The sequence below is a fragment of the Triturus cristatus genome, chromosome 8 (genome assembly GCF_964204655.1).
Source record: "Triturus cristatus chromosome 8, aTriCri1.1, whole genome shotgun sequence".
In the NCBI taxonomy this organism is placed as follows: Eukaryota; Metazoa; Chordata; class Amphibia; order Caudata; family Salamandridae; genus Triturus; species Triturus cristatus.
In genome coordinates, this window is record NC_140591.1 from 1,240,768,006 (window position 1) to 1,240,840,094 (window position 72,089).

General features: G+C 46.1%; 1 pseudogene; it reads right to left on the reverse strand.

The window, feature by feature from the left end:
• Positions 1-26,711: 26,711 nt before the first annotated feature.
• On the reverse strand, positions 26,712-27,988 carry LOC146805656 (proline-rich protein 11-like; annotated as a pseudogene).
• Positions 27,989-72,089: the final 44,101 nt, after the last annotated feature.

The window sequence follows — 72,089 nt, forward strand, 5'->3', positions numbered from 1 at the left end:
AAACCTATGGTTTTTTCAGTGAATATATATATATATACCCACACATATATATATTTATGCACACACACACATATATATATTTATGCACACACACACACATTTATATATATAGATATATAGAGGGAGATAGAGTTTTTTACCCACATGTCATAGAAATAGAAAGAAGCTAAAAAAAATTGAAAAATGCTTCTGACTAAAAGCGGCAGTCTTTGCTTGCATGCAATAAAATAATTACAGTTTAAACACACAAATATGACAACAAAAATAAAAAGGATATTTAATGAAAAGAAATTTAGTTTACTTCAATTTGTCCTGATGTACACATACAATCAGGCAAAATCCTTTCACTCACAGAGCAAGAGAACGAGTTTCTGAAGTGGGCGGACCCATTGCCATATGCTGTAAGATGTGGTGAGTGGAAGCAAAATGTAAGTTAAAATGAATAAGATATGGTATAAATAGTCAAAGCTGTGACTGATTACACAGGGATCTCAGGAGCAAGTGCATTAACCAACTAAGCCTTCTTCCTCAATATAAGACTTTCAGATTTCCCAGGAACACACAGATATCTGGAGCAGGTGCCTTAATCCTCCAATTCATTATACCATTGTGGAATTTAGAAATATTTCCTTAGCATAACTGCAGTTTTGGAAGCCATGTTTACTCAATGATAAGCCAACGCTGCATGCTGTGCTCTTCTCTGACGTGTAAAGGTTCATTCTCATGTCTGCTGCTGGACGGTTTTAAGGTCAGGTCTGTACTATCCCACGTTTTCAGGATCTGCATATGTATAGTCCTTTGTTTTGGTTTTGTCACGTGATCTCTATTGGAGACCTGAGTATGAAGACCAGTGGCGGCTTCCAACTACGGAGTGTGGTGGGGCAGGCAAATGGGTGGGTGGGTGCATGCACGCAATCACATTAACTAAATTAGTGACATGCATTACATTAAAGTTGTAAAGTTAGAATGTTTAACTTGAAAACGGTAACGTAATGCATGTTGGTGATTTAGTGCACATTAGCACATTAAATGCATTAAAAAAGTAAATAAAAATTCAATTTCCTTGCTACATGTCCTTGCTACGGTCTCTATGTTCTTCTCTCTTCCAGCATGGGTCCCAGCCAACTCCCCCAACCAATCCTGGCACTGCTCTCAGGCTGTTAACCAGCATGGGAAAAGCACCAGGACTGGATGGAACGGGCTCTCTGAGTGCTCCCGTGGACACTGGAGACCTGTGCTTGCTCTTCACTAGACAGCTGGGTGGGAGAGGTTTAAAGTGCACATGTCTGTCTGGCCTTCGCAAGACAGCTGGCCAAAGTGACATGTGCACTTTAAACTTTAGTGCTCAGGGGCCCACCACTCCTCCCTGCTCCTGCCACTCAGAAGCAATGGCCCCGCCCAGACAGTTGGGTCGGGACGCGGGTAAGTGAAAAATAAAATGGTAATAAATTAAGTTTATTACCATTTTATTTTTCTTCTTTGGGGCATTTTTATGAGTGTTGTGAAGTGGATCCACCCTAATGGAAGAGCCTCTCCTGATGAAAACATCAATTTGCGTTCTGTACATGTCTATTATTTTGTTAATAAACAATTTCAGACCTCTAAGATTTGGTGTGAGTGCAAATTTCTTTCACAACCTGGTGCATTGTTGCCAGAAACTGTCTACGCTTGATGAAGGTTAGAGATGAGAGGCCACACCAGGGTCTAACGCAACAACCCCGGGTGCCAAGGTGCAGCCTGGCGTTCAACTCACTAGTGAGGTCAGACAACATTAGCACACTTTCAGAGTTCTGATATGCAAAGTCTCATTGTGCTTAATGAATGGTAAAGTCTTAAAGACACTTGGAAGGTGTCAACTGAGCAGGTGATGACAGGACAATATAATTTTTGTTTAGGTAGGGAGAAATTCAAGAGATCAGGAAGTTAGAGTTGTGTGTAAAATCCATGATCCTGGGCAGAAAGCTCTAGAGAAGGTGGCAGATGGAGAAAAAGGGGCAGAAGATTGCCCAGAACTCTGGCACAGACCAAAGCAGATGAATGAGTGAATAGAAGAAGGATGCTGACCCAGGCTCATTGGAACCTCTCTGTTCCTCTACAGGTTTTACCAGAGAATCTCAAAAGCAGTGGGGTCAACAAGCAAGTGTTTAAGATGCTCTCTTACCTCCCTCTATGAGAACAGACTGAAGATAGCTGTTAGTCCCACAGTTACCCTTTTATCCTACTATCGCGCACACTCCATGAGATAAGTGGCGACACAAGGCTAGCAGACACCTGAACGTGTTCCTGGTGGAGAGTGAGGGTGTAGCAGGGAAACTGAGCCATGGAAGTGGAAACCGCGGCATGCCCTGTGCTAAGGGGCTCCTGCCCGTGAGATCTACCACCAGTATATCAAAAGCAAGTACATGTATATAATGCAGTGAGTTTGAGTCGCTTACAGGGATGGGAAGAAGTCCTTTCCACAGGGAGGTATCTTTGGTTTAAAGCACTTGAATAACCCCTGAAAAAGATGAAAAGAACCCAAAGGTAAAACAGAAGCCGATCAATGATCAGCTTAAATTGGTACAAGGAAGCCAACAAACACAAACAGGAGTCTCAGCTGCCGTGTATGAAAGAGAACCATAAGACACTCAAATACAAAATTACCCATTTGAAGGTCAGGGTCAGCTCTAATGCCCCATGTGCTCCACCTGCTCCTTATTTATTTCCCAAAACCACTTCTGGAAAGTCCCAGTCAGTAGAAGGTGAGGAGGAGGAACTGGTAGATCTCCTGAGTTTCTCATGCCGGCATGTGATGCCGTGGATGCGCCCACAGAGGCACCTGCCAATGGAACAGAAATAGCTGGACATCCATCGGTAGGGGTTGCCAGCACAGACATTTCAAGAGTCTGAGGTTCTCAACGTGCCAGGAAGCAGAGGGGTTGCTCCTTACCCAGTAGCATGCTTTGAAGGCTACAATGCCGTAAAAGGCTCTGGAGATACAGCTGTTAGAGTTAGCAGCATTTTGCGTGAAAATCAAAATGGGCCATATGTGAAATGTCATGGAAACCCCTCCTAATTCTGCCTCAAACCTCAGATTTTACCTCATTAACTCGCTCAGACTGCCCATTGATGAAGTTAGAATTTCAAATACCCATGTGCCCACCACATTACCGATCCCTTTCCCATAACTCTGGGCTCTCTCACAAATCAACATGCATTTCTGTTGAGCCCCAGTTCTTCTGTTAACCTATTAAAGAGAGACCTTTGGTGTAAATTGAACTGCACTGTTTATTGCATCAGTGATGGTGCTTATCTCAGTGTGCAGAAAAATACTGAAAATTAAGTTCTGGATGTTTTATCTGAAACGAATAAATGTACAGATGATGGTAAGTGTACAAATAATATGCCAATTTCTAGTTCTGATTTTTTTTATTTTTTATTTTTTGATTTATTTGAGTTTTATATAGTGCTGGATAGACCCGGAGGTATCAGAGTGCTTTACATAAGGAAATAGTGTGTTACAAATTACAGAGATTTCACATTAATAACAGAATTAATACATATTCAATACAGGAGTTATTAGCGAAACCGAGAATCAGGATCCAAACAGATCAGGGAGAGTTGGTTGTCCAAAGGAAGGAGACGGTAGTGGAGGAGAAGACGAGACAAATGTCCGAAGACCGACTGGGTAGGTGACGGCCAAAGCGGTGTGCCAGAGCCAGTCTCCCCTATAGCCATTGGAGCAGCTCCACCGGGGATCGGCCATGCGGTTTGGACTCCGCCGGCTTAGGGTGAGGATCAGGAGGCGAACGAAAGACTTGAGTCCAAGTGCGGGGGTGGAGATGGCGAGGGTGGGGGGGTAGGAGAGGATATGTAGCTTGGCTGCCCTCTTTAAGTCAGGTAGGTCGAGGTTGTTGACTCTGAGGCTGGGGGGTTTCAACCACGAGACTTGTCCTTGACCAGGTGGATCAGTGGCAGCCATTTTAGGGTTTTACCTGATCAAGTGCCTTCTACTTTATGATCTGAACATGCACTTGGTGTTGTATACACAATGTAGGCTGAACTGTTGGAGGTTAAGGTAAATGCAATGAAGAAACTGCCCAGTGCTCCCCAAAACCCATTAGGCACCAAAGCAAGAATGAAGTTGTTATTAGTGCTTTGAAAAAGCCTGTGGTGCTACTGCCCCCTGTTCGTGTATTCAGTAGTTCTATTTTACCAATTGAGAAGCCTGGCAGTGACACATGCATGTTTGTGCAAGATGCTCTTCATGCTGTGATGCATAGTTTCCATATTGTTTCCACCCCACAACCAATGCCAAATGGTTTGTGGTAGTAGATCAATATTTACCCTTCCTCTCTATCTCTACTCACATTGACAGCCAATATCATTTTATATTTTCATTCTTAGGGAGCAAGCTAAAGTGGTGTCAACTTCACCAAGGGTTTAACCGAGTCACCATCAATCTTCTCTCAAGCGCTCGAGAAAGATCGACCCCGTCCTATTTCCAGGAAGATCACTTTGGTTCAATATGTAGATGATTAGTTTGTGGCATCTGACTTCTTGGAGTAATGCAAGACTGACTTCCTGTATCCCCTTACTGAATTAGCCAAGAAAGGACACAAAGAGAAAATACAATTCGCGACTGCTAACTAAATCACGACATCTCAGCAGGGGAGAGGCACCTGTCTACAGACAGCATTGAAGATATCCATAAATTACCTAGACCCAGTTATTGGGATATGCAACTATTGATGAACCCCTTTAAGATTACATAAAGAAAGATACCACAGAGCCTGTGCATTGGACCACTGATGCAGAATATGCCTTTGTTCTTTGACAATAGCACTATCATCTGCCTGTCAGGCACTCACCTGAGATTCCTGCAGAAGTGAGCTGGAGTGTGCGACACTTGATCCCAACTCCACCATCAGGGCCAAGCTCCCTGTCCTAGGCACAATCAAGGCAACTTTAGCCCCATGGGGAAGAGGGGAAGGGATAAAAGAAAGACTTATCCGGTTCTTATATATTCTCGGGGATTAGTCTTGTAGTCTGCCAAGGGATATTCGCTCTGGTTCCACTTCCTGTAAGGCAGGAAGAAACCCTGGTTAGTTTTATATGAAGAAATAGTGCCCCCCCCCTTGTTGTTCCCTATTAATATAATATACCTGTTTAATCCCTCTTTCCCGTCTGCACTTAGCTGACTTAGTAAGTTTTCTGTTGGGGAGTGGGTAAAGTTAACGGCAGAATTCTCTGGATGTTGCAAAACCTAAACAAGGAAAAGGGTTGTAAATCTGTCTAGGCAATTTGTATATATACATATCATTCATTCATGGATAGGGCAGGGAACTGAATACATACCACTAGGCTACTGGACAACACCTGAGACTTAGGAACTAGAGCATTTAACAATTTAAGGGTGGTTATCCAAAAAATGTCTTATGCAGACAACCAAAAGCACATTATACATTGTTCAGTTTTTAGGTAGTAAAGATCCTTTAGTGGTGTCTCAAAAGGATTATAGCTCTATTAGTAACACCATAAGTTAACCACACTCACAAGTATTATTCAGAAAATAACGTAAAATAATACAACATGCAGTAACATAACCAAGTCTCAACCAACTGTAATAGTTACAAATGCATGCGTAACAATGATATGCTTCAGGAGGGTACAGACTTCTTTGGCAAGCTGTTAGTCACTTTTAGTATTCCACGTTAGCAAGCCTGGTGCAATTCACACAGAAGGGGGAGGCTTTAATAGCCAGGGCTCTGACAAGGGGAATTAGCAAGGTCAGTCTCAAACAGACCTAAAGAAGTGCTACACTTTAGATGTTGATGTTATGATATGGCAACTATTGTAAAATTAATAGATATATGAAAGTAATATATGATACTAAGTAGAACAAATTTAAAAAATATATATTTTCAATAAAAAATCTTTCCTATAAAGCATGTATATTGTGTTGTGCTTTTCAAGGTCACAACACACAGTACTAATTAGACATAACAGAAGAAATACAGGCCAAGTCGAATTTTCCTCTTGCTTAATTGGTTTTCCCCCTTATCCCAGACCTAGAATTAGATTTATATGGGGTACCTTTCCTGTTTGGATGCAGTCTCAAACAGAATACCGCTGGTGAGTGCGTGGGTTACCGCCTTTACGTAGGTCAGCCGGTGACTTTTTTCTTTCTCCTCCAGAGCTCAGCATAATGTGCCACAGCAGGAGTCAGATAAGTGGCGTCACCCTCGATAGGGTGCCACACCTCCACAATAGCGGCAGGGGCGTGACAAGCCCGACACTGCCCCTGCATTACGCCTGCCTGATTATAAGCCATTTACTGTTGTACTGACAATGAAAAGATGGATTTGCATAAGGAGTGTTGGTGCAAGATCACAGAAATCAATGGAAACCTGTCACATACTAACCAACATCATTAATACAGTGACAGCACAACTTCTAGCCTGTTTACGAACTGTGGCAGCTGTTGCCCATCTCGGTGAAGCCCTCAAAAACATTATCATAGCTTCCAACTCACACAGTACCACCGTGTGACACACGATCTCGGCTCCCATCACACTGTCTCCCAGTGAGGAGCCGGTATCACACTGTGACAGGGAAAACTAGACGAAACCACTGCAAATAGTGGTTTTCCAGGTCCTTTTCAGAGGCTTTGAACTGCCGACATCCATCAAGGGGTGTGAAAAAACCCCAGGACATCAGCGCCAGCCTCAGCAAGTTTTTTGTGTTTTTTGAGGAGGAGCGGGCTTAGGGGCGGGGGTGGGGTTGAAAACTGCCTCCTAGGTACTTCCCGGCACGAGGCCCCGCCCCCTTCGAGGCCCCACCCCCTTTTCACACAGTGAGATTGTTCTTCAAGTTGGCAGGTTTGCAGTATCCTTTAGCTGCAACCTCATAGTCGCTGTGTGCAATGTAATAGCTGCCGGTTTCAAACTAAAACCCAACATTTGTTCACGGCGGGACTATCCCAATACAAAATTCTATTGTTGTCCACTTCCCATATTACCTTAGTCTGGTGCTTTGTTTTAAAACCCACCTCCATGCTGCCCTGGATGTAAGCTACATGCCTGCCTCATTCTGAGCTCCCATCTGACTAAGCCTCATACTGATCTATCTGATGCACAATACCCAATTGTGACCTTGTGCATTATGTCGATGGATCATGTCTCAGACATGACCTGTGCCTCACTAGTAGCCCTTTGTGTGATTTTGAAGTTGTTGAATGCCGTTTACCGCAAGCACATTCTGCTCAAGTTGCTGAGTTGGTTGCTCTTACCCAAGCTTGTATTCTTGCAGCTCGAAAGATTGTTACTATGGTTACTGACTCGAAATATGCCCTCAGGGTGGCCCATGATTTTGGGCTCCTCTGGATGCACATCAACCCGTATCCCGATTAAACATGGTACTTATGGTAAAGGTTTGCACGATGCTACCATGGAAATTTATAATTGGAAAATGTGCTGCACATCAGTCTTTTCAAGATGAGGTGCTAGGAGAAATGCTCTTGTTGATCAATTTCCCAAAAAGCTGTTTTGTTGCAGAGTTCTGAAGTCACTCTATGTTTCTAAAGCTGTTTAGTCACTCAGGCCTACCCTAAACGTTTTGTCTCATGTGCCCCATAGGCAGAGAAGTATGCTTGGATAAAACAGAACCGTAAAAGGGATACCAATGGAGGGTGAAGGGCTAGCCCCTGGAGAGCAGTTGCACTAAAATGTTTCCTCCCCAGCTCTGCCCAACTGTGCAGCGGTATCGCCCACGTCAGCAGAGATGGCATGAACCTGTGCTGCAAACACCCTCTGCTTTGCTCCATTTTTCCTTTTAGTTGCCCAACAGTAGTGACCCTCCTGTGCCACCTATCAAGACCAAAATATTGGTAAGGGATCCAAAAGACCTTCCCTGCTGCCCACCCACCTGCATGGGATCCCTTCGTCCACATCCCGATGGATTTCATCCCAATTAGATGTTGTTCCCATTCAAGCCTCTTGGTCCTAGTCTGAATGTTTTCTGAATTGATTGAAGCCTACCCTGGCTCCCATGCTGATATTACAGTTGTGAAAAGGCTGGTTATGAATTTCATTCCTGGACTTGGGATATGGTGTTTTAAGGGCGCTCACTTTGTGTCTAATGTAATACTTGAGCTATCCAAGGCTTCAGGAATCAAATAAAAACTTTCACTGTGCCCACCACCCCAAGTCTTCAGGGAAAGTAGGGTGTTTCAGCTGTGCTTTGAAAAACAAAATACCTAATATTTGTGCTGCGAGAGGTCTTAAGTGTCCCAACACACTTATGTTGGCTCTCTAGTGGATCAAAGCATTCCCAACCCAAAAGACAAAGCCAAGTGCATTTGAGACTGTCGTGGGCCGACCTATGCCGTTTCTGTCAAATCGCCCGTGTCCCCAGCAGCCCTTCTTTTGCACCTAAACGATACTACTCACCAGTATTGCAAACAACGTATTCGCTGTCTGTCTCTGCAGCCTCCGTTCTCAGGTTTGATCTGCCTTACCTGTCTGCCCAACCGATGCCTTTTACAACCCACAACCAGAGGATTGGGTCCATATGCGCGTTCACCAGTGGAAACCTGCCTTTTAGCCCCACTGGTGTGGTCCCTTCCAAGTCCTGCTAAACATAAACACTGCTGTGAAGTGCCATGAAATACCAGCCTGGGTGTCCGCCCGTCGTTGATGGAGGACCACTGAACCAAAGGCTCCAGACCTGAAGCGGCTTCCATGCCCATAAGCTACGCTTCTACTGTGCATCCTCTTCCTGCTGCAGTAACTAACCATACATCATTGCCTCGAGAAGACATTTCTGCTGCCAACTATTCTCCACCTTGCAATTAACAGGATGCAGCTCTCATCCATCCTAAAATGACCACCTCCGCCTAAGGTCATTGGTAGCCTTGAAGCTCCTTGATCCCTCAATGGATTCGGCCAACCTTCTTTCCTGCAACCATTGTGGTCTGGCTCACTCTGTGGCTCTGTTTGGAGGAACCAGACTGCAGGTGCCTGCAAATCAAAAGTACCTTGCATGGTGCCCATTCTTGAGAGTAGATTTTTGTACCTTTTAGAGCAATATCAACAGAGCCTCAATCTTTCCTCGTGGTGGATTTGTGCCACTCGCCCCTGGCGCTCAAGGGGGCGAGCCAGGAGTTCATGTTCCTTTTGCAAAAGAAGAACTATGCCTCAAATTGAATCTACATAGGCAGCTCTCTGATGAATACGAATATGCTACTATCCTTATCACCTTCGCAGTCAATGGCTCCTGTTTTCCTAACCCAGGCATCATACCCCTTGCTGTTCACCTAGTAAGAATGTATTTCTACCCAAATAAACCTCTTTTGAAGCAACATTAGGATAATGAAATACTGGAGAAAAGAACATATCGTTCTAACCTACCCCATGCAGTTTGCATGCAGCTCTGACGACAGTTCATAGCTCACTGTGCTATATTACAATTGTAACTTATGAAATGCAAGTTAAAAAAAGATCTTTGTGACAAAAGCAGTAACCCACTGAGCTATCTGCATGGTACACATTCTTTGCAGCAAGCATATTCGCCTTCCTATGCTACTTAATGATCAGTCAACACTGCCACTAGGCAAAACTGATCTCTCTCCAGTAGTTACTTTAATCACCAGGTATCTAGGCATTTTTATTGTTGCCTGAAGATTGCTGGACACACAAGGAACTCTCCAGCAGGTGCTTTTAAACCCATAACATATTTCAAAATACAGTGCCCCCGACCTCAGCGCCTGGTGTGGTGGCACTAGACGCACCGCCCTAAAGCCGGCCTTGGTCCTTTGTTTCAGTTTCATCACATTAACTGCATTGAAGTCCTTTGTTAATAAACAAAACTTTCTGTTCTGTACATGACTGCTTTTAGTTTTATGCTTAGGGATCCCTTTGTTATCCAACACTGTGATTCATAGAATAATTTTCTTTTGTTAATAAACATTTTTACACTTTTAGATTTGTCACAGATTTATTTCACAACCATTCAGTACAAACGGCCACCGGATGTAGCTGGCAAGATAACTCACTGGCCACTGCTCCTACAGTAGTAACCTAAGGGCAATCTGAGACTCTGTAAAGTGTGAATCTGGTTGTGGCCAACTCAGCCTTCATTCTTCTAGGTGAATAAAACTAGGGCTGCTAGGTAGTGGTAACACACCTAGGAACAGTGCTAAGAAACTGAAAGTATGTGAAAACAAGCAGTATGTGAAAACCACAAAGAAATGTACAACCAGTGCTTAATTTGAGCCAGTGGTTTCCAGTGCTTGGCACAGGCACAGGCACGTGATTGTCAACAGTGGGGCTTATGATAGTCTGCCACAAGGTGGCGCTGTCTGGCTAATTTAGAGATGACCACACCAACAGTTCAATATACATTAACATGACTATTACTTGCCGCCAAAGCCATTCTTATAACTTTGGGGGCCTGGAAAAATATGAATTGTCACACTTGTAGGAGTGTGATGGTTAGTAGTTGTGTTGTTACTATCATTGGCAGCATGGCTTGGTCAATGTGTGATTCAAGCTGCAGTGGCCTCCTGATGAAAGCCTTGGCACTAATGTTTTTTACAAATTAAGCACTGTATATAACCACGTCTGTCAAACATAAAAAAAAAAATGATAACAAAAATGTGCGGGTGCTGCAAAGGAGCATTTCTCTTTCATGTGGGCAGAACTTAAACTCTGGATTGTGCTTGAAACAATGGGGCTTACTTACAAGCCCCTTGCGCCGCCGTTGCTTCACTTTTAATAGGGGAAAAGTGACGTCCCGGCTGCGCAAGGGGCTTGTATATAGACCCCAAAGTTCTGTTAGCATCACTGACACATGCGGCAATGTGCTCTCATGTGCTGCAAGAGTTGGAGCAGCCTTTTCCAGAACTCGATCCCACCATTGAGTTTAAGGAATGGCATTTACATCACTACACACTAACAACACAAGAGAGCTCGGGGAGTTAACCACTGACTGCTGGTCTCTGTGGGCCTCATTTATGAGGTTTTGACGTAGGGCAGCGCCGCAAGAAATCTTGCTGCACTACCCTACGTCAAACTAAAGGGCAGAAATGTGCTGTACATATAATATATGGTGCATTCCTCTCCTTTGCCCCTGAGCTGGCGCACAATGAGCTGCCATGCGCCAACGCAGGCACCCTTGCACCATGAGGGTTTCTGCTTTGCGGGACTCATTGATGTTGTGCATTGCACAAAATCAATCAATTCAGGCGAATTCCTCTTTCTAGGCAGCACACATAGAAAAAGGCAAAAACGAGGAGAAATGAAAGCATTTCTCCTCTTCACAATTCTGCCGCTTTCCCAGGTTTACGATTTCCCTAAATCTGGGAATGCTTTAGATTCCATAGGTGGTGTGTGGAACCCCCCCAGCAACACCCGTGGAACGCCCCTTTCACACAGTAAAGGGGCACATATTTACAAAGCCATGAAAAGCCGTTAAAGTGTCTTTATGTGGCCTTGAAATATGCCTGGGCACATTAGCCACTGGAACGTCAAAAAAGTGACTTCCGGTGCTGCAAGGGGCCTCATAAACAAGGCCCTGTGTGTGAGCAAGGTCCCAAGTTCGAATCCCGCCAATGCCAACTCAGGCTTTCAGAATTCCGAGGTCGATACCATTAAAAGCAATAATAATAACTCATGTTCTTTAAATTGCTTGCACACCGAAGTCTCAATTGTTGCATAAAACAAGTCTTTATCATGTTATTGCCATAAGGAGCCCTGTTACTCACGCTTCAGGTGGTCGACTAGTTGCGCATCACGTCAGCTGCTGTAACTCGTCTGCAGGCAGCGCGTGAGAGTGCATCAGTGACTGGCACCAGCACGCGCCCATGAGTCATGGGCGCATTACACTTTCCGCTGCGCCTTCTGGTCAGATGAACAACCTCTGTGCGGCTGAGGCGGGAGGAGGAACGACAACGTATTTTTTGTGCGTTGGCATGGCATTATTGTTTCTTGGGTAGGCCTTAAAAAGTCCATGCTCTCCTCCCGCATTATGCTGCTTCCGCTCTCATTAATTCTACAGATTTGTCATTTTCTAATAAAATGGTTGTTTTCTCAGCCACCGATGGAATTTTAATTAGCAAAAGTGCCTCAAATCACCGGCTAGTGCTGATGCTAATCACCGATGCCCAGCAAGGTTCCTTTTATACTTAATTGGATTCTCTCTTGGGTATTGCCTCCACGTACTTGCTAAGTAAATATATTGTTTTTGTCCGTGTTTGTTAATCCAGAAGTGCCGGGGCGGATTTTCCAACACCTAAAACTGAACTTCGACTGCGAGACATTGCTTTGTATCGACCACCTTGGCCTTAGCGTCAGAACAAGGGCCACCTCTCATGAGGATTTTGAGGGCGATATTATTTTGGGGCCCTTACCCCAGCAACAAAGCCATTATGAGCCATTTGGTGTATTCTGGCGACCTCTTGTGGCCATTTATAGTCATGCTGCCATCCTGCTGCCTATAATGCTTTACTGAAGCAACACTGCCACAAACAAATGCATCTAGTCTAATACTGCGCTCGTCCTCATTAGCAGGATCATCAGAGTGCAGAGGCGGCTTCTCAACCATGGCGGAGGAGCGTTGCCCCACTACTTTTAAGGCGTGTGAAGAAGAGAAACATAAAATGATGATAACTTTATGTTATTCTCATTTTATGCTTCGTGACGTGTCCAGCTGCTTTGCGGGTGGGCGGAGCTGCTCCACTCACGGAGCAGGGAAGGGGAGGAGTGGTTTGCCCACTCCTATGTGCGGAATAACTGCTTGGGGCATTCTTGGGCCACACAAACCGGTCATGCGCACTTCCCTGTTCTCCATGCAGGCTGCATTACAGCCTGCATGGAGAACATGCCCACCCCTCCAGCCCCTGTATGAGCGCCGTGTCACAGCACTCAGACCAATCATAACGCTGCATTGCAGCATTGTGATAAGCGTAGGGGAGGTAGCCTGGCTGCCTGCTTCCTGTTCCTGTAGTCGGAGACAGGAGAGCAGGAGCAGCAATGCAGGATCGGCCTCAAGGTAAGTTTTTTTTAAATTTCGCCCCCAGCTCAACACCTCCCGCAATACCCCCCGCTGCCCTCCCTCGCGCCCCCGCGCCTACCCATCCCACCCACAAGCCATGCCGCCTGCCGCTTTTAGGGTGTCTGTCGTATATGATTTATGACAAGTTTGCCTGTTAAGGATGAGAATCTTTATCCACCCTTAAGTGGAATGCTTCACCATAGGGCTCATCCTCACACCATTAGTCGTGTATAATGGTGCGGGCTACTACTTCCGTCAACAAAGAAGGAGCTCTTTTGAGGGTGATTCTTTTTTTGAAGAGAAGGGGAGCTCTGTTTGTGAACTGGTGTGGATGAATGGGTGATGCTGAGTGTGAAAAATATGGATTAAAACGACCTCATGGTGGACTGAAAAATGATTTTATTCCCAAGGGGTGGAGTTAAAAGCAGAAACAGATGGGGGATTTTCAACCTGGATCTGAATGCAGGGATCAACATGTTTCTACCTTGTTAGCAAGACTATAAAGAGGTGTAAGGCATTCATCAGGACCAAAAAGTGTAGCCACTCTGCTCTAGCGATTGAAATATTATATCTCATATGATAAAAACAGTGCATCCAGTGGTCTGTCACAGCCATAAAGATTTCCACTGCTGTTTCCACCTAGGGTAAAGATAATACAAGAAGACAATGCATGTTTTTCATACTAAACATCATGAACAGCATCACCCAAATCAGTGGTGTAAAACCACAAACCGTTGTGTGTTTGTGTGTGACCACCTGTAGCAAACAATTCAACTATGCGGCTACTGCAGAAGAGCCCACCAGCCATATTTAGAGATGTCCGCCAGCCCAGCGCACATCTCTTAACATTGGCAAGAAGTGCTGTGACAGTGGTTTCTGTCAATGTATTTAAAGTTTGACGGATGGTACCGTAAAAATGACGGTACCATTTGTCAAACCTTTAACATGTTTTTGTCACTGTTGTGATGGAGTACCCTCTCTGCAAAACTCTAAATATGGCTATTAGCCTCCAAATGCTGGGGAAGCTCCTTCTGCTCAGCCTGAAGCCCCTAGCTCCTTAGGACAGGCTGCTGGGCACCAGATCTCTCCTCTGCCTGGTCTCCTTCAGAGTCTGGTCCTCTATAGTCAGCTGGACCCTCTTAAAATCAGGAGTTCACCTGCTTTTTGTGTCCCCGAAGTATGTAAGTAGGTGGCAAACCACTTGACTCTTAGAGAGCAGTTTCAGTCTCTGGGTGACAGCAATATATATATATATATTTAATATAAGCTAAAAGCAATATTTGAAACATGGTACAGTACATTATAATAAAAGCAAGACAATTCATTCTTTACAAACTATTACGATGCATACACATTTAGTTTTCAGCGCAGCAAAGCTCTTGTCCAGACTTAGAGCATGAAAAGAATGCAACCAGAGATGAAAGACAACACAACAACATATTAGGATAACCGGAATCTTGGAATTCATACTATCGGAAATACTGTAAAGGAAAGGACAAACAATGACGCCAAAGAGAACACAGGGTATTGTAAGTATCCTAGGAACGGAGGGGCTTATTTATGAGCCATTGCAACACTTTTGCGCCGCCGGTGAGTCACTTTTTGTGAAGCACCAGCAGCGTTAAAAATGCACCATGTTGCGCCCTATTTACAAAGTGACACATCTAGGCAGATGCGTCACTTTGCAAAGCCCTCTGCCACATTACACCTGCGTCAGGTATAATGTATGCAGGGTGGGTGTTCCCTCGCAATAAAGCATCGCAGAAGTGGCGCATTGAAATCTAAAAGATTTCAGTGCACCACTTCTAGGACGTTATTGCATGAAAACCTCACGCCTGCCTCATGGCAGGTGTAAGACTGACGCAGGCCCTTTCACATGGGGCTTTTCCCCATGTGAAAGGAACATTGCTGGAGTTACGTCACGCTTCCGACACAACTCCACCAATGTGTCAGTTTTGCGCCGACAAATACATCAGTGATACTGCTGTGTCTGTCATTCCTTGTGACATGATGCATCATACAGTAAATATAACACATCAATGGTGTCGCAAGGAGGGCACACTGAGAAGTGTGGCATCTCTGCTTTGTCGCAGCAATGCAACACTTCTCATAAATAAGGCCCAGAGTTCTTCTGATTCAAGACTGCGCAGCCCTTGGATTTTGTCAGCTTGCTGACCAGGAGGTTGACATCTTTCATCCAGACAACATTTCTTCATGCTTTAGAAACCAGGCAGGGCTCATATCAGCCAAAACAACTATAATGCTGACTGCAAGATCGCACATACTGAACTTCATGATGAACTGCAGCTACAACTAACAAACTGTAGTATTCAATACCTGTTATTTAGCTACATCAAAAATGCTGTTCTAACTAAAAAAGAATTTGCTTGGTGCGGGGTGTATTAACATTAACGTGGCACTGATATGCTGATACTATACGTGTCATATTGTACAACATAAGAACATAGATAAGACAGTGACTCAATTGCATTTTTTCTGATTTCATGAAAAGATAAAGCGGTCACCTGAAGAGATACATGAAGAGGGCAAACAATGAAAGTGGTGAAAAAAAGCTGCTTCTGATCGAATTTGCAGTACAAACATACAGTGTAACAGACAACCACTATATAGCAATTTGACGCCTCGTCAGGGGTAATAAGTGCTATATAAATGCAATTACATTACAATACAATACAATACAATATGTTCGGAACAATAATGGATGTAGCGACTTTAAAAAATAAAATTCTGGGGGCGTGGCCAAGGTGGCGACTCGATAGGACGTGTTGCTCGTCCTCTCCTGCTGGCTGCCTGACAAAGCACCGACGCTCTGCTGTATAGAGCGACCGGAGATCAAGCAACGGATTCCTACCGAGGTAGCAGAGGTGGCGGTAACTGCCGGGGATGGAATTGCCGGCGTTCTTCTTTTAAAAGCGCTGCTATTAGCAGAGTGGTGAGGGGTGGCCCTACCGCGGCCTGCTGCGGCTTAGTCTCGGAGCGGGGGCAGCAGCGCTACATCTGCCACACTGGAAAGGAGCTCCCTGCGGCGGACCGGGACTCTGAAGCCGCTATTGGAGGCGACAATTGAAGACTGGTGTAGCCCTGTCGCCCGGCCCGCGTTGGGGAGCCCCGCTGATACCCCCGATGGGCGCGCTGCCCCTGACGGTGAGGTGGATTTGCCATCTTGGGTGCAGCCTCGACGTCCGACGCTGCTGAGGGACCCGGCTGGCGGTGCCAAAGGCCTGCACATCGCTGCTGCCACCCGGATCACAGGCAAGTGTCCGAGCAGCGAGGGAAAGCCGCACTGCATATCGGCACTGGGAGTTGCGGGGAGAGGTACGGCTGCCGGTGCGGAGGACGCGTGGCCTCGCAGCATCGAGTCCCGCAAAGAGACATAGTGGAGCACATGGCTGGTGACACAGCACCATTGCTGGGGTCGTGGTGGGTTGCGCTGCAGCGCCCTTGAAACTTGCGAACAGCATGGGGGACCGCCTGTGAGGACTGTGCATATCCTTCACGTAGCTAGTTGCATCAGTTCCAGCCCCGCGTTGGGACCGAGGGCCGTGAGAGCTTGGCGACGTGTTGTTGGAAACGGCCCGGCGCACCTGGAGGGACTGCGGTCACCGGCCCCCCAGAAGACACACTCTCAATCCCGACGACAACGTGGAGACCTAGAGTCTCGCTGCGATAGTACCTGACCACCAACGGGGGCTACGTGAGAGGCCTGGCACTTTGCCGCTAGGGTGGGTCTTCGGGGCGACTGGAGGCTCGACGCTGTTGTGCAAGGTTGTAGAGCGGACTTTCACTCCAAGGGCCCCCCTACCAACGTGAGACGCAGGGCTCCTGGACGCTTGCTACGGCCTCTCACCCTTACATAGCATGTCCACCTCCCGCGGTCGGAGGAACAAAACCCTCAAGGACCTATTTGCAAAGGCCCAAAGCGGCCAGAAAACCGGAGATACTCCACTGAGCTCAGAGGCGGCAGACTCTATGGGTGCTGAAGGAGGGGAAACGATCACCAAGGCCTTCCTTGAATCCCTGTTCGTGACCCTGCTTGAGGATCTGCAAACACTTAAACAGGACCTCACGGCGGAAATCAAAGAGGTCCATCGAGACATGGACGGCATCGGCGAAAGGGTCGTTGAACTAGAGGAAAAGGCTGAGAGGCGAGAGGTGGAGATGTCGACACTACAACAGGAAGTTATTCGCATCCACGATCAGCAGGTGGACCTCCAGTCCCACCTTGAGGACTTAAAAAACCGCTCTTGACGCCACAATATTAGGATCCGATGGGTTAAAACTGATGAAGAAGCGGGCTACATCTACAAATACGCCAGAGAGCTATTCAATCGCGTTCTGGTAAAAACCACTCGACACAGACATAGTACTGGACAGGGCGCACAGGGTGGGGCCACCGCGCCTGGGCAAGGCTCCACCATCCGACATCTTAGTCTGTGTGCAAGATTTTCGGACCAAAGAGGAAATCCTGCGGAAGGCATTGCAGATGCATCCATTGACATTCCGTGGCCAGACCCCGGTCCTGTACCAGGAAATAGCCGCCCTGACACATCACAAAAGAAGGCTCTTTCGACCAGTTACCTCATACCTTCACCAACGTGACATCACATACAGTTGGAGCCACCCGTTTCGCCTGATTTTTTGCATGGCTGGCAAGCTGTTTCAGCTCCGTTCCCTCTCGGAGGCCTGTCGTCTTATAGGAATAGATCTCCTGGCAGACGAGAGCAGTGACGAAGGGCCCGCACCCGGCACCCATGACTCTAAGCCCCGATGGAAGCAACAGGGCCGGCGACGCCGGCGCAAACGACCGAACCCAGCCGAAATTTCCAAAGGCCAGAAAGCAGCGTTGGAGACACTGCCGGCAGAGCTAGCACAGACACAGTCTGGTTGACTTTATCATAATGCACCTAAGTTTCCTGATGGGTCCGCATATGCTAGACGAGCCTAGCGGGAGGGGGAGGGGGCGTCACTGGCCACGACTTGTTCCCCATGGAAAGTTCTCTCCGATCATCGGAAGATGATGGACTAAGACACGTCTTTTGTTGCTTTTCTAGTTCACTTTTGCCTTTCTTTGTGGGTTTCACTACGGACTTTTTGGGGGATTATTTTGTTGGGTTTCTGGGGTTCCTTGTCCACCTGTTTTTTTTTAGATTACATAGGTCCACGCAACCATGGCGCTTCAGATTCACTACCCACCACACGCCCCTGTAGTACCAGACCCCAGATCTTGTGCATACTCGCAGTCTCTCCGAACCCCTAAATGCCTTCTACTATGCTTAAAGTGCTCTACTTGAACGTGCAGGGCCTTAATAACCCTGTGAAACGAAAGCAGTCCTGTCATGGTTAGAAAATGCAAATGCAGACATTGCTTACTACAGGAGATGCACCTCCTTGCTAGAGACTGTCATTGCCTCAGATCCCGCAAGTTCCCAACTCAACTGTTCTCCTCAGGCCCCACTAAATCTGCTGGCGTAGCCATTTTAGTTACCCAGAGGTTCAAAGGGGAGGTTCTACGTAATCAAGGGTGGACTGCTCACTTATCGATTTGCACTGGGTGGCCTGACATTTACCGTTGGCTCCGTGTACGCCCCAACGAAGGGCAAGAGCAATTTTTACACACAGTCCTCACTGAAGCAACAGCCACGACGGACCGCAGAATCCTCTTGGGGGGCGACCTGAACTTAGTTTTCGAAAACACTATGGACAGATCAGGCCAACGTACTACTCAGACCGGGGTGCTGTTGGCGGAGGGTTCGGCCGCTTACATGATCTGGGCCTGCGGAATTTGTGGCGCAGCTTTTCCCCCCTCAATCGGGAATACTCCTATTATTCCAGTGCGCGTCAAACCTATGCTAGGCTGGACTATCTGCTGGCATCTGCACCCATTCAGACGATGGCGACAGGGGTGGAGATGGGGGTTGCCTCCCTCTCCGACCATGCGCCAGCCGTCGTTACCCTCGCCCTCCCACCCACCCAACTACCCACGCGGACATGGAGACTCTAAGACACCCTTTTACACCAGGTAGTGGTGGTGGACCATATACAACGCTTTATAACGGATTACATCTCCCATAATGCTAATAAGGATACTACCCTCGCTACTCAGTGGGCCGCACTCAAAGCGGTCATAAGGGGGGAATTGATAGCTCTCAGCAGCAGAGAATGCAGAGCGCAGGCGCAAGAGGGATGAACTCACCCAAAAAGCCAGGGAGTTAGAGCAAATGCACCAACGGACGGCAGCACCGCGGGTCTGGCGCCAACTAAAATCCGTGCGGCAGCAACTCGCAGCATTAGACCAAGACAGAGAGGAATTTGCAGCACTTCAGCTGCGACATGCCTACTACACGGGAGGAGTCAGATGCGGACGCGTCCTCGCCCATAAACTGCGCAAGACCCGACAGCGACAGGGGGTGCGGGAGATCCAGGGGGGAGACGGTAGGCGAGTCTTCGGAGGACCCGGAGATTGCTGAGGCATTCCGGGACTTTTATGCCCGCCTTTACGCTCGCGTGCCGCTTTCTAATTCAGATGGGGCCGCCTTCCTTGAGTCTGTGGACCTGCCAGCTCTGACCAGAGCTCAAGCTGACCACCTCGACAGATTTTAGGGTTGAGGAGGTTGTCGCCGCCATCGCACGCCTCAAACCGGCTAAGGCCCCCGGGCCTAATGACTTCGCCGCCATTTTTTATAAGACATTTTGTGCTCAGGTTGCACCGCTCCTTACCCAGCTTTTTAATTCATTCGCTGAACCCGGAGCGATCCCTGGAGATATGCTAGAAGCCTCCATAGTAGTTATCCCTATACCAGGGAAAGATAAGACCACTTGAGGGGCCTATCGCCCCTTTTCCCGTCTTAATATCGATCTTAAATTGTACACGGGGATCCTAGTTGCCCGCCTTGCACCCCACATGCCTGGCCTCATAGACCCAGACCAGGCGGGCTTTATCCCGGAGCGCTAAACTTCAGACAACACAAAACGGGCCTTATACCTCATTGAGAAAGCCACGCGCACACAGGGCGAATACATGATGCTCACTATCGATGCCAAGAAGGCCTTCGATAGGGTCCATTGGCCTTATCTGGAGCAAGTTCTGGAAAGAGTGGGGTTGGGAGAAAGGTTCCGCACATGCATCTTGAATTGTTATAAGTTTCCCACAGCCACAGTCTGCGTGAATGGTCACACCTCTTCCCGCTTCCCTATAGAAAGGGGCACAAGGCAAGGGTGCCCCCTGTCACCCCTTCTTTTCGTGTTCTACATGGAACCCCTAGCCCAAAGGATCCGCCACAATCCATCGATTACCGGGATTAAATTTGGCGGTTACACCCACAAGATAAGTCTCTACGCGGACAATGTCCTGATCTCGTTGTCCAACCCAGCATTGCGCTGCCAGCGTGTTTAGCGGATCTTGAGACCTTTACGCGGGCCTAGGGGTTTAGGGTAAACATGGACAAGTCACTAACCCTAGACCTCTCCCTAACACACTCTACCCGCACACTTGCAGGGCCTCCACCCCATTCAATGGGCGACCGACACGATTTCATATTTAGGGATCCTGCTAGCTCCTTCCCTGCCGGGTGTCGTATCGGCTAATTATGCACACCTGAGGCAGAAGATCTGCAGGGAGCTTGGCCAGTGGAAACACTATCCTCTCTCCTGGCTTGGCAAAATAGCAGCGGTCAAAATGACCATCCTACCCCAGATCCTATACCTATTCCGGACTATACCTCTCCGGCCACCTCAAGGGTGGATACGCCAAACACAATCTGACCTGGCACAATTCATATGGAATGGCCGCGAACCGTGACTCAAGCAAGCATTGGCGTCGCTCCCACCGGAGGAAGGGGGACTTGGGATTCCTGATTCCTGACCTTCTGCTATATTACCAGGCGGCCCAACTGCGTCATCTGGTCGAATGGAGTCGATGGGTGTCAGAAAAGCATTGGCTCTTCCAGGACCAGGCAGTGGCAGCCAGACCTTTGCAAGACATTCCCTTCCTACGGAAGCAACACAGACCTCCCAATTTATACGCATCTCACATTACTCGAGCTACTCTTGAAGCGTGGGATCACACTAACATTAAACACGCTCTCACTACTTTCCCCTCCCTGCTCACACCACTGTTAGACAACCCTGACTTTCAACCCAGTACAGACGCGGTAGCCTTTGCAAACTGGAGAGCCTCGGGGTGCCGCTCCCTATGCCATATGCTTGATGCAGGTGGGGTTATACCGTTCCGGCAACTCAAGCAGGAATACGACTGCCTGAAACTGAGAGGCTCCGCTATCTCCAGATACGGCATTGGGCGCTTCATACCCAGGTTAAACCGGATGCCAGCAGACACCTTTCCACCTACAAGCGGTGGCTCATTACCCGCACTTCAGACAAAAAATTGATTTCAGATCTGTACAAAATCCTACAAACCATGAAGGTACATATGTATAACCCTGGTAGGGCGAGATGGGAAAAAGAACTAGGGAGAGCATTGAGTCACAAAGAATACTATAGGTAGGCTGTCCGGAATTCGGTTAAAACCGACTCTCCCCGACACTACCCTACCGGGTGAAAATCATCTGACTCGGTTTAAACCGAGTTTCACAGATTTTTCGCATTCGTTGCACTGCTTCATTTGTTGCACTGCTTGGCCACTTGAGGGCGCCAAAGCAGTACAAAACATATTGAGACGGGCTATGGCTGGTCGCAGAACAGAGGTCAGGCTACGGGCGACACGGCCGCCACCGATTTTACAATCCAGGCAATGAATGAATGCATGTCTTTTATATAGCGCGCAGATACTGCGGGTGTCGCGGCGCTCGGCTTGAAAGTACAGGTGAAGAGGGGCAGAGTCCCCAAAGGTGTCCCAGAGTCCTCAAAGCCTAAAAAGATGTGTCTTCAGAGCCTTATGAAGGGAATTCCTCGGGAATGAAAGATAGCAGCGACAGAGCGCAATGAACACGGGGAGAATGGAACGATGCACAGCAGACGCATCTATTGCATGTGTCCTAAAGAATTCTTCGTGTTACACAGATCGGCCTTTTCTTCCAATGTTGCCATGGATACGGGCAGGCGCGCAACACCCATTGGACTCACAGGGCTTCAGCCCCCCCCCCCGTCGTGTGTGGCAGCCCGGGATGAGACACCTTCCCGGGCAAAAAAGCAGCCGCACCCGAGCACTTCACAGGTCTTTAAAAGACCATTTGCATGTTAATGAGGCCTCGCTGTTGTTTCACCCCTTCTAAGAGCCCCTGCAGCTCCACTCTGCCTATTGCTTAAAGTTCAGCCCCCCCCCCGAAATTTTTGCTCAGCCCCCCCCCCCGAAATTTTTGCTCAGCCCCCCCCGAAATTTGGCTCTAGTTGCGCCTCTGGATACGGGCTTTTATTTTGGGCTCAGCGATTTCAGTTTCCATTGTTGCATGTTAAACCTGAGGGATAGTTAAGAGGAATGAAGAAGAAAGGCAACCCCTCGAATGAGCTCAAATCGGCCACTAAGTATTGGCGACAGTCAAGGAGCGCTGGCACTTGTTTACAGATCACACTTGGAAGAGCAACAATAATAAAGCCAGTGCGAAACAGGATAATACATTTAAAAAATGAGAACAGTGGACCGGGCTACTTTTGATTGGTCAATGACTTATTTTCTAGAGCTTAATGGTCATCTACAAACATGCATTAGGTATGTATTTACAAGAATGGGTCCTGTTGGGCATGTGGCAAGTGTGCAGGGAAAAGCACACAGAGAGGAGAGTGCAATACGGCGGAATGGGAAGGAGGCCCACGGGCAAGAAAGAATATAGCGCTGAGAAACGCACATGTGGGAGGTAACTGGAACACACCTGCACTCTCATGCCAACATTTCGGAAGAGCAACGTGGGAGATTGGAAAAAACAAAAAAAATCGGGAGAATGGGTTACTGTCATGTGTGGGCTTTGGAAGTGTGCTGCTGCAAGATCGGACATTTGAAGCGCAAATGCACGTTTTTTTCGTACATTTCAGAAGCTGGAGCGCAATGGCAGGAAGAGAGAGGGTGGTGCAAGTGTTGTGCACTGACCTGGCAGGTTGCTGCCAGTGCATACACCCCCCCCCCCTGTGTGTGGCAGCCCTGGCTGAAACAGCTTCCCGGACACACACCCAGCTGCCCCCAGTACTTCGCAGGTCTTTTAAAGACCATTCGCTTGTTAATGGGGCTCTGTTGTTTTTTCACCCCTTCTAGAGCCCCTGCATCGCCACTCAGACTATTGCTGGAAGAATTAGCACGTCACACAATACCAAGTCCTGTCAGCTGAGACCCCTAGGAATCGGGTTTTTGTTTGCAGGAATGGGGTGGGGTGGGGCGGGAGACGCCTTGAAATCGGTAGTCTCCCGCCTGAATCGGGAGGGTTGACATGTGCAATACCATCCCAGAAGACGGCCCAGAGAGTACATCAGTTACCATTAGGTTGCTGTCTGGTGGCGCCGATAGGCCACGTAATGGTGCCATTAAGAACGGCCCTGATGCGTTGCTGGCATTCACTTGCTAACCTCGTGTTAGGAGTAGCCCAAGATGCAGCTCTACATATTTCCTCTCAGGACAGACCCCCTGTCTTTGCCCAAGAGTCAGCCATGGCACGAGTTGATTTGGCTAAAAAAATTATTGAAACCTGAGTTATTGCTTGCTTAACGCATCTGCTAAAATATTTTAGGAACTTACTGACTAAGGACGAATGCCCATTAAGTAATTTGATGGAACCCTGCACAAACGAATTGCTGCCCACTAAGCTGCCAAAGGAGAAAGGGATAACCTCATGGATAAACCGTCTCTTAAAAAATCCAGAATTTTAAAGGGATCACCAGAGATAGGATCTACATATGATTTCTCATACCAGGAAGAAAAATTGGCCCTATGTTTTGCATAGCATTTAAGAGACGAGGGTTTCTTAGCCAAATGGATATCACATGCCACTTTCTTTAAACACTGTTGCAACCTGGACCTCTCAATTTCCAGGCCACCAACCCCAGTTGGTAGAACTACTCATGAGTCAACAACAGAAAACGAAGCGCCGAGGATGAAGAGACAATGGCAGATGGGGAAGAATTGCCAACTGTATCAGAATGAGTTAATGTGAATGATACAATAAGAACCTCATGCCAACTTCGTAATAGTGGAAGGTATGGAAGATGCTTAAGTAATGGTATACAAAGCACAAAAGGGGCACGAACCATTCTGAGAAAACTACAAAATGATTCTCTCGTTTTGGGACAGTCGTTCTTGGGCATGAGAGTCTAGGAGTGATTACTGATGTTTAGTGCACTGCTCTGTCAAGCAGTTTCTAAGTACCAAGATCACATTTGAAGTTGACAGTAAGGGAATCAAACATTTAGAAGCAGAACAGGGAAAACATGGTCATCAGACTTCTATGGCTGAAGGAAGTCGGTGCATAAATATATGAATAATTGCAAATATTCTCAATTTTCTGTGAGAAATGGTGATAAACAAAGATGAAAAACCATTCTAATTATTTTACCCTCATTCAAATTGATGATAAAAGTATAGGAAACTGGACCCACTATCTTTATTTTAAGCATTCTTAAATATTTAGAAAATAATACAACTAAAGGAAGTCTCTTTGGCTGAAATTTGTGAGTCCTGATATCATGGCCATGTGGGCTGGCAGTAGAGACATTTAAGTGGCATTTAGCCAAGATAGTATACGTGTAGTGCTGCTTGGAAGAGGGATCAGAAAACATTCTCTCTTCAAGTGGTTCACTTTGCAGTGATAGTGAGACATCCAAGACTGAATCATGCCTAACTTAAATAGGAATGTGTGTGACATTTGTATAATTTACTTGCAAAATTTCAGAAAAATTATGCTTACGTACATACAAAACCAGCATTTAGCGCCAAATTTGACTTGTAAAAATGTATTTTAACCTCATATACACTGTACATAGACTGTCTATATTCCATGCACTAATTAAGAAAGCAAACAATAATAAAAGCAAAGCGTCCCATAAACACCGGTAAAACACCGTTTCAGTTGTTTTTTATAGCGCGAAAATTAGTAACCATTGAAAAGCACTGTTTTTTTGAGGTATTGAAATCACTGGAAAACACTGAAAAAACACCACCAGAATTTACCAAAAATAGAAACTGAAAACAGGAAAGCCTAACTATAGGGCTCGTCACTCAGCATATCACATGGGGCAGACGGAGACTCTTACAAAATTAGTTACCTACTGGTACTATACCCCAGAGCGCCTTCATTTAATAGATCCCACTCAAGGAGCGACGCGCTGGAAGGGTTGTGGAGCTGTGGGTACCCTAGTACACTTGCTATGGGAATGCGTACATCTTCAGTCATAATGGAACCTGATCCTGGAGGAAGTGGATAAACACTTCGACACAGAAATACCACGCTTCCCGGCGTATGTTCTCCTGGGCCTTCCGAATCCCTTGACCTACCCGCTAGGATCCCGTAGGGGCAGCTTGATGGCGATTGCACTAGGCTCTGCAATACAAAACATACTTACACACTAGCACACCCCCCACATATCGACTTTTACAGGTTGGCTATTTCGCTTGTGGCATGTCTTGGGAATGGAGAAATTGACTTTGACGATGGCAGGGAAGGGATCCATGTACTCTGAACTATGGCAGCCTTTCCTGTCTCTTCTAGCTTCTGAATTTAGAGAGGTCACTTGTCCCCAGTATCTTTGACTGTTGCGCCTTTCCGCCCCTCAGCAGATTGAACAGGAACATATGGGCTCTACTGAGGAGACCCGAGTAACAGTTTAGATCTTTCATTTGGTGGACAAGGGACCGGGGTGGGGGGCGGAGGAGGACTAGGGGGGTTTAGTAAGGTTCCTTTTATGGTTCTGTATTCAATGTCTCATGATATTTTGATATGCCATTGATGAGCATTAGGTGGCCAGTCAGGCCATATGTTAAGAAAGTCACTATAGCAAACAGCGGTTGGAGTGTTGCTGACCCTTTTTGTATGTTGAAAATTCAATATAGAGATCTAAACCATAATAAATAAAATCCTGTTTAATTACACCATAAACAGCATGAGGCATGAGTACAGGCTCCAGCTATAAAAAGTGCAAAACGCCATAATTGTTTTTTAGGGGGGGGAGGGAATTGGGCAGAATGGTTAGCCATGTATAAAATCTTTATTTTTGCTATGAGAAAATTCACTTATGAAAGCAGTTTCAAGTATTTAACATGCCCTTGCATTAAACGTCCAAACCATGGAAATGCCTCAAAACAACTGTGCAATGTTGTTCTCCATGTAGGCCATACCCTATAGTGTTCCTCGTAGGGAAAAACATAGTAAACAGTTGCAGAACAGTACTCCGAGCTACCGCATAAACTGGTCACCGTGATTGAATCAAAGAATGCAATTTAGCCATGTGCCTGCATGTCAAGTGATATCTCCTCATTAAGTTGTCATGATAGTCATGGCGATCTTTATATTATGTGCTGATGGGAAAACAACCTTACGAAATGTGCCAACAAGTGGAATGGATTTGCCAATTTTCCCCACATTTTCACACCTTGTAAAATTTGTGTAAATTCAAACAACTTTTTTTGGTTAGAAGATGAAATTCCATTTTGTGGCTAAAGTCCATGACATCAGCTCAGAGCCCAATTGTCTCCCACCCGAATGAATAACAAGGCTTCTCCCATTCTAATGGAGTTCTTCGTAGCTTCTGTTGTCGGCATGCAAGGGCTTTGGAGGCGGGCTCTTGGGAAGAGCCATCTTAAATATTTGCTTTAGCGCCCGCGCCATTATTGGGGTGAGTCCTGTTCCATTGTCCTTGTTCTCTCATATATAGGAGTACCTCCTGGGCTTCTTTGTAAATTAACCTTTTTAAGATGTTTTTGAAGATCTAGTTGACCTTTTCTGGGTGATATTAAAATATTTGTGATGCGGTTTGAAGGTAACGTGGAGTTTTTTCTTAGGTTCACGCTTTGCAAATCAGACACCCTCACTAGTGAAGTTCATTGCATTTTGGGGGATCTCTTTTGTTTCTCAACTTTTTTAGTGGTCTTCTTGAGTTTAACATTCAACAGATCTTTGAGAGGTACATGCACAGGCCCGTCTTTCTTCAAAGGATAATCCTTAAGTACTTTCGAGATTCCTACTTTCTTCATAATCACTACTGGCTTTGGCACGAAGAAGGTGGGAGGTGGCAGAATAAGTGATGGTGGAGGCGGAGGCGGAGGTGGCAGTAGTGGTGGAGGCAAAGAAGGTGGTAAAACTGTCATTGTGACAGAAGATGGCACTTCAGGCTGTAAAAGGTTGCTAGGAATAGCTGGGAAGCTAGCGTCCAAAACAGAAAGGTTGGGACATCTTTGCCAAGAAGAACGTTCTAAAGAACTGAGGTTTCCACCATTCGTTATTGGTTCTTGCAACCGTGAGAGTTCAGTTTCCAGCTTTTGCACTTGTTTCTTAACAACAGTCAGCTCTCGAAGGTAGATGGGGGAAGGACTGAGAATATCTTTCACTCCGTCAAAACCCAATCTTAGAAGTCTCCAGCACCACCAGAGCACTGAGAGCATTGCCATCATGAGGGACTTCATAGTATTTCTTAGGCTGGTAAAAGCCAAAGTCTTGGCTGATAAGGATGCATTCTTTACTGGATGCACTGTGAAATTTACAGTGTCCTTCAGTACTTTTCTTACAATCAAAAATGTAAAACTGCATGATTGAAAAAGCATTGGGTTTCTTAGATTGGGAAAAGAAAAATTGCGGATTGAGAGCTTCGTGTCTTTCACACTTCGAACGGCAAGTTTTGCCCTCGAAAACATTCTACTTTGGCATGGAGGGATTCCTGGCATCACCACTGGATTGCTTTGAGGTTTGGAAACTTGGAATTCTCTTGTGGCAACATTCCTCTTCCTTCGCGTTTGTAGTCTTGTTCTGCATTTCACTGCTCGGCGTGCTTGTTTAAAGTTTACCATTATTAGTTAAGGTGTTCGTCTGAAAACATAAGGAAGGTCTCGGTTTTCTTCCCTCTATCACTCCCGTTCATGTTAAGAATTCCTGGGTGACAGCAGAATTAGAGTCTTTGAGTCTTCATGTCATTCTTATTCCAGCAGGGTCACCTTCTTTAGATGGAGACTTCCCAGGTCCAGGAATGTTTTCATGAGGTAGCGGTTAAAGTGTCGGATTTATCCTGGGCGCCATCAGGTGTTTTACAAATTTGAACACCCAAATCTAACTATTTACTTGCAGCCTCCAACCTTCTTTTGCAGCACTTCATGTGTACCTTACTGTAAAATTACCCAGGATCTCCTGTTTCAACACGGCAGGTCCCAGCTGCCACCAGGCAGGCCTGTCTTCAGCTTCTTGGCCACTCCCCTACCTGAAAGGGTCAAAACTGGTTTTCCATCCTGCTGGGGTTTGTAACCTAATTGTCTAGGATGGCTCTGGGGATGAATAGGAGAAAATACCTCCCTAGCATCTCCAAGTTAAGGGATATTGTACTAAAGTTGTCCTTCGTCCTGACAACTTTTCCTTTCCACTCCCAGATCACAGATCCCTGCATTCGTTGGTATTTCCTAATCCCATAGGCAAGCTGAGAGTCTCCCTGCCAAGTATGTGTATTCCAGCTCTGGAGGTGTGATGAGTGGTACAACGGGGTGTAAATCAATTCTGGCACAGGCAGCCTAAAGAATGTTTCTCTGCATAGGTTTTCAAAAACTTGATTTCACCATTAAGCCAGATTAAATAAACTAAGCATGAATTAATTTTGAAGCATTTTTCTAACACTTTCCTAAGCAGAGATGGAACATAAAGACTTCAATCCCACCTAGGCCTATTAGACATTTTTCCCTGCCATGTATTCACTGCAGTGCATTTAAGCAGCAGCATAGGCATTTTACAGTAGTGCTCCTGGCAATCATATTTTTATCATATCTGTCCGTGGTTTAAATACTCATTGCAGCCTTTCCGATCATTTTAACTTTCCAGGCCATGGACACACTTTAGGCACCATTTATGGTGGACATATAGGGGAAATAAATAGTCAAATAGGCCATTCCAGTGAGCAGCACATGCTTTAGAGGGGAAGTACAAGCACTGTGCAGCTCTGTAGCAGTGGTAAAGTGCACGGAACGATAAAGCCAGCAAACATACGGCCCACAAAAAGGTAAAAGATCTGGGGTGACCAAGCAGAAAAGGTGAATTTGCTACAGTAACATTTATAGACTTTCCTTCTGCCTTGTAATAAAGTCTTACCAGCCGTGCAAAACATAAGTATTCTGTCATAAGTGTCTCCTTTCTACTTTTCTCTTCACTTCAGAAAATAATACCTCAGAAAATCGAATAGCTAGTTCTTCCATTCATTTTTTAAGCATCAGTTGTGATCCTGCTCCGTGACCTCCATTTCAAACTTGTGTTGGCTATGGCAGCGTGCTTTGTGATATCACAACCTAACTGTAATAACAGATTATCATAGAGTTCCTATTTAATTTTCTTATTATGGCGGATCAGTGATATCACAACAAGGCTGTAATGTTTAGAAGTACAGACGGGCAGCTGTCAGTGACAGGGATGTTTCACACAAAGTCGTTCCCCGTGAAATCCGATAGACCACCAGGGCAAAGCTCTAGCTATATTTTACTGACGACTACCCACCTACAATTTTATGTTATGTATGCCACCCCCAAATTCTCCTCCCCTGCTCAGATGGGCAGGGCAGGTGTAAATGACTCATTGACTCATGTGGGTTCCATGCAAGATATGGCCTCACCTCCCTCAGTCAAGTATTAACCTGACTTCCTGTCCCCTACTGTACCACTATAAGCCGAATCCTCTGATTCCACAACCAGTCCAAAACACAACCTGGTATCTTGCCACTCTCCCCAGTCACCCTCAGAAGACATTTCTCCTGCCCAATCGAAAACTCTCCCTGTCCACGCTCAGCAGTACCTTCCCTCATGTTCTCCCCTTCAGTACCTACCTCCCTATCCCTGCCAAGAGCTGGGCTCTGCTCTCAGTGTGATATGGGAGGCAACGCAGCGCTCTCCGGGGAAAAGCCTCGGAGGTCCCAGGAGAGTTGGGACTGCTGCCTTCCCTCATTGGCTTACCTTAGCCCTCACTTGTCACAGAGTGGAATGGGGTCAGTGAGACTGCTGACCCCCCCCCCCCCCCAATCTGTGATGAAGTGTCACGGATTGGCACTCGGCCCTGGACACTTCAGGGCTTAAAACTGAAGCGCCCTTGTCGGAGACAATCAGTGACACTTCACCTCGTCACGAGGAGGAGGGCCTTGAGGCACTTTTGCCAAGCTAAAGAGGTCACAAGAAGAGTGTCTGTCAGGCTGACCCTTGTCAGCCTGACATACATTCTTCTTGCTAGGAAAACGGTAAGGGCGTGTTCCCTTCGCCCATATTGACGGGCTGCTACATTAGCTTGTGCATCACAGGAGCACCACCCGCGAGGCGGCAAAAGCCGCACAAAGGTGCACCGTCTTCGAGCCTCCTCTATCACAGTCTTTAATAAAACTTGTTTTTTCACTGCTGAGACCTGAGGGCAGCGAGTGGCTGGGTATGAATCTCAGCAGTCACGATAATGCCTCTGAAGGCCAGCCATACACAGCAAAGGAATTCGAGACAGGATTTTATATATATTGGAGGGTTATGTGAATTTTATGGCTATTACATCAAGTAATTTCAGAAAACGTATCCAATGTTGGTTTCATCGACTCTTCTAACCAAATGTGTTTTTAAAATGCCCCATTCTAAAGCTGTCATTAAATCCTATCCACTTTTGACTTTTAGTGAATTACGGTGCTGTAAAATCCTCTATTTTCCAGTTTTTATTCCCAAAGTGATTGAGTGGGTTGTGAGTGCCTTTCTACAACAGTCTTGTAAAGATGTTGTCAACTCCTATCCAGTTTTTATCATTATTGTTGACTTGGTATGCCTTACTATGCTCTGTTTTCTATATATTTTCACAGACCCCCTTGTTGACTCACAACCCTTTGCAGCATTGACTCCTATTACTGTCTCAAAGTGCTTTAAAAGCATAATTTGATGTACAGTCTGTTTGGTTAACTTTATTGCACATTTTCAGGTCATAGTAACACAAACCCAAGTCAAAAGAAAGCACATAAGATTGCAGCCAATAAATACATGATGAAAACGAATCATTTTAAGTGCTTTTTGTAGCTATACATGTACATCCAATAACCCATCAAGCATTCCTATATTAGCACTATTTTCAAACCATAAAAAGAAGCACTGGCAAATCCATTATGTCTGGACTTGGTACACTTGTGCAATGGGTACATTTCTTTTTACATTATTGCAAGCATACGCCTTAAAAATGAGAATAAAAAAGAAAACTGATACAAATAATTTTAATTGAATGGTATGAATGCTTCTTAGCTGACAGGTGTCCTAAAACTAGGTATAGGCCCCTTTGTTTTAGTTTTAATGAACATTAAAAGAATAATATAATTGTTCGTGGCACAAAAGGTCTTCTCAGGTTTAAATTATTGTAACTTGAAAATATATGTTAAACATTTGAGGGTGATAAAACAAACATTGGAAGGTTAAAGAATGGAAAGAAGAAAAGCGATTGCAAAGTAAAGTACTGGTCCACTAGCCCCGGTGCTGAAATGCACTTCTTTTGACCAGATGTGCATGTCATCAGGAATATACCATAACTCACAGTGCAAGAGATCCAGAGTATGAAAGTGGGCTGGCCCATTGCTCCTTTTATATGCTGTGGTGGGTGTAAGCAAAATGTGAATGACATGTGTACCGACCAATGGATGAAGAAGGCTGATTCCAAGCCTCTTGCTATATGCTTATATGCCAAAGCAGTCTATTGGCCAGACATAACACCAATTACTATAAGTATCTTAACTTTTTAGAATTATTTCTAATACTTTTAATAATAATAATATTAATTCCTATTTGTAAAGCACGAACATATCAAACCCTTGAGGGTTTCAAGGCACTGGGGGCCGTCGGGGAGATTAAGTGAGCTATTGCCCAGAGTCACATGATGCTGAGCTGAGCTGTCACCGGCGCTGGAAATCGAACCGTGAGCCCTGCGCTCCGGTGCCAGCCGCTCTGGCCACTGCGCCACACCTCTCTTTTGCAAGTGATAAAGCTTCACATTAAAATTGATAGGTCAAAGGTCTTATATAGCAATGATGCTCAATATTAAAGAGCTTGTTTTTTTTCCCTAGGTGTCCAGGCTGCCCAAATTAAAGCGGCAACTGTATATCTCACAGCCATTGCTCTTGTTTGCTAAAACAAATCTATTGCCTCATCACATGTGGTGTGCTCATATTTTTCAGGCTGTAGGCACAAGACACTTTTCCCATGCGCTACATTTAAAAAAAGAATTCCTATAAGAGAAGCCGCTATGCCTTTTGAATAAAAGCCTTGTATACTCTTGTGAAATTGTCTTTGATGCCTCTCCAGTTTTAACATATGGAACTGCTACTATGTGCCTTAAAAAGCATCCTTTCCCACTTGATTTCAGAAATATCTTGTAGGTAAACCAGCAAACGTTCTGTGAAGTTGCTTTTACATTTGATTGTTAATTAGCACCTGTATAGCACACAATCTACCATTAGTATAACCGCAGCACATTCTGCTTGTGCATGGTATGATTTGCCAAACATGTTTCTTTGCAGACCAGAGTATGATACAGTTTGTTGGATGTATAAAATGGCAGATGTTTGGGAGGAATGTATATGAATCTCTCCTATGCATCATCAAAACATATCCCTAGTAAAACTCTAAAAAATATAACTTGAAAGAAAGGAAAATTTGAAGCCATGACGGTATTATCCCAAGATGATTTATATTTGTCATTAAACCCACCAATAAAGGGGGAGGGGCAATATTGTGATCATGTCAAGAGAACAATATATGGCTGAAGCATAGAACCAGCTTAATAATAGGCAATGTTAGGGGAAACTAAATGAGATCCAACAATATATTTACAGAGTAAATTGAAAACTGCCATTGAACAGTCAATTGATTTGGGGATTAATTACCATGAAGAGGGGAGAATTGTATGTGCAAGACATCCTGTCAGAACTAATAATTATTTTCTCCAAATAATCCAAAAGTCCCTGAATAATCCCCCAGGTAGACCTGCAGTTATCAACAATGGAAATTTAACATTGAGTCGTTTTAAATGTATCAGCAGATTTCAAACTTTATAAGTGGCAGTTCTGCCTTTCTATGTTAGGTCTCTCTGTCGAAGGTGGATGCTTTGTAGTGACTCCTGATGCTCTCCCAACAGGTCTTTTGAGAACTTTTTTGGCTTAGATGCATAAATATACTATTGACAGATCAGCCTCTTCATTTGGTCATAGTAATATGCTTATTGAACAAGCTTACTTTATCCTAAATATCTACTTTCTTTTTGGCCATGGGCACTTTTTTCACACCATCATATGCACATCTTATGATGAAGATGTTTGAAATACTTGTGCCTGGAAATTTGATTGTGATCGATATTCTAAAGGCCTCTGAATCCAGATTAGATATATTGGTCATGTATTCTTAATATGGAGTTCCCGCAAAGAGCGATTAACTGAATATATTTAGGTATTGAACAACAATCCTCGGACTTGAAGTTTACTTTCCCAATATCCCACCATTGTATTGATTATTCAGATTTACATTTTACTGCAGTAAATAATCCGCGTAATAGTTCTTCCTTTAGGAAAGCATCTACATCCAATACAGTACTTTTTGTGCAAAGTTGTCATCTTTGTAGTACTATCAAAGGGATCTCATATGAAGAGTTTATAAGAGCTAAAAGAAATTATGCATCCAATGTGAAATTTACTTTGGTGGCTTCTGATGTGTTAGATGGGTTCAGGCATTGAGGTTATTTGAAGCAAATTCTTAAACAGGCTATATAGGCTAGGGAGAGACCTGAACTGAGAGATCAGTGAGAATTGCTAGTAAAGAAAACAAAGAAAAAGGTAATGATAATGGGCCAGATTGTGAAGAAAATATTTTTGACCTGATGTTCAAATCATGGTAGTAAACAGTGGAAAATCCTCAATCAACACAGCCAAGTATTACTGTCTAATCTGTAATTGAAGAGCTATTTAGATTAGAAAGCTAATTTATCCTGCTGTTATGCTGAGAACATTGGATACTAAGCGGCCGATTACGATGTCAGTCGGAAAGGCTCCCAATGGCATTCGGGTCATCTGAATCATATTGGAACCCGTCTTTCTGACTGATTTGGAAAGCCTTCCGACCCACCGGTTATGATAGTCGGAAAATGCTCGGACTTTCCGACTCAGTTTCGAACAGCATTTGGCGTATCGGATTCATTCCGAGCCGACTGGTACAGGTCTACCTTCCACGTTTCTGACCGACGTATTACGATGTCGGATTCGGACAGCCTTTCTGAATCGGTTGTTCCGACATGGATCGGAGTCGGAATCTGAATTTGGGGGCCCGTAGCAGGCCCCACTTCACCCAAAGCCTTCTGAATGGGGCCCATTGGGGTACCCATGGGACCCCTCTTTACAATCATGCACAGTGTGACAGGCATCATGGTGTGCCCGCTACAAGGTGTACGATTTTCCGCACCCACCCCTTTCTTCAATGGGAGCCTGTCTATTCAGTCAGAACACAGGCTCCCATTGAAGTCAATGGGAGTCCGATGGAAAGGTGTTCGGAAGCATCGTAATCAGTCGGTCGGACTACCCGAATCCGATACGGTCGGAATGCTTTCCGACCGACATCCTAATCGGTCACTAAGTCATTAAAAGTGTATTTTACGCCACACAACTAATGAGAGCTTGGCTGAAGGACAGTGGATTCAAAAGATGTGTGACTGAATTTGTGTAAATTAGCAAGTGATAGTTGGAAGCAAGTACAGGGCAATAAAATCTGTCAATTTACTATGAAGTCTTTCATTAGCTGCAAAACTACATTTTGTCTTTCATTCTTGAAACGCCCATGTGGCCTACAATGAGTAGGAAGCATAATCTAGCTATTACAGCATTCAGTAATAAAACATATTATTGCATCAGGGAAAAATCATCTTTGATACTCAGTAACCATCCATTTCCAAGCAAGACACAATGGGTATTCTCAATATAAATGTATTAGACAATGTAACCTGTCTGCGGAGGTAATCATGATCTTAAAGTAAGCAAATCTGATTGTAAGCAGTTTAAACATCAATGATGCTGTAATCATGAACATGTGGGAAGATAATTGCAATCTAAAATCAAAACTCAATTAACTCCCCCGCAACCCAATGGTTTAAATTTGGACAAGCAACTACATTATTTCCTTCAGAATAATAATTTTGTGAATTCCAATCAGCTTACTCTCTAGCTGAATAAATGTTTTGGAAATACTTTGTATACATCATACAATGTGATGATCCTATTAAAGTCCTATTTAAGAAATAAGGCACGAAATATTATCCACAGAATAACTGTATTTTTTAGCTTCATGTGATCAATTTTTATTAAGGGGGTAAGGCAAATGAAGTAATTTCCGAATCTGTCAAAAGCTTAGAAATTAAATTGGGCTATTTCTAGCCACTGAATCTTTCTTTTTCCTCTCCATGCCCACTATTTTGTTGGGCAATTTGTAGCCTAGTATCTCTGTATTCTCCACCATCATTCGATTAATTATTTTTAGAAATATTTATGTTAGAGATCATTTCCACTCGATTAGTGTTTAAAAATAGGTCAATCAATTTTTGTGTATATGGAGCGTCTATAAATATATCAAATCAAGTGCAAATGTGAGAAGTATTTTAATAATTAAGTGGAGACACATGGATTTTGTTGAGGCATGTAGGTATTTAACAGGGTAAAGATTTTAGTAATGTGAGCTTGAGAAAGCTCACAGTGTGAGTGAATCATTGAGGAGCATGTTATGAACCTCCACCCCCTTTTTGCACTTTATGGAACTGAAGTACTTTCTATTCGATTTCTATACTTGCACTTTCCTATGACACGGTAAATACAATCAAAATGTACAACTGTACTTGGTCCCCAAGTTTCTGTTCTTTTTATGGATTTGGATGTAGGGGTCCATGGATGATAATCAGGGCAGGCTCTGTACAGGCCCCTCAAAACCTTATGACAACTGTGGTTCTAGGGAACCCACATTCAGCTCCATCCACATGGGTAATGTCTGCTTTTTATAAGACTACATAAATAAGTAAGTAACTGTTTGAACCCATTTGGTATGCTTTTGCCAGCTCTACTTGCTGACCTGCTCAGCAACATTCTTCTGCTGTGAGTGGCTGTCATTTCCCTCCTAAAATTAACATGCTGTTGCCATCAATGAGTATTCCTTTTCTCTTGCAAGGAAGCGGTCTAGAACCCCCACTCAGGAAGTATGGAAGTTGTGCCGTCCATTGAATGCCCTTTGTTTGTTTCTGGGTGGGTCTCTAAGCATCCCTGATCATTGCCAAGGAGGCTATGTTTATCACTCCTTGCACCCTCTGCAGTTCTGGTGGACACCATAGTGGTAAGTCAACTTGTTTTTTCTACCAAGAAAATGCACTTTTCACTGTTCGCACCTTTGCTATTCCTGGTGGACCTCATTGTCCTCTGAAGTCTTGGGCTTAGTAGGCAGCTGTGCTTTCCTCTGGTGATACATTTGCTGCCATTCGGGCAGCCTTGATGCTTCACTTGAGAGTCACATCTTGCGTTGACTTCACCATTCACTGCTCCTTGGGTTGACCCATAGCCCTTCTTTGGTCTATTAAGAAGTTGTGTCTCATGTGGATGCTCTTCTACTACTCTTCTGTGGGACACTTGCTCCACAGGTAACGCTGATCCTTTACTGTTTATGTTGGTGAGGTTGGCGCAGAGTGTATTCGCGCCTAATGTGATACTGTGCATAATGTGGTTTATGTTACAGGCTGATGCTGAGTACAGTGGTTGCCAGTAGTTACTGGTTGTGTTCTATGTATATGATAAGTTCTGCATTTACTAAGTTCACTTTCTGATGGTTCTGACAGTGGTCCAGTTGGCCCTGTCAGGTGTAAATAATCCCTTGTAAACATGACCTAGTGCCAGGTGGCACCATGTATATTATGTGGTTACTATTCTAATGTGTTATGAGAATACAAAGGCTATTTTTGTTATTTTGTAGTGTGCCTGGGATGTTGTTGCTGTGTGCGTGCGCAAATGCTTTACACATGGCCTCCGGGATAAGCCTGACTGCTCGTGCCAAGCTACCAAGGGGGTGAGCAGGGGTTATCTTTGGCATGTAACTCCCTCACCCTGACTAGAGTGGTGGTCTCTGCCTGGCTTTGGCGCAAGCCTTAGCCAACCAGAGATCCCATTTCTAACATTGGGGAGAGGAGTTGGCCTAACGGCTAGGGCGCTCGACCTCGGACCTGGGGAACTGGGTTTAAGTCTCGGTAATGACGCCGAACATCCTGTGATTCTGGGCAAATCACTTAATCTTCCCGTGCCTAACAAAAAATGAATGTGTGTCCTCATGTAACGTCACTGGTGCTCTGTAAGGCGCTCTGATACCCGATTAGATTCTGGTCAAGTTTGCGCTATATAAAACTCTGCAAAAAAAAAACAACTAGGAAGTTAAATCTTGTGCTGGCGGAAAATCTGTCAAGATGCACTAATCTTGTAATCCAGATCCAAAAGTAGCTTTGTCTGCTTCTGCAGTTCTCTGAACCCACTGCCAACCATACATGAACAACAAGTAGGTTAGAAGAAAACCTGGGGAACAGGAAAAGAGAGGGAAATAGTGACATCGGATATCAGCACCCTGCTTGGTTGCTCATCTGGGGTTGATCTGCACTGTAGGGGCATTGATCTATGAAGACAAGAAAATTATTTTAGTATTGCTATGGTTTTGGCTTTAGCATTGATCTGATACTATTTACAAATCAACAGCTGACAATGTCTGTATTTTCAACTCTCTTTTGTGGAATGAAACTCAATAATCTTCTAAGAACTGAACACAATTAGAGATGATATAATAAATGGGAACAACACCCTTGTTTGCTGAAGAGAACTATCTTCAAGATTTTGTGACAACATTTTGTGGTAACATTCAGTAGGTCTGATTATGTTCAACATAACTGGTTGAAAGCTGTACCAGGAGAAGTGTTCATTAATTTCATATAGTTTGCATAACAACCAAAAATCGTCTACTTGTTCAAAGCATTACCTTCATATCTTTTTTATAGTACATAAAGTATTAAGCCTGTGCAAGATGAAGTACCTAATTCCTCTAGTAGAAATGACACAAGTGTCCTAAAGAGTTTGTAATCCTAATGGATGTCTGTTTATGTGACAAGCAGGGGCTAGGTAAGTGTTTGTGATGCTGAACAATGACTCGTTGTGTAGCAGATAAGTGCAAAGTAAAACTCCTAAGTGCAGTGTCTCTTTCCTTTTATGTGAGTAGTGAGAAGGTACTTCTTGAATCCATACAGCTTTCATCGACTTGCAGGAATTAAGGATTGCCAGCAATCCAACAAAGGAACAGGGCCCGGCTGCCGCAAATATGCATAGTGATTGCCTAATGATAACACTATGGACCACAAGGGACTTATAGTTGAAGCATTCAAGATGGCCGCCAATGATTTTCAAGTCTTGTGAGTGTCCTGTGTCTCCATGGGACATGTAGTCCTTCTTGTCTTCATTCAGGTGTTTAGCGCAGTACATTCATCGAAGACACAATGCCTCTTTCCAGGTGGCATCCTAACTCTATGAACCTCTCCATCATCTTCTGCTCCTGAAGACACACATATTCAATAGTTTCAGAGTAGCATCTCTTCGTGCTGGACAAACGGGCAGAGGTAGTGCTTCCTGGTCATCTATCTTGGCAAAATCTTTCAGGTCCAGTGTCAGCCCATAGTTTTGTTTACTTGAAAGCTGATTCTTTCGCTGGCTTCACCTTCCCTGCTCTTGAGTATACCTCACAGTTAGAAGTTTGTATTTTACTAGGAAGTTCTGCAGTAGACTAGCTGATAATTTGCCTTGCCTGCCTGGACCTTACAGTGCTGAAGTAATATTGTTTTTATGAGGAAGCTGCATCTGCCACTGGGTTCACTCACGACTCCTCACAATGTTGACGTAACATTGGGTTTTTACTAGGAAGTCGCAACTTCTTTTGGTCATACCCTTGTCACACCTGAGTGGGCCACATAATCTTCAAGTAAATTTGGATTCTACTATGAACTAGGCCTCTCAGTGGTCACACATCTGTCCCCCTTGAAACAGCATACCATTTAAACAACTTGGTTTGTCTGATTTTTCACTAGAAAGTTGCCTTTTCCACTGCTCACTCCTTCAACAATACAGACCTTGCCTCACAGTGCTCAGGTAACCTTTGCCTCTAAAAGTTAGACCTGTGCCCCACCTAAGTGGACCCATAATTTCATGTTCTTGGGTACGGCATACAAACTGCCACCATCTGGTCCAGGCTACTCACTTGTGAGCTTGCTCCCTAGACAGATTCCCCACCACATACTCCCCCCTCCTTCTCTCTTACTCCTTTGCCTCACCCTCAACCCCATATAACCTCTCTGCTCAAGTTCTTTCCCCTCCCTTTCCCATTCCACCCACTCCATTACCTGTTCCTCTCTGCGTACTTTCCTATTCATCTTATTAACCTCAAACTCTGATCTTGCCTCTACAACCTACCCTCTAGATCTAGAAAGTCCAAATGCCCACTGATGATTGCCACTCACCTTCCTTCTTTGGCAAAAGCTGCTCTCATCCTTCCAGAATGGGCTCCACTCACCCATTGAACCGAAACCCTTCTTTCATCATGCTTCTGCCCCCTCCTCCATCCACCTGAAAAACAGCTAACACCTGCCTCGACCCCATCAACTTCAACCCTTCCTCGCCTCTTACTCCATGCACCCATCTAAGCTGACCTGTCTCCATTTCTGCCGACAAACCCATAATTCAAGCAAATCCTTTCTCCCACCACCTTCATCACACTCCCACTCATAATACTCAGTTCCTCACATCACAGTACAATTGTATGCCAACTGTCCCCTCGCCCAGGACTGAGCTTGATTTCTCCACCTTTTATATTTATGTCTCAGAATTTATTGAGCGCACGGCTACTGAAGAGTGTCCCAGCACTTTGCAGTAATGAGCACATGAGAGAGAATTGAAGCTCTCTACTGAACAAAAGGCCATGTGTTGAGCTTTTCCTAAAAGGTCCTTCCTTGTCTATCTGGAGCAGTTCCAGATGAAGATTGTTCCAACCCACTGGCCCCAAAGAAGAAAAGGAACTTCTGCTTTACCAAGATGAACCCTTGGAGTCGAGGCCAAATGTTTATTGGCGGAACCCAAGGCTCTCACAGGAATATAGAAATAGATCCTGGATGATAAATAGACAGGACCCAAGTTATGCAAAGCTCTCTGCGTTAACAGAGAGGTCTTGAATAACATCTGCTTGTTTACGGGAAGCCAGTGCAAATTTGATCCCTTCTGCACCTCTGGCTTCCTTGAAAATATACCCCCTTACACCAACCTATTCACTTCCACAATGCCTGTCCCACTAAATTACCTGGGGCTTATTTACAAGCCCCTGCACCGCCAGTATGGCACTTTTTCCCATATTAAAAATGACGCACCTATGGCGCAAGGGGCTTGTAAATAAGCCCCCCCTGTTACTCTAGCACCATTTTCCCCTCAATATTGTCAAATTTCTCTTGACTCTGACAATGCCACTTATCTTCCCGCCAGTCCCCACCCACTGCACTGATCAGACCCTCCTATCCCCCTCCCCTCCACATTCCCTCTGACCAGCATTTCTATGTTTCTGTCTCCCTTATTCTTTACAGTGCAAGATCCATCATCAAGAACTAGTAACACATCTTTGACCTAGAGTATGGATGCTGCCAGACCCTCATTTCCAGAACAAAAACATGGCTTGTAGACATCATTGCCTACATCATCTATAAGACTATTATACCTTCATCCAACATCCATACCCTGAAGTTCACCAGCAAGACAACCATGGATTGAGTCGTTATCGTCTGCAGGAATCCTATAAACACCACTTCCTTTCAGGCGGAGCTCAGTAGCAGAGTGTAAATCTCTATTTGTGTAATGTGATGTGTATATTACAGGGGCCTGGTTTCATTTCTGCTGAAATCCAGATCCCCTATTTTCAAATGATCTTCAGAGGCCCTACTAGACTTCTTCACGACCATTGTCTTTGATTACCGTAGCATATACATTCAGGGAGACCTCCACAAATCCGACCTGCCCCACCTAGAACACGTCATACATCTCTGCATTGTTGATCTGCACCAGTTTTAAGCAGGGGACAGCTACACCCAGGACACTATCACAGTGAATACAAAAATAATATGCTGCAGCCATCATGCAATCAGAACTAAAGATAGTCAAAACAAAGACCAGAGAGCCTGATAGATGCTGGAGAACAAAAAAATGGCCCAATTATATAGGCAAGCTGCATCTCCAACATTACAAAATAGGCCAACATCAGAAAGTAAAAAGATGTTACATGTTGTCGGAAGTTCACTGGAGTTGTGTCCACGTATTGCTTTCATGCAGATAAAAATGTATTGGTGTGGCCAGGATATAATGTTGTATAGATCACACGAATTGTTGATGCCCTATGTTTCTAATAAAAATCATTTAAAAAAAAAAGATGTTACTTCTGCCCCTCCAGACTTTTACAGCATAGGGGTCGATTATGATGTCGTCCGGAAAGGCTCCGAACAGCATCCAATTCTGTCAAATCCGATTCGGAAGCCTTGTTTCCGACTGACTCAGACACATTTCCGGACAACTGTTCATGATGTCCGTAAACGGTTCGAACTGTCCAACTCGGTTCCGAACGGCATTTGGAGTGATGGAGTCGGTTGGAGCTGACTCGTACAGGTCTACCAGCCGCATTTCCGAACGAGCGATCAGGATGTTGGATTCAGACAACCTTTCCGAATCGGTTGTTCCGACAAAAATTGGCCTTCGGAATCTGACTTTGGGGGCCCGTAGCGGGCCCCCCTTTACCCAGGACCCTCCAAATTGAGCCCATGGGGGTACCCATGGGCCCCCCTTTCCTTGCATGCACAGTGTGACCGGCACCATGGGGTGCCTGCCACAGGGTGCAAGATTTTCCACAACCACCCCTTTTTTCATTGGGAGCCTGTGTTCGTGTTCGGAACACAGGCTACCATTGAAGTCAATGAGAGTCCAACCGAACGGTGTTCGGACACACCGTAATCGGTCGGTTGGACTCCCCGAACCCGAGTCATTTGGAAAGCATTCCGAAACCGATTCGGTTGAACTGCTTTCCGGATGACATCGTAATCGGCTTCTTAGTTGTCATATTCAGGAACTCAAAATACAGATCCATTGAAGCAACTGGTTATCCAATAGTCCCTAACAGACACTATAATATAAAGCTTCTGCCTTGGCCCTCCACCTCTCCTCGAGACCATCCTATAACCCTTCTGCCACGACTCGGTGTGAGCCATGTAGAAGGAGCAGGTCCTGAAGCTAATCCACAAATCTCCACCAAATACAAATTGCAAGAGGAGGAATAGGACATCTCTTTTCTACAAGTTCTTGATAGGGGAAAATGCAGAACAAGTAGAAGAAGAGACACACACTGGAGTAGATGGCTCCTCTCACAGCAGGTATATGGTAGGACTCTATCTTGTGCTCTATCCCACTGATATTTTAAAGGGACTGCACACACCAATGATACAGCTAACTCTGAACAACAAAGATAGATGTTAAACAATACAAGTCCTGCTAAAAGGCTGGTAATGTTAGAATCCCCACCCCGTTGTACTTTACCGGAAGCTCCTTAGTAATTGCAGGTAACAACCTCAGGAAGAACCTGAAGACCTTCCCTGAGCTCAGAAGCACCAGGAGATGCTGATACGTGGTGGTCACATCGAATCACGAACAACAAGCGTAGCTATAGTAGGAAACATGTGCACAGGCAATTGAATCACAGAAGAGGGAAAATCAGAGGAGAGGGAGAGCAAAGCACAGGTGTAGGTTAACACCAAATATGGTGGGCAAACCGAGGGAGCAGAAACCACAAAACTAAGAAGTTGCAAGGCAACTTGTTCGAGGCACCATGTTGCTTAAATTGCCTTGGATGCAGTCCTTCTGTTAATCTGATTGGTTGTATTTCTCTTTTTGACCTGGAAGACTCAGCAGATGAGGGTGGTCTACAAGGCACAAAAAGGCAAACTATGCCACCTAATGCAGCACATTTTGTGATCATATTACTTTCACATGTTAACACTGTCTGGGCAAAGGTTTCACCCCCTTAGTACCCGTTGACATCCCAATACAGTAATAAGCGACTTTTAGATGACCAGTCTACCTTCCATAGGGTCTTCCATTGTGTGGCAATACAGGTGTTTGCAAATGTAGTTACTTTTAATCCTTTTGAGAGAAAACTATTTATTTTTGTTAAAATCTGCAGATTATGCAGCAGGTGAAGGATCATGTGGAAACTGTGACAAACTCATAATTATGCAGAAAACGCTGCAGCCGCAGAATTGCAGAATTCCAGTTGCCCTGCCCTTGTCTTGGGAGAACATCAGCCTCTCCTTGCCTTGAACCTGGTCTATCAGTGGTATCATAGCAGAAGACGAGAAGAAAGGAGGCCACCTGGCCTGCCTGGCATTAGCACACTGCATGCTGTTCAGACCACTTACAATTTTATGATCAGTTCATTCTGTGATGGCTCCAATGTGTAAATGCTTCCTTGAGGGCTAATAATTCACAATTATATATGGCGTAATTTCTCTCTGGCGCGGGTTAACTCTGGCATATTGTTGACATCCATTGACTGAGAATCATGGAGGGAGTATCTACCCCTGCAGCATTCTTGACAGTCCCTGCCACACTCATTCTTGATGGGCACCAATGAAAGTACGTTTTTGATGTTTACTTAGATGCAATTGATTTGAAGGTTTTTACAAATGAAATACAGAGCCACTATTAATACACAATTTAGGCATGGAAGGTAGGACTATTTTATAGACCATACCTGTACAAGAGGTGAAGATTCATGCAGGCGACCAACTCAATGCAGTAGACATTAGGATGAATATATTACTGTGTCAAAAATCCTCGTCAAAAGGTTCTTGTGAGGTTCTGTTCTGGAGAGACACACTTATTTTTTACAAAGAGCTCAACAATCAGGAGGCCCTGTGGATAAATGTGTAGCATCCTTAGGAACTTTGGCAGCCAGATGCAGCTATCATGACTTGAAGGATGGGATAGCCTGGGTTCATCCCATTGACAAAACCAACAACAACAAAATTCAAGAAATGTTGTTGTTCACAAAAGAACCAGATCTGGAAACAGCCTTAAACATAGCAAGGGGGACTGAACACTCCGAAATGAACATGAGGGAACTGGGCAGCTCCAGTGATGCCAGGCAATGCAAGGAGAGCAAGACAACACAATGGCCAAGGGGGAAAGGGTTAGCCAAAATCAGTCATAAGACTCAAGATGCCAGAAAAAAGGCCCTGAATAACTGTGGTTGTGTGTGCTTCAAAAGTGGGAGTGAATCGCACATGGGAAATGCAAAACACTGTTGAGTGTTGTCAAAAACATATTTTAAGTGGAACAAGAATGGTCATTTTGCTTGCATTTATAAATGCAACAGTGCTGTGAAAGGTAAAGTAATACTGTATCTAAAGTAGGAGGGGAAGAAGGAGAAAAAGAGGGTAACGATGTGTTGACAGTAACTGAGGGATACAGTTAATGAACAGCATCTGGTGAAGGAGATTTAGCTGTAGTAATGAGGAAAAAGAGGAAACCCCCGTATTGGAATACCAGTATAAATGGTCAGGGCGTTAGGGTCATAGCTGGCTCCAGTTCGCCTTTTAAGTTGATTGGAGAGGAGATGTTTCAAAAGTTTCAACCTGCTGTACTTAGGGAATCCAAGATATGTTGAAAAAAACAGATGTTTTGATGGCAAAGTACTCAATGGTGTGGTAAATGTGGCACCGGAGGTGTCGAACTTGTTACGGTGAGAGGATCTTGGAGAACTGAATATCATTTTTATCCCCAACCACACCAATCAAGTGATTACCTGAACCAAAATACTAACTGTTGGTCAATTCAGCAAAAGCTATCTACGGGCTAAAATATGGCTGGATCTTTTCAGAGGTATTTAGCGAGAACATGGGGAGGCTTAAGGTTTTGAGCATACGATCATCCTTAAACAGACTGCCATGCTCAAGGTGCGCAGGGTGCCTAAAGGAGCAATTGCAGGGAGAAATTAAAAGAGGGTGTGCATTGAATATCATCAAACCTATCGAGAGTTCAAAGTGGCTGACTCCAGTGGTGAGACAAAACGTTAAGGTTGTGTGTTGACTTATGTAACCTGAATTGTGACATTTGGGTTGATCTGTAACCTGTCTCCAACATAGCTGAAATACTGCGCACCCTCAAGAATGATGAAGTATTTACATGCCTTGACATGTCTGCCATGTATCATCTAATTGTGTTGTGCAAAGAATCCAAACACCTTACACAGTTTGTCACACTGGAGGGTGTATATCGATATAAGCACATGCCATTTGGGCTAGCTTCAGCATTCTTTGTTTTCCAAAGGGGGATAGGAGTATTGTTCAAAAACATTAGTGGTGTGGCATTATTTCAGGATGACATCCTGGTCTGTTGGAATGGTGAGAAGAAGCAAGACAGTAGGTTGAGTTGAAAGTCCTGATGTCGTATAGCTCTTAGGACCCCCCCAGAACCTCTGCATTTTGAATGACCTAAACTGAGGGCTTGGTGTGCGACAGACTCTGGACACCCCACAGGATGAGTCAGCCGTTAGACCAGCTAGCTCTACGGAGCCACTACCATCCCCCTGTATTCTACAGTGGTGTGTGTAGTTTCTGGTAACCACCGAACATGACAACTCTGATTCCTCAGGTATCGTGGAAAACAATACGGTATCTTTCGCTCAGTCACTCGTGTTTTTCTCAGAATACACATAGAATGTCGATTGGAATGGTTTCAATAATTTTTTATTGGTCAAGCGCCAGTCTAGTGTGAAGCATATTAGCTGCGACAATCAAGACAGGAGCAGACAAATGTGATTGTCAGTACCAATATCGTAAATAGCAGATACATTTCTATCATATTGCTAATAAGATTAATAAAAGGCGATTATATAAAACAATTGCATTGGCGTACTCCTACGATGTGTAGCCTACCTAAATGTCCCTAGCGTAGATATGTAGGTGAAGCATGTGTATGTAAATGTCAGTATAGATCCTAATGGAGCCAAGAATCCCCCAGGAAAGCACTAACCCCTCACCTGATGGTTTAGAATGAAGGACCCCGTCTCTGTGTCGAGGATGGCACCCGCAAGGGATGTCAGGTCTCTGCATGTCGAAGGATCAGCCTGCAGAGTCTCGGTCCAGCCTGGTAGGAATTCTCCTCTGTTTGTATGGGGGAGTGAAGGTCTTTTATACCAAAGTGGACACTCCAGGTTTTCTTCCAGAATTGATATGTTTTGAAAACATTCACTAATCCCTCGCTAATTCTTTTCTAAACCAAAACACTCATGCACAGCTGGCTGTTGGCCATGGATGAAAAAAAGTGGAGACCCTTATACAGAATAAACCTACTGTGCCTGAGGACATGTTTATGTACATCAGGTACAGAGATTAAGATAGGGTACCGAGAGCCTGTTGTCGAAAAGACAGAAGTAAGCTACTAGGTAAAAGGTCACCTGTGTAGAACCGTTATGTCATGTGGATGGGACACAATTTATGTAAATGGTATGTACATGATGGGACTATCCTAAAGGAAATGACACTGAGGGAGCATGGATTAACATTACACAAGGACAAGTGTAAGTTTCCTGAAGAAGGGGTGGATTTTTTGGGGCCCCAAATTTCAAAGATGGAAGTAGAACTCAAAATGAAGGTCACAAGGACTGTTGATGAGTCTTCCGCCCAAAGGGCTCAAGCCTAGTTAAGGTAATTTCAAGGTTTAGCAGGGTAATATGCCAAACTTATGCCACCTTTTGCTGACAAGACAGCACGTCTAAGGAAAGCTTTTAAGAAAGAATGAAAAGTATATTTTTTGCGAAAACTGTGAGTCTGCCTATGCGCAGATCATGCGGGACATAGTTAGATGTCAACTATCTAAACCGTTTGACACAGGGTTACCAGTATTGTCAAGACTGATGCCAGCAGCTATGGCTGAGTCCCTGTATTGCACAAGGGTGCCATTGGCCCTCATGCAAGCAAGGAAAATTGGTTCCACCTCCCATTTGATACTCCTAATGCCTTCGCTTGTTCACCACCCCCACCAGCACCATTCCTCAATCTGGCCTTTTAACCAACATCACTTTGCAGTCTGGGACTTGTAGTTTTGGATTTCTTATTCACAAAAAATGCTAGATGTTTGGCATGCATGTCCCATGAAAGAAGCATTTTGTTGCTGGAGTGCCCCCCTCTAAAACAAAAAGCTATTTTTCAGGTTTTTGCAGCTATTGATGCCACCATGTGTTGGTGCCATATGCAGAACTATGCAGTATGCCTTTCCTCATCTTAAAAAAACATCGGCTCTGTTCCTATCACAGCTGTGGCCCACACATGTCAACAAATAAAGTTTGTTTATTAAAAAGGCTGGCCCTACTGAACGTGACACATGTCGGGCCCGATTCACAGAACTAACTTAAGACAAAATTCTAAACTTACTACCATTTTGGTATTCACAGAAGGCACTTACTCATTTTGGTATTCACAGAAGGCACTTACTCATTTCGGTATTCACAGAAGTTAGGAGTCCTAACTTTAGGACTCCTAAATGCCTTCTGTAAATACCGAAAGTCTTAAAATTAGGATTTTTCTCAGTTTAGTAGTAGTATAGTTAGGACTCCTAACTTTAGGACTCCTAAATGCCTTCTGTGAATACCGAAAGTCTTAAAATTAGGATTTTTCTCAATTTAGTAGTAGTAAAGTTAGGACTCCTAACTTTAGGACTCCTAAATGCCTTCTGTGAATACCGAAAGCCTTAAAATTAGAATTTTTCACAGTTTAGTAGTAGTATAATTAGCACTCCTAACTTTAGGACTCCTAAATGCCTTCTGTGAATACCGAAAGTATTAAAATTAGGATTTTTCTCAATTTAGTAGTAGTAAAGTTAGGACTCCTAACTTTAGGACTCCTAAATGCCTTCTGTGAATACCGAAAGCCTTAAAATTAGGATTTTTCTCAGTTTAGTAGTAGTAAACTTAGGAGTCCTTACTTTAGGACTCCTAAACTGAAAAAAATCCTAATTTTAAGGCTTTCAGTATTCACAGAAGGCATTTAGGAGTCCTAAAGGTAGGACTCCTAACTTCTGTGAATACCGAAGTGAGTAAGTGTATTCTGTGAATACCAAAATGAGTAAGTGCCTTCTGTGAATACGAAAATGGTAGTAAGTTTAGGATTTTGTCTTAAGTTAGTTCTGTGAATCGGGCCCGTCACTTTTATGTTATGACACTCACTGTCTGCTTATCTGATTAACCAGTATACTGTGCAGTTCTGGTTTTACACATCAGCTGAAATGAATCCCTGCAGACAAGAACTGGGGATGATTTTCATGCTATGAACCCTAGTTTTAATAAATACAATCAACTACTGCCATTGTGGTTGGTTGGATGTCAGGGTGCATGTCCTTCAGTCATTCCGAGTGTGCACCTGCTGTGCTTCTACTTGCAAATTTCTCACATTCTTTCAGGTCCATAAAGCTAGCTCCCTCCCATATAAAAGTGCTTCGAAGCATGGTTGTGGGAGCTCAGGAGGCAGAAAAGAAGCATGATCTAATTTTCTGGCTTACATTTATTAATAATTTACCTTGTCATTCAAGCACTCACTCATTCTTTTAGTTAGTCACTATACTTTTGTTTCCTTATCTTGCCTTCATTCACTCCCCCATGCGCTCACTCTTCCATCCCATAAATCAGCCATTCTCTCTGCTACTCAGTCATTTTAGCATAGTCAATATTTCTTTAATTTAGTCAGTCAATCACCAAGTTTCCCACAAACTCGTTTAACCATTCACCACCCTCTTGCCCATTGCCTCGGCCACATTCAATTAATCCTCTTTACTTTAACCCATTTACCGCGGTGGTAATTCTGCCGCGATGCGGGGCGTTTCATTGAGTGGGCGGGCCGCGTCAGCCAACGGACGTGCGCAGCATTACCGAGGTAGTGCTCGCGACGGCCGTTGGCCGACGGGCGCAACAAAGGGGTTAAAGCACTTTCTGTTTCACCCAAAACCCTTTTTAATTCATAGACAATTAATCACTAGCTGCTTGGTATACTAACTAATGCTGTTCATTATTCACCTTCCTGTGCATTTCTTGAACTACTCTTTTTTCGTGTCCTTCGCGATATTTACCCATGTTGTTTCCACAGACACGCCTACTTTGCATCTCATTAGCTTTGCGAAGTTAGGCGTGCTGGAAACGGGAGCAAAATCAGCAAAACACACAATAGCGTGTCTTTGCTGATAAGGCGATACAATTATCGCTGCTTTTCGGCCGAAAACGGCCGCAAAAGCGGCTATAATTTTTTATCGGCCCATTGTTAATATGCCCCTTTTTTTTTAAATGTTCTATCTTAGTTAAAGAATTAATTTATATTCAAGTGGCATGTTGTGGTTAAAGTTGAAGCCCTTTCAGCCCAATGGGCGTTGCGCGCCTGGCTCTTACCCTTGCCTTGGGCATTAGTACCGCTCTCTAATGCAATCTCGGGCAATCGGAAAAGGCGACTCTGTCTCGCGTCAACCAAGTCACCCGCTAAGCCTGGTTGGTCTGCGACCTTTGACATCAATATGAGAAACGTTCATAGTTCAACACTGGAGAAGAGTTCTGCGGTTTGATAAATAACGCGGCACAAAACCCAAGATATAGAATGAAATGAAAATCACTAATGTTTAATTTGCGATCTAAGTGAAGTCTACTGACGAGTGCGGAAGAGCAAACATTCCCGTTCTTATTTGTGTGGGGGTAGACCATTCATTCCTGGAACCACAGCTCCTCCCACAGGTCAAAGAAAGACTTTCACTTTTAGAACTGACGTCCACAGCTCTTCTGAGATACTTTGGTTTCATTTCATGTCAACTCTTGACGGCTAATTAGAAAATAATTAATGCCAGTGTTGGGTTCCATGATGTGCAATGACTCTGGCGAGGCAAACAAGCATTGTCAAAGCCAATAGTGGTCGCTTATGTAAAAGCTATTAGCTTTGCCAATGTGTTTTAGCCATGTTGTAATGCACATCAACATGTCTGCTGTTCAGCATGGCTAAACGTTAGTGGCGTGAAGGGGCAGGAATGGAGTGCAGGGTTGTGGAGTGGAATGTCATGAAGTGCATTGGCGTGGAGAGCAGTAGTTAGAGGACAGTGGCGTAGAGTACAGTGGTTAGAGTAGAGTGGTGGAGAGTAGAGTGGTACAGCACAGAGTGGAGCGGTGCAGAGTGCATTTGTTTTTGTCAGGGTTCGATTGGTGACACTAGATGTGTCAATGCCACTAACCTTTGTCTGGTACCCAGCAGGAACGACAGTAGCTGTGCGACCCCACTTCCCTTAACCGCCTTCTCCCACAGAGGGAAGACACCCTACTGTGCGAGGTTGCGCTCGGGGGAAATGGGGAAAGGGACAAAATAACAAAGGGTGTTGCAGCTGTGGTTAATCTCCCTGGTCTGGTCTAGAAGACTAGGGACATCTTCCTGTTCGGATTCACTGGAGAAGGGAACAAGAAGACAACAAGAAAGAGGAGTTATCCTAACTACTCTGTTAATAGCTTCCCCGGAATAACTCTACTTATCTTTGATTTCCCCACTTACCAGGATTTCCTGCAACCAGGACGTTACTCCCTTCAGTGACACTGGTAGAGCGCCAAGAAAGGAGAGTACAAAGAACAGATTCCTCTGAGGTCACCTGGTAGAACTAAGGCCAGATGATGTGTGTGGAGTCACTGTCTATTCCACACAGAATGTCACGCAAGAACATAACAAGTACCAATGTGCGAAGTCCATACCAGTTCAAAGCTCTATAAACAAAATAGGATTTGTCTCCTGAAAAACGGGTACTGTTCCTTTAAGAACACTGGAGGTTCAACGTGAATCGGGATCGACAGCTCTCCGGTAACTAAGGAGCGGTTAATATCACCGCTATGCTATGACCCGGAAAGCTGCAATATTCAGCAGTGTCAGTTCTTTGATTTCCCTCGGCTAAATGCGGACACAGCAATCCGCGAGTCGGGGAGGAGAAAGTACGCGCGGGCTCATGCGCAGTCTCTGCTACACTTCGTGGGGGGTTACGTTTGTTTACAAGGTCTCGCACGGAAACCCTGGGTTCCTGGTAAACGTGAATGCTGTTCACTACCACGGTAGAATAAACAGAGAAAGCAGCGCGCCGGCGCTTCCTCCGAATACCTGTGACTTCTCCGCTTCTTTCTTCACACGGAAGGTCGCTTCGCTGTAAGCGCTGGTCGGCTTAGACCACAGGAGAGACGCTGCATATGCTTCCCGCTGGTATCCGGCGGGGAGCACCATCCGCCATAATCCTCTCGGTCAAAATTGTCAAGCACCTTCCTCTTGAGGAGGTGGTGCTTATGTACAGGGGCTGTCCTAGCCTCTTTTTGAGACGGCCCACGGCATGCTGGGACATGTAGTATCCCGGGCCTTTTCTCCACCACCCTCCAGGATTATGAACCTGTTTGGGGCAGCGTGGTGCCTGTCTAGCGGTTGCCCCACATGTGAGCGCTACAGTTTTGAGTACAGCGGTGTAGAGTACATTGGTATAGAGTGCAGTAGTTACAGACCAGTGGCGTACAGTGGAGTGGCAAGAGTGCAGTATTACAGAGTAGAGTGTCAAAGTGGAGTGCCGTAGAGTGAAGTGGAGTGGAGTGGCTCAGGGTAGAGTGCAATGGCCTAGAGTGAAGTGATGCAGAGCAGAGCAGAGTGTGGTGGAGTAGACTGCCTTGGCTTGGAATGCAGTGGCGTAGAGTAGAGTACAGTGCTGTAGAGTGCAGTGGTGCAGAGTTCAGTAGTGCAGAGTTCAGTGGCATAGAGTGTACCGGCACAGAGTAGAATAGAGTGTTGCAGAGTGCAGTAACGTAGAAAGCAATGGTGTAGAATGCAGTGGCATAGACTATAGTGCAGTGGTACAGAGTAAATTGGCATAGAGTGCATTGGTTTTGAGTAAAGTGATGTAGAGTGCATTGACATGGAGTGCAGGGGTGTAGATTGCAGTAGTTAGAGTAGAGGGGCATAAAGTACAGTGGTACAGAGTAGAGTGGGGTACCATAGAGTGGAATGGTGCAGCATAGATTACAGTGGTGTAGAGTGCAGTAGAATAGAGTGGCGTAGAGTGGAGTGATGCAGAGAGGAGTAGAGTGGCATAGAGTGCAGTGGCATAGATTAGATTGTTTCAGAGTGGAGCGGCGCATGGTAGAGTGGAGTGGTGCAGGGCAGAGTGCAGTGGCATGGGTTACAGTGGCATAGAGTGGCGTAGAGTGCAGGGGATAGAGTAGATTAGAGTAGCATAGAGTGGATTGGCGTGGAGTGCACTGGCATAGAGTGGAGTGCTGCAGAGTTTATTGGTGTAAAGTACAGTGGCATAGATTGCAGTATTGCAGAGTAGAGTGGAGTGGGTGTAGAGTAAAGTAGAGTGGCCTAGACTGGAGTAGTGTAGAGTGCAGTGGTGAATAAGGGAGTGGTGCAGAGTAGAGTGCAGTGGTGTGGAGTTGTTCAGAGTAGAATGGATTGGTGTAAAGTGGGGTATGCATGGTGTGGTAGTGCACTGCCATTACAGACAACACATCTTCAATTGAAATGACCAATACATTTGCACAGACATACAGTTTTAGTGCTAAAAGTATACAATGCACATACAACAATGTGAGGAAATGTTTTTACCTAGTGTATTGATTTGTTTTGATCATATTCAGTGCTTAATTTGTAAAATATTAAGTGCCAGGGCTCTGACCAGGAGGCCACTGCAGTTTGCACTACCCATCGCCCTTGTCTTCGCTGCCAAAACAACTACTAACCATCTCTCTCGCATGTAAATGCAACAGTTCATATTATTCCAGGTCTCTAAAGCTAAAGGAATGGCTGGGGAGGTAGGTGTTAGCATTTTTTTTAATGTATATTGTATTCCTAAACAACTGTTCTTCTGCTCATCTCTAAATTAGATGAGCAGCACCACCATGTGGTAGACTGTTCGAAGTATGGTGTTGAGAATTAGGTGCCCGTGCCGAACACCGGAAACCAATTAAGTGCCGGTGCTGAGCACCGGCTCAAATTAAATGTAAATTGATACTTGTATAGCGCACTACTCACCCGCAAGGGTCTCAAGGCGCTTGTACAAATACCGCTGTGGAACCCATCCTGGCTTTCCCTGTGAGGCGTCCACTCCTGGGCACCCCCAAGGTGGAGGCCAGGCATCCTTAGCGTTGTGGGGGCCATTGTGGAGATGAAGCAAGCTATTTCCCAGAGTTGCAGAGTGGGACTCCATGATTGGAATGGCACCGAGGCGAGAATTATCAGGTCCGTGGAATTTTTGAGCCCAAGACCCACCGAGGCGGGGAATTGAACCCTGGTCCCGGGCTAGACCTCTGCATCAGGGTCTGCCGCTCTAATCATTGAGCCACACTTCTCCACAAAGCACTGATCATATTAAAATATTTGTTTTCAACTCACTTCAGAAATACCAAAAAATGTGCTTGATTTGTGCTTTCCTACTTCTAATATATTCTAAAATATCTGCACAGTTCATTCACAGACATTTAAATTGTGTGCAAGAAAAAAATAACATCGTACCAACCTTCCTTCAGCACACCTCCAGTTGTTAGCATGATGGTCACATGAATGCTCTCACTTTACAGTCAGACAAAGGAAAGTAAACACCAAGCTCCCTGGAAGACATAGCCTGACATTTGACCTCTGTCTGTGAATGCACAGCAAATGTGACTAGATAAGAATAAGATTTAATGGCTTGTTTACAGAAATCGAGCACTGGTAAAAGAATACATTAAATAGGGTATGCTCTGCTGGAAGGACGAACTCAAGCTAGGCGGCTTAAAACAAATAAAGTCGGCAAATAGAAAGCACATAAATGCGAGTTACAAACCACAAAGCCAATTTTAAGCAATTGGCAGAATACATTTCCAGGGAAGCTTTCCAAATGTCCCCAAGATGTCTTTAGCAAACTAGACAGCTACTCCGTCTGGTAGACGGCGACCTAAAAAGGAAGAAACCAATAGCCATTTGAGCTATGTAGGCGAACTCTTCAGACATTCCACCAGTCACTTGGAGGACAATTCTCCAAGGGATTGTCTGTTGTAATTAGCATTCCCTTGTTTGACCTTTCTTTTAGTTCCTTATATGTGTGATGTTGAGATTACCTCAACCAATGAGAATCAACTACATTCTTAACTCAGTGAGTGTCAAGGAGTGACGTAAAGGAGAGAAGTATAATGCTGACTCGTCTGCCTGTTAGGAGAGATTATGGGGTATCGCCTGTTCAGGGGCGTAGCTACCAATAGTGCAGCAGGTGTGGTGGCAGCTGCATCTCGCTTATCGCTGTTTTTTACTCTCAAACCAGAGGATTTTCCTTGCTTGAATTACGGTCCACTACACCGTTGCTAGGTTAGTGCACCTGTGCTTAAATGTTCAGCAAGCGGTGTGACCCTATATGGGGAACGGGGAACCGCTTCCCCCTGGGTTACACATCACCTTTTCCTTGGTGACATCAGAATGTGAATAAAAGGGTTTGTGCCACCTGGTGACTAAATACTTACATCTGTGTGTTTGAGAGGGCACATGCATCAATGCAAACCGAGGTAGAATACTGCCAATGATGCTGCCATTAATGTCACTTCCCAACAGCTGTACTAAACCCTAAATGGTGCCCCTTCACTTGCAGTCGATTGCTGCAACACGATCACCCAATCCAGAATTAATGGAAGACCCTGGCCATGCATAAACACCCTTCTCTGGCTCTGAGCAGCCATCCCGACCTGCAACCACGAAAGTGGCCCGCGACCTGCAAGGTAATGCGTGCAACCACGAAAGTGGCCAGTGACCTGCAAGGTAATGCGCGCAACCACAAATGTGACCAGCGACCTGCAAGGTAATGCTTGCAACCACGAAAGTGGCCAGCGACCTGCAAGGTAATGCGCGCAACCACGAATGTGGCCATAATGCGTGCAACCACAAAAGTGACCAGTGACCTGCAAGGTAATGCGTGCAACCAAAATAGTGGCCAGTGACCTGCAAGGTAATGCATGCAACCACAAAAGTGGCCAGCAACCTGCAAGTTAATTCGCGCAACCACAAAAGTGGCCAGCGACCTGCAAGGTAATGCAAGCAACCACGAAAGGAACTGCCAAGGTAATGCGTGCAACCACGAAAGTGGCCAGCAACCTACAAGGTAATGCGCACAATCACAAAAGTGGCCAGCAACCTACAAGGTAATGCGCACAATCACAAAAGTGGCCAGAGGCCTGCAAGTTAATGCGCGCAACCACGAAAGTGTCCAGCATCCCATTTTTGCAGGGTTGTCCCACACTGGGGTGGTTCGTCCTGTTGCCTGCACTCAGCTGGTGTTGGAAACCAAGTGTCAGACTTGTTGGTGCTCAGGGTTTCCAATGTCACTATTTCAGCTTTCTAGGAGCTGTGAAGGAGGTGCCTGACTGTGGCTGAGAGGGAGCAGCACAGAAGGTGTCTTGCGCAATACAGCTTCAGGGGCATGGTCGCCTTTAGTGGGAAATGTGGATACATGTAGTTAGACAACCCTGAAAGTTTGAATGAAAAGTATGCTGGGGGCATATGCTGGGACTTCGGCCTTTGGCGTTTATTTCTTCCATTAAGGTTCCTTCAAGGTGCACACATATTTTCACATCAGAAGACAGAAGCACAGAAAGATTATGATTTGCCAAAAATCAAACAGTTTGGAAAGTTGCAGATTAGAGTTCGTAACGCAGTACTATTTGTGTCAAAGACTATTACTTTACAACTTTACATTTTGGTAACTACGCCATTATAATAGGCAATGTCTACCAACCTTTTCCCCAGGTAATATTTAGCCGAGTTGTTTTGTCCTGTTGTTCACCACAAACTTACTAACAGCTTTATAGGTTGATTCTAAATAGACCAAAGAGGGAGACCTTGACTAAAAACAATGTCTCCTGGTTTCACAATTTTCAACTAGCTCATTACACCACAGTGTCAGTGGCTCTGATAGAAAGGCCAAGGGACTACAATTTCTAAGGAATATTACTATAGTGTGGGCACTTCCCAGATTTATAATTAGGGCTCCCGGTCTTATGGTATTTATGTTTTCTTTTTTTTTTTTTTAAACCTTTATTACAAATTTCAGAGAAATACAAGTATGGGCCTACAACCAACAGGCCGGCCGCTAAAATGCAGTATAACCCAAGGCACAGCTGAACATTCACATCGATGAGGCAACAAAAAAGGGGTCACTGGAGGGTTAATCATCGCCGTCGGTCGCAGCCGCAGTCCATAAACAAACAAGAAAGGTTTCATATTTTAAGGAAACGAAAAACAGCAAACACACAAGGCAGAGGAAATTAATAGCAGTAGCATGTGCCCCTCGTATCGAGGGAGTAATCCAACCCGGGTAGACAGAGGGGGGGGGGGCAAGGCCGAAGAAACCAAATTCGCATGTCGCAGGAGCATATAGGAATGCGCGGGCTAGGGAGATAGAGCGGCATCTATCTCACGCATCTGAGGCGGGGCGCATACACCTCCACGATAGGAGTTCCAGGGACCCCACACCTTAATCCACTTCCCAGGCTTGCCTCTCGCCACATACACCGTTTTCTCTCTGAACATACACCAGTCCATGTGTTCTTTCCACTCGGAGACCGTGGGTGGCCTCTGGGAGCCCCACAATCGTGCAATGTCACGCTTCGCTACCATATAGCCCAGAGTCACCCATTGCGTCTGCGTCACATTGTAATCAGTCGGCTCCCAGACATTCAGCAAACATCTTCGTGCCTCCGGCAACAAGGCAACATGCGTGACTTCTTCTAACACCGCATGCACTCTGCACCAAAACCGAGTCACCTCCGGACACTCCCACAGGATATGGAGGAAACTCCCCAGGAGTCCACAGCCTCGCTTACACAAACCATCCACCGAATACCCCATACGCATCAGAGCAGGCCCCGTGACGTACACTCTATGGAGTATTTTAAGCTGGACTAACCGCAACCGGGCCGGGATAGCCACCTCTATCGGGGAGGCCACCGCCGACACCCAATCCTCGTCGTCCAGTTCTAAACCGTCGGCAATCCATGTCTCCCGCAATGAAGCCAGCAAGCCCATCCGATCATTAATAAGCTTCTTATAAATCAGCGAAATGGTGCTATCCGGCACATAGCCGTCCAATATCCTGTCCTCCAACGGGGAATGCTCCGGAATGGCCGCCACGTCCGAAAACACGGAACACAAGGCATGATGGACCTGAGCGTACCGATAGTATTCCCTATCATTCAACTGGTATTCAGTTTTCAACATGTCGAACGTCTTAAATTTCCCTTTCGTCCAGAGATCCCCTACCGTGCTGATACCAATCGTATCCCACTTATCAAAGCCTTTCGTAGTATACAGATAACCCAAACGCTGGGACGCATACAATGGCGTAGCCCTAGTCAAACGATCCCTCCACCCCATCGCCGCATTTGCCGCATGCCACACCTGTACCGCGACCCGCGTCGGGCCCGTCAACCGCGCATCAAGGGACCCCGAGTATAGCGCTCGATTATAGTCTCCGCCCGGCAATAGCAATTTGTCCATCTCAAACGCCGGGTTCAAAGCAGGGCCATACATCCCGTGATTGACGGCAGCCAACTGGGAGGCCCAGTAGTATCGCTTAATGTCAGGGAGGGCGATCCCCCCGTCATATCACGGTAGAGTTAGTTTGGCAAGAGCAATCCGCGGCCGCCCATCCCAAAACAATCGACACTGGAGACACTCCACCTCCCGAAAATAGCGGGCCGGCACTACGTCCATGGTGTTCTGCAGGGCGTACAAAAAGCGTGGCAGCGACATCATTTTGAACAGTGCTGCCCGGCCAAGTGGCGAGAGCCGCCAACCCGCCACATCCGCCCTTAGGCGCTGAAGGGGGGGGAGAAGATTCCGTTCATACCGGGCCACCGGATCCAGTGTTATAAAAATTCCCAAATACGTAAATCCTGACGGCGCAATCTGGATAGGGCACCCCCGCGGAAGGGGGGGGGCCTCCCCGGAAAGATCGTATACACAGGACTTAGCCCAGTTGATGACCAACCCGGAATTGCGACCAAAGGAGCTCAAAACATCCACCAACACAATGAGCGATTTGCGCGGTGATGCAAGATACAAAAGGATATCGTCCGCGTATAGGGAGACCCGATCCTCGTATTCCGGCGTCCATCTAAGGCCACGCATCGAGGGTTCCCACCGCAACCACTCCGCAAGGGGCTCCAGACAAAGCGCAAAAAGAAGAGGCGATAGTGGACATCCCTGTCGGGTGCCCCTACCCAAGACAAAGGGAGCCGACACACGTCCGTTGACCACCACCTGTGCCAGTGGATTGTCATAAAGCAATTTCACCCAACCGATAAAACCCGGGCCAAAACCAAACTTCGCCAATGCTGCCCAGATGTACGGCCATTCCAAGGTATCAAACGCCATGGTAGCGTCCAAGGACGCCAAAATGGCCGGCTCACGAATGAATGGAGCGCGAGCAAGGACGCCATGCAATCGCCGCAGGTTCAAAGCGGTATTGCGATGGGGTATAAAGCCGGATTGATCCTGATGAATTCGGTCGCTCACAACCCGGATCAGACGATTGGCCAGTACCTTGGCGAGGATTTTGGGCTCCGCGTTTAACAAGGAGATGGGCCTGTAAGAAGCACACCGATCCCGCGGCTTCCCCTCCTTATGGATAACCACAATAGTAGCAAGACGTTGGTCAGGGGGGAGGGAGCACGCCGCCCTAGCCTCAAGGAACATGTCTCGGAGATAAGGCGCAATCACATCTGGGCGCAACTTGTATAATTCGATGGGAAGTCCGTTAGGACCCATGGCCTTACCCGAGGCTATAGAGCGAATGGTCAGAGCAATCTCATCTGGCGACAGGGCCGCATCCATCAATACTTTAACCTCATCAGATAGGGAAGGCAGAGTAATGTCTCGAAGCAGCAGTCGAGAGTCTTCCTCCGAGCGCTCTGAGACCGGAGAGTAGACCCCGTGAAAATACTCCGCGAAGCAATCAACTATATCACCGGGGTCCGTCACACACACACCGTCCACCCTCTCAACCTCCGGTACCACTCGACTCGCTCTCTCCTTCTTATCCAACTAAGCAATCAACTTCCCGGCCTTATCACCCATATCATACAAACGCCCCTGTTGCTCCCTGCTCATACTTCTAGCGGATTCAGTAACCAGCGCCTTCTAGTCGGCTTGCTTAAGCTCCAACACATGCAATCCATCATCCGTAACACCTTGCTCCAAATCACTCTCCAACTCAGTGATCTCATCTTCTAGCCGAACAACCTCCTGCGCAGCGCATTTTTTGGTGTAGGAAATGAGAGACAGGGCCTGGCCCCGGAGCACCGTCTTAAAGGCCTCCCAAAGGGAGATGGCGGAAGACACCGACCCCGCGTTGTCATTAAAATAGTGTTCCAGAGACTTAACCAGGTCTGCACGAATCATGGGGTTTCGTAGGTACCAGGGGTTGAACGGTGCCACCCTCCCCTCCGCCCCCCGGGCGATATCTAGGTGTAACAAGAGGGGGGAGTGATCTGATATACCGCGTGCCAAATGTCGCACCTCCCCGATCATCCCAGCTTGGGCCACAGGCACTAGCATATAGTCAAGCCTCGAAAGACTACCATGGGCCCCGGAATGGAAGGTATACTGCACCTGTCCAGGGTGTTTCAACCGCCAGCAATCTATCAGTCCCAGGGTATCCAGAAAGCCCCCCAGCCAACTCTGGGCCCGAGGGAGGTCCCTAGGGGGGTATCGATCCTCAACTCCGGAAACCACAGCGTTAAAGTCCCCCCCAGGACCAACACCCCCCCCCCCCGGAAGCCCAAGCAGCAGGCGTCCCAAATCGGCATAGGTGGCCGTCTGCAGGCCCGGCGGCACATAGACCGTGACCAGCGTAATCAACCTACCCTCCCACCTCCCCACCAGCGCAGTGTAGCGCCCTCTGTCGTCGTGGAGCACCTCATCCACCACCAACGGGAGAGAGGTCCTGACTAAAATGCCCACTCCCCTCGAGCCAGAGGTGAAACCAGAATGGGCCAGAAGGCGATACCCTCGTCTGTTCATGGCATGGAAAGAGTTCCCTATGAGGTGCGTTTCCTGCAGGAACACAATATCAGGCGAAATACGTTTCAAGAACTGCTGGACTACCCCCCGCTTTATCCTGTCCCCCAGCCCATTCACATTCCAGGAAAGAAGTTTCAGCCCCCTACCCCCCATCCCTCCCAACACAAAACATCCCTCTCCCGGGGAGCACAATCATAGTAGCACAACATGAAATATTACCCCGCCTTGTGAAACAAACAAACAACCCCCAACCCCACCCCCTCAACCCCAACAAAACTCCCCCCTCCCTGCACCCCTGCGTGAGCCCGAACAGCCCCCCCAACCTGCAGTGTGCCTGTCGCCCCAATATAAAATTCACTACAAAAAGGACCAAAAAAAGGAACCCCCAGAAGGAGGAAAGGGCCCCAGCAAGCCCCCCGCAACCTCCAAACACCACGGGGCAAAGTGTCACAAACTGGAGTCCAGTGCAGCCACAGGTGCAAAACGTTACCAGTGCAGTCCAGCGCCAAAATCACTGTTCCATTCCTACTCCGTCAGACCTTCTCCGCTCTCCGTCATCCGACCCTCCGGCTCCCGACTCTTGGGCAGGGCATCCAGCCATTCTCCCACCGCCTCCGGCCGGTCGAAGAAGTGTGTGCGACCATCTAGCTCGACCCGCAGCCTAGCTGGGAATAGCATCGCATACTTGAAGTCCATGTCTCTCAAGCGCCGTTTGATGGCCGAGAAACCCATCCGTTGCTTTTGAACTGCTTGCGTAAAGTCTGGGTAAAAGCTAACATTAGAGTTCTCAAATCGTAATGGCCCAGCCACCCTCGATGCCTGCAGGATAGCGTCTCTATCCCGAAAATTAAAAAGTCGGGCAATGATCGGCCGCGGGGGGGCCCCCACCTTAGGCGCACCCCCTGGAACCCTGTGGGCCTGTTCAACAGCGAAGAACTTGCTCAGCCCTTTGGGTGCTAGATGAGTCACCACTAGATCTTCCACAAAGAGATCCACAGCAGACTCCTCCGATCGTTCAGGCACGCCGATAATGCGGACGTTGTTCCGCCTGGCCCTGCCTTCAGAGTCCTCGAGGCGACGCTCAGTCAGGTCACTAGTGAGCTGCAACCTCCGCACCGTCGTCTGCAAAGCGGCCACATTCACCGTCAGGCTCGACGACGCTTGAGCCAACGAGTCGACCCGGTCATTGGTTTTCGACAGGTCCGCTCTGACCAAGGTGACATCAATCAGCACCGAGTCCAATTTGTTGGCCAGAGTATCCAGTTGTTGGTTCACAGTCACCTTCATCTCCTCAATGGCCCACATGACATCCAGCAGAGTCAATTCGGGTGATGCGCCCGAGGCCTCCTTGGGCGGCTCAGGCGATTTACGTGATCCACTAGGGGATCCCTTTGGCTGCGCATAGCGGTCCATATTGTTGGCCTGGGAATAGACTCCCCTCCGGGTAGATTTGGGTTTCAGTTTGTCGCCATCCATTCTTGTCGTCATCGTCAGCAATCAGCAGGGACAGCACCCTCCAGCACCCGGAGGAAGGCTAGGAGATCCGGGCCGCTAGCTGAAGTAGGCCCGTTTACAGGTCAAGACTAGGCTGTGTACTCCGTACTCGGCGCAGCTCTCCCAATGTCTCCTCATCAGTGTCAGTAGACCAACTCGAAACCGAAAGTGAAAGTGCGGGGTAGGCCCAGCCTGGCATGCCGCTGTTGCTCACTTCGCAGCCGGGTACCTCACCAACCCGAGTCCGGGACCAAGGCCGGAGAAGGCCGCAAACTTCAGATCGCCAAAAAACCCGGTGTCCGGAGTTCAATTTCGATTCGGAAAACGAGTGGCACCTTAGCGCAAGATCATAAACAAAAGCCCGTCGAAAAAATCAGGATTATGACAGGATAGACGTGGGAGGTTGCGGAGGCCCTCGGGAGCCACAAGCCTACGCGGCCATCTTGGTTGCGCGCTAGGCTCCTCCCCCCGTATTTATGTTTTTTAACATTTCCGTCTGTATTTATCGATATTTATTTTTCGGCCATCTTATCAGTATTTATCCATAGTAATTTTATGTTCTGTCAATAAATTAAGTTGTATATTTTTACATTTATTTAACTTATAAACGTGTACTCATGCTTTGATGCCTGTCATCAAGCAGCCAAATATTGCATGACAATACACCCATCGGTAAATATTAGCATTCTGCTACACATGGATGTTGACAAATGTTAGTATTTAAAGAAATCTCATCCTGTTTTTTAACTCCCCATGCCATCTATTTGCTAAGCTGTTGCCCTGGAATTAATGAAACACAGTATGGAAAGTCACTCAAAAGAAGCCCAATTTTCTGTATTTTTCCATTAAAAAATACAGACAGAAAACATACTATTTTCGGTCTGTATTTATCTGTAAAAATCAGTAAAAACAGAAAACTGGGAGCCTTATTTATAATTTAGTGTTTTATTTCCAGCATTTTTTGGCAAAGTGGTACATCCAGGAATAGATGTTGTGGTGGAGTCTGCCCGTCCCAGTGTATTGCCCATCTTTATAGGGTACTGTCAACATGTTCTTTTATAGGACATGGCAATGTATTGTGCCTATTTTTAAGCCTTCCCCTGCGCCCAATATTTTCATATAATAGGAAAAAGGCAGAAGTAGATTGTTGGACCTTTTCTTAGGGTCCTCAGGAAGTTAATAGTTACTAGGCAGCATCTGTGGTGGATACTGTTCAACATTGGTGATTCCAGTTTTAAGTCTATTTTATGGCATTTGGATGACCGCAATATTTACTTTGTTTCCCCAAAGTGCCAATAGCGAGCAGTCAAGGCTTACTCCAGAGGGTTATAAAGGGGTCGGAACTCAAATACAAGATGAGGCAGTAATCAGACTTCAGAAGCTCAATATCCATCTGAGGTTTATCTTTCAAAAGGGCCTCATTTAGAGGTTATAGAATTAAACCCCAAAAAATGAATTCCACTGCTCTGAATCTCCCCTGCTCCCCAACTAATATATTCTGACTTCTCTGTGAATGCAGGGTGCCTGCATTCATGTAAAGAATCACCACACATGCAAAGTGTCTATATACACAAACATTGTCCTATGAAGTTATAACGGAAAGTTAGCCACCGAATGGACACATGTCCAACACACGGCTCCATGAGCACCCTCCACCTATAGAGAGTTTATAGCCTGCCTGTACTGTCAAGTGCCAAATGCCGGATGGGAGATATGGCTTCAGGACCAAGGAGCAGTGACATGGTCAGTGGCAGTACACAGCATGAACACTGAGGAGGTGAGACACAGAATCAAATCAAATCAAATCATTTGAAGATCACAACACTGTCACCCTTAGAAGTATCTGAGTGCTGCGTCTCTGTCGAAGAGCCAGGTCTTCAGTCTCTTTCTGAAGTCTGCCAGTGAGAGGGCTGTACGTAGCTGGAGGTGAAGGTCATTCCAAGTCTTGGAGGCGATGTAGGAGAAGGAGCGGCACTGCTGCAGCTATGAAGGATGCAGGGGGTGTGTGCAAGGGCGAGTGAAGAGCGCAGGTGTCTGGAGGGTTGGTGGAAGTTCAGTGAGTGGTTGATGTAGGCAGGTCTTAGGTCATGGAGGGCTTTGTAGGTGTGCGTGAGGAACTTGAACTGCCATCTCTTCTGGATAGGGAGACAGTAGAGGTCTCTCAGGTGGGGGGGGGGCAATGTAGGTATGTTTGGGGAGGTCCAGAATGAGTCTGGCTGCAGCGTTTTGCATGGTCTGAAGTCTTCTGAGGAGCCGGGTGGAGATGCCGGTGTAGAAGGCATTGCCGTTGTCGAGGCAGCTCGTGACGAGGGCCTGCGTGACGGTCTTTCTGGTGTTGGTTGGGATCTCTCTGAAGACTCTGCAGAGTATGCGGAGTGTGTGCAAGCAGGTGGTGGCCACTGCGTTTCCTTGTCATTTCATGGTCTGTTGGCTGTCAAGGATGATTCCGAGGTTGCGTGCATGGTCGGTCGGTGCAAGTGTAGGCCAGAGTCCTGCAAGCCACTAGCTGTGGTCCGAAGTGGAGGTGTTTCTCCTGAAGATCAGAACTTTAGTTTTGTCAGAGTTGAGATGGAGGCAGTTGTCTTTCATCCATTTGGCTACGTAGATCATAGCATTGCAGAAGTTGGTTTTGGCGTTGGAAGAGGCCTCGGTGAGCAAGAGGATCAGTTAAGTATTGTCTGTGTGGGGGATTATGTTGAGTCCATGGAATCTGACAATATCTGGACGAAGGGTCATGTAGACGTTAAACAGGGTGGGGCTGAGGGATGATTCTTGTGGTACGCCACATATGATGTCTTTGGGTGATGAGTTGAAGGTAGGCAGTCAGATGCTTTGTGTGCGACCTGTAAGGAAGGAGGTGATTCACTTGAGAGCGTCTGTCTGTATGCCTATGTTGTAGAGTCTGCTGATGAGGGTGTTGTGGGTGGCAGTGTCAAGCGCCGCAGAGAGGTTGAGGAGAATTAGGGCCACAGTTTCTCCATGGTTGAGGAGTGTTCTGATTTCGTCTGTGGTGGCAATCAGCATGGTCTCAGTGCTCTGGTTGGCACAGAATCCTGATTGTGACTCATCCAGTAGGTGGTTTTGTTCCAGAAATTCGATGAGCTGCTGGTTGATGGATTTCTTTAGTATTTTTCCCGGGTAGGGGATTAGGGAGATTGCCGGCAATTTTTGAGATCGCTGGGGTCGGCGGAGGCTTTCTTTCGGAGGGGTCTGACATCTTTGTGTTTACATCTGTCCAGGAAGGTTCCTGTGGAGTGGGAGGTGTTGAGGATGCTGGTGAGTTGCGAGCTGATTGGGTTCATTGCAAGGTTGTAGAGGTGGTGGGGGCAGGGGTCTGTTGATGCCCCGGGGTGGATGGAAGACATGATGGTTGAGGTTTTCAAGGTGGTGAGTGCAGACCAGGTGGGAATGGTTTGACTGATGTTAGTTGGTTGGTAGAGGTCGTTGTGGTTGGGGGTGGCGGGTTGGAAGTTGAAGTTGTTGTAGATGTTGGTGATCTTTCTGTGGAAGTAGACGGAGAGGGTGTTCTTAGGAGGGGTGGATGCTGTTCTCTGGTTGATGGCTGTTTTCTTGGCTTCCTTGATGTGCCGGTGATAGTTGTTGAGGACTGTTTTGTGAGTTGCTCTGCCTGCGCGGTTCTTGGAGGCGCACCATCAATTCTCAAGTTGGTGGCAGTTGAACTTGATGGTCCTAAGTTCTGGGGTGTACCAGCTGGCCTGTTTGGAGAACTTGTTGGATTTTGTAGGTTTCAGAGGAGTAAATTTGTCGGCGCTGGACGGCCTGGTTGAGGTCTGTTGAGGCCTCGGTTTGGGAGGTGGCAAGGGCCTGTGACCACTAAGTTTTGGTAACCTTGCTCCAGCTGCTGTGGGGGGGTCTGGTGCCTGGTGATGGTGTGCTGGGTGCTGCTGATGGTGAAGTGTACGATGGTGTGGTCAGTTCAGGTGAGTTCTGTGGTGTGGCTGAATTTGATTCTGTCAGTGGAGGTGAAAATGGGGTGACCAGCTGTGTGCAAGGGTTCCGTGACCAGTTGGATAAGGTCTATGTTGTTCAGATTCTACAGGAGGGCGATGGAGTTGGTGTCGTTGAGGTCATCGATGTGGAAGTTGAGGTCGCCGAGTAGAACGTAGTGGTGAGAGTCGATTGCTAGGGGGGCTATAAGGTTGGGGATGGCATTGCAAAATGTTGCTCGGGGTCCCGGGAGTCTGTAGGCGAGGGTGCCTCTTATTGTGGTTTTCGCGTTCGTTTGTAGTAGGAAGTTGAAGTGTTCCATGAGAGGTATGGGGTCTTCATTGGTGATCGTACATCTGATGGTTTCCGGGTTGCGGTGGGGCAGGGGTCCTGGCTCTGGGCACTGTCTAACGGGTGGTACGTCGGTCGGCGCGTCCCCTGAGCACGCCAACTGCATGGTCATGCGGCAGCCTCCATTAGTTGTCCTTGTAGGTGGTCCTAGGCACCAGGCAGGGATCTGGAACAGGCAGGGCAGGGAAGGCAGGCAGTGTAGGAACAGCAGGCAGCACATGGACTGCAGGCAGCGCAGAGGCAGCAGGCAGCGCAGGGAAAGGGACAGCAGGCAGCGCAGGAACAGCAGGCAGTGCAGGGAGAAGGACAGAAGGCAGCACAGAGACAGCATGCAGTGCAGGGACACAGTACCTTGAGTTGTGTGTCAGGCAAAAGAGGGGTGGTCCAGCCTCCTCCGGGCTATGAAGGGCGCAAGAATGTGCAGAACCAGCTGGCCCTTCCTCCGGGGCTGCTGGGAAATGGAGTCCTGGTCTTATCCGGTAGTGGGAGGGGGTACGAGACGCAGTGAAGCAGGTTTCAGGAGCAGGAGGGGTGACAACCTCCTGGGGGGAGCAGAGAGTGGCTTCCAATGTCATGACTCAAAAAAAGAGACTCCTGGAAAAGATAAAGCAGAAAGGCTGCATAGTCTAACCACAGAAGCAAGCATGATACTCTATCCAGTGTTACCAATGCTACCTTTCAACCTACCATCAGTGCCATCTTTAGTTGCGTAGGTAGGTAGCCTACTTTGCGAGCTACTTTAATGCAATTCAATAAACTGATGGCACCACCAAGTGGCATAGTGTACCCCACGACATGTGCGAAAAAACACAAGCTGTTCCTCAATCGATACACTGGGTAAGCTGATAACTATGATGTAGGGCTAACTCCACTAAATCTACACTTCAGTAATAATTTGCTCTTACTGGTTCCATATGTAAATGTCCCACAGGGCTGCTTTACTGCTGCTGTGACTACTTCTTAGGAACAGTCACACATTCATAGCTGTGAATACAAACCTGATTCGGGCTGGGGCTTCTGCCTTTTGATATTCTAACCTGTATCATGCATCAAGGCAGGAAGCACACCATGTAAGATTGCAGAGTAGCTGTAAGTAGGGCTTATGGTTTTATTTCTCTAACAACCCTTGACACGACTTTGAGCATCCTCAGGAAGACACACCACAAAGTGTGAAGGCCTATGGTCAAGGCTGAGCACCGGCTTTGCAATCCTTCCTGGATACATACACCTTTTGCTGCGGTGGATGACTAAAGCAAATATCCTGGGGTCATTTTATGTTCATATGACATGGGCTGAAGAAGCGAAGTGGGATGGACAAAGTGTCTCTGCATCGATTTGGAGCTTAAGTTCACCATAGCAAGCTCTGTAGACTCTGATCCTTGACTTAGCACACAAGACAATCATGTGGGTACAATGAAGTATTTTCTTTGACATGGATCACAACCCAGGATGGGACACTATGGTTTGGAGGGATACCATGTGCACCTTCTTTGCTCAGCATGACTACTGTCTGCTCACTGCAGAAGACTGACAGTGGTGACAAAGATACCAACTCCTACCAAAGTGTTAAATTGTTCTACCAGTGCCCTGCAACCAGGTTCTTGCCCATCTGTGGAACATAAGGCCGCATGTGTATACATTGCCACTGTGTGTAGGCAATGTATGTGGTGGATGTGCAGCACATGCCGCTAAAGCCACAGTGGAACATTTTTGTTTTTTTGTATCCAAGTGGCACCTAAAATGGACAGTGGAGCGAGCCCCAGATAGCAATGTGAATAAGGCTCTTCCAGGACGCTTAAGAGATCATTTGTAATGGATTAGACTTTTGGGGGTGGAGGAGAGGAGACAGTGGACATCTTTGAACATTCAGAAGGCTGAACTGTCTTTATCACCTCATGCCAGATCATATGGTATATCTGTTAAATGGTAGCGGCAGTTTCAGTCGATAACCTTTCAAGTATTGCCCGGCGGTAATCGCCTCTTATACCATTCGATGTTAAACCAATAAAGAGGCAGGCGCCGGAGACTGGAAGGCAGGAAACAAAGTTTTATTCCGTCAGAGCAGAACTAATCAGATCAGACACCAAGGTATCGTCACGAGGTGCTCTAACTGCATCTCTGAGACCTGGTCTCTTATACACACGTTTATGACTTTATTGCAGGGTTATCATACATGGCACATTCTTGAGATCACTTTGATGTATGAAAGAACATCCTCGGAATCCCCACTTCGAGCTCGTTCCCACACATATCTACAGTGGAAGTCCCCACCCCACCCGCAGTAGGAGATGGCTATCACACAGCTGGACATTCCGCCAATTCCTGGGGGTGTGTGTGACCGGTCGGGTCTCAGGGGGTGGGGGGCCTTGATCTACTGTAATCCCTTTGATGTGGGGTGTTTCCCTTACAGTAGGTGCAATAAACTGCATCCGCAGGGCTAGGTGATGGCCTGGGATCGGTTCGGACAATGGGGCGCAGAGGAAGGGGGTTATCAAAGGAATGCATGACCATGTATGGGATGTCGGTGAGGCGTGGGATGTGGTTCCATGGCAGGGTTGCGCAGAAGGAGAGGTTTTACGGCCCGTGTATGAGAGAGCGGGGTGGTCGGCGCGTGGGGGGGTGCTTGCAGCGCCAGGGGGACGCGCTGGCGATCGGCAATGAGCAGGGAGAGACCAAAAGTGCCTAAAATGGCTGCCGTGCGCTTTCCTGTGCGTCGCGCTGGGGAGAGGCAAGATGGCGCAGATAATGTTCAGTTGTAAACTAAATTTCCACAGTCCTCCCTTTTAACATATCTCGCCAGCTTGCCTGGTCGACATTCACCTTCGTTTACCCTTTAGCTATAATACCGTAGATGTTTTTCATGCATTCCTTAAAAGTACAGAGTCTTTAGGACAGGCAGGAGCAATCTGACACAATTGTACATAGTTACATATAGTTGATAAAGTAGGCGAGGAGGTAGAGCATACAAAATTACATCAGCTGTGCCGCATGTCAGGCCCAGGGATAGGAGGAGGAGAGCTTGTATGAGCACAAACATGATACTGTAAAGCAAAAAAAATGTTTCTGGCAAAACAAGGGATATTTCGCACATTACTTAAGGCCCAGACTTCGTGTGGATCAAAAATAGTCAGTATAGTCGTGTGCATGGCTGGTGTTGTATGAATGTCATTATACAAAGTTAGATTTTCTTAACTTCTCAGTGTACAGTCGGAAGTGACTGACGCAACATCATGAAAACTCGATAGGAAGATAGTTAATATAAAAAGGTGGTTGGGAGAGGAATTCAACTTAACATGAGTTACAGTCATGGGAGGGAGTTCTTCTTTCCAGTGTCCTATTATAAAGAGCCATCACTGGTAAGCTCTTATTGTTGTTCTTCTTTTGTTGGCACTGTTGAGCACCGGCGGTGGAGCTAAGGTCCAGCTCAAATCCAATTTCTCATGTGGCAGGGTGTGACCATTCGTTGTTCTCCGATCACAGTCCTGTTCCCTAACACAGTTCATCATAGGTACTTTGAGACGGGGTACCCGCTTTTTGTTCTTCTGTAGTTAAGTCAAATTCAAAATCCATATAAAAGAGAGAGAGAGAGAGAAGGGGTGTGGCGTGCTTCGGGATGCCGGGGGAAGAGGGGGCGGAGTGGGATCGGATCAAAAAGCGGACCAAGGAGAGCAGAATCTTCCAGCACTGGGCCCATCAATCGGGCCCGACGGGTTGGGACTTCAGGCACGCAGGTCAGCGAGCAGGGGGCCTCGAGATAGCCCTTCGTTCTATCGCTTATCATCCTGATTGTGGTGCCTCGTCTCACGCCCTTTTTGCTTCGTTGCTTCCCCCTTGGTCGATGCCATAGATGTTCCATGGTCCGCAGCCAGGCTGTGCGTCACGTCCGACCCCTCTCTTCCGACGGCCGCAGGTTATCTTTGAATGAGTACAAGAAACAAAATCTTAGAGAGTTGGCAGGGAAGACATTTACACACTTCATCCTCTCTCCCAACCACCGAGTAGTTAGGGAAATGCTTTTGTCGGTCGCTGCATGATTGATGTCTATTAACTCTTATGTCGGTGTGTGTTACTAATCTATTAATCATTGCTGTGGTGCAGGTTTCTGTGGGTGTTCCTGTTCATCGTCTGGCCTGCTAGGTGTCGATTCCTATGCCCTATAATCGTTGCAGGAAGCCTGACATCTGTTGACTTTCTGGTTTAGCAAAAATTCGAACCGGCTTCTCCGGTAGAGACTCGTTCATCTTAACACAAGTTCTGTTAATACACATTTATCTCCGAGGTCTGCTAAGTTTATGAAAAGAAAAAAAAAATGCGAGGTGCTACTGTCATGGGTTCACAGGTATCTATTTCGGGAAGGGACATAAGCTAAACATTTTCTTGCTGGAGACAATAGGTAACCCTTATCAGCTTAGGCGATGTATCTTTAGAGAATAAGGTCATCAGCTGTTTTGTCCGAAATACTCTGAGACGGCTAGTACAGGGCTGGGGTTATTTTGGGAGAACGGGGTGCTTAGACATTTTAGTTCGGGGTAATTGGGCGGGGGCAATTCTGGGCGGTGGAGATGGTGTTGTTAAAGCTCTAAAAACGAAAACCACTGACATATAGTCCCCGTGATGAGGGCCAAATTGGGAGACATCAGTCGTCTTACCTGTCCTTTCCTTCTCAGCCAATTAAGTTCAACATTTGCAGAAAGGAGAGGTAGTAACGTGGTAAAGTACGGTCGTTTTTGTTTCTGTCAATTTGTTCGAACACTGCCGTGTTTGAGGCCAATTATACACAGACTGAGGAGGTATGTGTCGTTAATTTATTCAAAAAGAAAGAGGGCAAGGAAGCCTTCAGTGAGGGAGGGAGAGAGAGTAAGAGAGAGAGAGAGAGAGAGAGAGAGAGAGAGAGAGAGAGAGAGAGAGAGAGAGAGAGAGACGTGCGCATCAAGTAGGCTATTTGGCATATGTACGACACAAAACGAGAGAGAGAGAGAGACATGTGTACGATAATAGGCTACTTGGTGCACACACAACATGGAGTAGCATGGGTCGGTTCTATGTAAGAAAACACGAGCGGGGGAAAGACATAAATTCGGTGATCACGCACACACAAATACCGGATAGGGTGTGACAGTACATGCATCAAGCGCAGAAACTTAAAGAAGGAGACTCAGGGCTACGTTGAGTATGGGGACCTCTCCTTTCCTGTCCTCTTTCCTATGCATGCTGCGTATTTTCAGTATTTTTGTAGTTTATCTTGGGGGGGGGGGGGTGCCGGACCTTTTACTCCCCTCCCTATGATCGATGGACGAGCACTTCAATCATACGATGACGCTCTCTTCAAGCGACCCAAGTATGAAATGCATACACATTCATACCGCATAATCGTAGCACACACGCACAATCATACCATACAGTTTTTCATGTTCCCAATGGTGGTCTGCACTCTGCGCATTATCCCACAACGTTTGTCTATGTTTTTCTCTATATTCGAACATGGTGCGGTCCATGTCCACTCCATTCTTCGGTCGGAACTTCGTCGTGACCGATAGAGAGGGAAAAGAGGGGAGGGGATGTGCAGTATTCAAAGTACATTAGTGCGCGTAGACACGAAAAAGTTCTACTTACCACGTACCAGGCTAGCCGCGGGAGTTGGTAATACCACAGACCTATTATTCTTTTCTTCCGAAACAAAGATGCTCTTATTTCATTCATCTCCTAAATTCGGGTTCCCTGGTCGTACATGTATTTCTCAATCGGTCGTATATTATGGTGCAAGATACCATACCTTGCATTCGACATATACCTTAAGCTTATGATCATTTTCTGACAACTCTTGGAAAAAGACAGGTGTGGCAGGTACAAATTCCGTTCATCAAAAAGATTCAGGTAAATGGGGTCTGCATGATCTGTTTTCTATTGCTTGGGAGTAACAATCATTTATTC